General features: G+C 36.1%; 4 protein-coding genes across 4 annotated transcripts; 2 read left to right on the top strand and 2 right to left on the bottom strand.

The window, feature by feature from the left end:
• Window positions 1-13,242: 13,242 nt before the first annotated feature.
• Window positions 13,243-20,494, top strand: LOC136821698 (neurexin-3-like). The gene is made up of 7 exons (XM_067077906.1): window positions 13,243-13,884; window positions 14,439-14,680; window positions 15,398-15,598; window positions 16,659-16,764; window positions 17,869-18,028; window positions 18,409-18,532; window positions 19,018-20,494. Exons 1-7 carry the CDS (start codon window positions 13,331-13,333, stop codon window positions 19,434-19,436), a joined length of 1,806 nt encoding a protein of 601 aa, XP_066934007.1. The 5' UTR covers window positions 13,243-13,330; the 3' UTR covers window positions 19,437-20,494.
• A 1,189-nt stretch (window positions 20,495-21,683) lies between these two features.
• LOC136821681 (protein APCDD1-like) lies at window positions 21,684-52,053 on the bottom strand. The gene is made up of 5 exons (XM_067077893.1): window positions 51,936-52,053; window positions 26,628-26,797; window positions 24,168-24,291; window positions 23,359-23,544; window positions 21,684-22,952 (listed from the first exon to the last, which is right to left on the bottom strand). The coding sequence occupies exons 2-5, from the start codon at window positions 26,662-26,664 to the stop codon at window positions 21,764-21,766; spliced, it is 1,536 nt and encodes a 511-aa protein (XP_066933994.1). The 5' UTR covers window positions 26,665-26,797; window positions 51,936-52,053; the 3' UTR covers window positions 21,684-21,763.
• A 2,464-nt stretch (window positions 52,054-54,517) lies between these two features.
• LOC136821682 (protein AKTIP homolog) lies at window positions 54,518-70,825 on the bottom strand. Its single transcript, XM_067077894.1, has 9 exons — window positions 70,746-70,825; window positions 69,753-69,964; window positions 68,151-68,215; window positions 67,532-67,632; window positions 61,367-61,458; window positions 59,697-59,795; window positions 59,326-59,433; window positions 56,286-56,346; window positions 54,518-55,381 (listed from the first exon to the last, which is right to left on the bottom strand). The coding sequence occupies exons 1-9, from the start codon at window positions 70,794-70,796 to the stop codon at window positions 55,283-55,285; spliced, it is 888 nt and encodes a 295-aa protein (XP_066933995.1). The 5' UTR covers window positions 70,797-70,825; the 3' UTR covers window positions 54,518-55,282.
• On the top strand, window positions 62,269-65,716 carry LOC136821685 (M protein, serotype 6-like). Its single transcript, XM_067077896.1, has 3 exons — window positions 62,269-62,487; window positions 63,195-63,716; window positions 64,706-65,716. Exons 1-3 carry the CDS (start codon window positions 62,386-62,388, stop codon window positions 65,507-65,509), a joined length of 1,428 nt encoding a protein of 475 aa, XP_066933997.1. The 5' UTR covers window positions 62,269-62,385; the 3' UTR covers window positions 65,510-65,716.
• Window positions 70,826-71,763: the final 938 nt, after the last annotated feature.

Raw genomic sequence — 71,763 nt, 5'->3', positions numbered from 1 at the left:
AGTTTTTTCTGATTTTTTGCTCAAAGATGCGTATTAGCAATGCCCAAAACAATGGGCGAGTCCGACTTTTGAGAAAAAGTTTTTAATGACGGAAATCGCCGTTTTTGCAGATTTTTATTTGACTTTTTACTAATATTTCTTTGTTTTTCCACACAATAATGGCACCAATGCCCACCATCAATAAAACTGATTGATGACAAGCCGGAAATTAAAAAAAATCGCCGGAACAGCCGAGAATCGCCGGAAAAACGGTTTCTCTCGAATTCCTCGAGCTGTACTTTATATTTTTTCTATTTTTTCGACACTGATGCAAATTGGCAATACATAAAATGTGACAGAGCTCGATTTTCAATAAAATTTAATGCGTTATGCATTTTCGCTAAACGCTATATCTTCTGACTGAATGTTTTCATTTTTCTCCTTATTTCATTTTTCTCCTCTAACTTTCATCATCAGGTAGGTCCATTCAGCATCTAGCTTGTTTTCGTTGTAGGTTGTTTTGTGTGTTGTAGACGTTGTGAGAAGTCGTATCGAAACTGTTAAAGAAATTGTACAACATATTAAAAAGAGGTTTGTAACTTTTCCCATTCCTCTTCTCTTCTCTTCTCGAATGATATTAGGTGAACCACCTCTTGACCCTAACACAAAAAAGGGGGTTGGGTTTGATTTTACTAAGATAGAATAGACCTCGTATTCAAACAATTTCCATGGTGATCATATTCTTGAGACATTAAATGATTTTTTATGAAGAGAAAGTAGTTGTAATAGAATCCGCTGGGGATAAATCACCATGGCAATAATTTCAAAACGAGGCAAGTGATGTTCGTGACGTAATTTATGAAAAGGTCTATGACTTTTTAAAAGATCATCAAGACGTCGGTACATCAAGTTTGAAACCCCGCTCCTCCCAATGCAATGTTTCGTTCAGTTCTTTGGTAGCTGAACCGACTGGATGTAGAGACTCTGTTAAAAAAAAGAAGGACTGTCTTAAAAGTCATAGATTACTGGATAAAATGTGTACGTAAAATATCCACTTTATCTGTATAGTGTAAATATGCGTCAATATAATGAATTTTATAAGATTTGAAAATACATGGTTATGACGTTTGTTGTAAGGTCTCAAATAAACGTCCCCATCCGGTGAATGATTTTCAAATATTTTTCCGACTATCCCGCTCTTATACGGAACTCCCCCCCTCCCCGTTATTTTTATTTTTGAAAATATTTTCAGCTATCAAAAGCTAAATTCCTCTAAGTAGCTTGGATTTTGTATATGATTACCTTGTTTTGGGGTTGTTAGAGGTACAATTTTAGACCAGCCCCGGCAATAAGGGCCAGTTCGTTTATTGTATCTTGAAAAAGTTTCAGACTTACTTTTTATTCGGAACCCCCCCCATACTATTTGGGACCATAGTCCGTATAAAAACCCTGGTCTGGAAGCCTATTATTATAATTGTTTGTTAAGTTTCCCCTTTGTTAATAACGATTATAAAAATCGATTTGCTCAGTTTTTGATCACGTTACCAAATACTCCTCTTGGGATTGGTTCAAAAGTTAATCACATGATCAAAAAGTAAACAAAACAAACTAATTTGTCAACGCAAGTTCAAATAAGAAACAATAGAAAGAAACAAAAGGCTCCCAGACCGGGGTTTTTTATACGGACTATGTTGATTCCATTTAAAACGAAAAAAATTTTCATGACCCGGTTTTTAGGTTTTAGAGGTCATTCCCAGGGAGAGACTGGTTATCGCTCCTGATTGTGGATTAACATAACTTACGCATGACCTAATGATTCAAAAGCTCGCTAACATGAGAAAAGCTGTATAGAGATTGGCTTCTGAGCTATGATATTTCAAGGAGGTATGTCTTTATTGAATTATTATATTTTCGTGATGATTTCTGTATACATTGATTTGATTGATGATTTGAATAAAACACTTTTTCAGACATCTTTTGTCGATGTAAGCTCTTTTTGGTCAAAAATTGATTGAAAACAAGGAATTTCCCCACAATCTGCATAATTTATGCAGAATTATAGCACTTTTTTTAGCACAAAAACGCCCAAAACTTTGATCTAGAAAAGTTGAGACTTTGATATTTTGATTTTGAAGACCCCCAAAAAAATTTCAGGGCTTACAATTTTGCCTAAAAACGCAAAAAATCGCAAATTACGCAAAAACTGAGGGTTTTCAAGCTTGGTAACATTTAAATTCCAAATCAGCACCATCAAATTGACTAAAATCAATGGTCAAAGCTTGTTCACCGGCATTTTGAAAAAAAGTGAATCGTTTTAAGGGGGCTGGCCAAGGCCTACTTTTGTTATCGTGAAAATTTAAAAACGCAAAATTGAAAATGCGGTTTTTATTCGTTTATGATGCGGGCTATTGGAAACTGATGGAAAAGCAAAGTTGTTAGTTGTTCTATCTTTACGGTATTCTAGATTAATCAAAACTACGGCAGCCGAAAGGAATTATGCTCAAAGATTTTTCATTTGTCTAGGCTTTATAAGAAAGAGCTGAATACAGTTCAAAGATCTAGTTGCCATAAAAAACCATTGGAACCTCCAATTAGCGGACACCATCGAGGAATACCGTTAGTGTCCGCTATTTGGAGGTGTCCGCCTTTTAAAAATTTTCAATTCTGTGTTCTAATTATGATCAAGGTAGTATTAAGGGATTAAGTATTTAAGATTTTTGGTCCGAAGTGCTTTTAAAGAGACACTAGGACATGGCAGAACAAGAGAATAATTATTGAAATGCTACAATTTATAGGTCCTTGTAATTTATCTTTATGTAATTTAAGCAAATTCACCGACTGGATAAAGTGAGCGCTACAACAACTTCTAAGTGATATTTGTTCAATGAAACTTTGATGAATTTAAGAAATAAATAGTTTGGATGAATCAATCTTGTCTAATTTTTAAAGTCTGTGACCAATTTGACCTTCGATGTCCGCTGATTAGTCGATGTCCGCTAATTAGAGAGGAAAAAGTAGGGTTAGGGTCATTTCGTTCTAAAAGCTTTGTCCGCTAATTGAGCGTCCGCCTTTTGGAAACTTTTTTATGAGGATTCGACTCGGGAATGGCCAGGAAATTTAAAATCCGTTGTGCTCCTTATCTAGGTCTGCGATTCTTACCAGAGACACAAAAACGTTGTTTCAGTATTTCAAACGATGGATATTCTGGACCTTTCATGAACGTTGTTTTGACGTTATGTGATTGTCTGATAAAACAAATAAAATGTTGGGAAACAGGTAATAAAAATTCCCTTCAAAATAACATATTTTGCAACAAAAAAAAAAGGTTTGTTCGCAGTTTTCGGAAAATTTGTCAAAGTAACTTTAACACTATGTATCCCCACGTTCTGTAATAGGATTTAGATTTAAATTCGTACCTTGAAGGTGCTTTGTGTTAAACCGACATTTTGGAAATCTTTCCAGATAGATTCTAAAAACACAGTGAAAATAATTTTCCCTGGAATTTTCAGTTTCATGTAAGAAACATAATGTTTTTATTCATTGGTCTGTGTCTTAGGTAAGACGAAAATGAACCGACTGTATATATTCATGTTTTGTCCTTTATATTTAGGCATAGGCCACAGATCAGTTGACCTTTAGTTTCTACCTATGAACGGAGAACGCCTTACTGTTGCTTTTAAGTTTTAAGTAACCTGCTACTCTAGTCTCCTTGTTTCTTGATACAATTTTCATATAAATCAATCAACAAATTTCATAGTAGAACTGTATCAACTGTATATGGAGGAGTGAAAGAATCTGTCTAATCCATCTTAATTCGAGGTTTACAAACAGTTTTGATCTGTTTGATCTCTAACCAGCATGTAGCCAAGAATTCCAACACATACACGTTTTTTTATAAGAACAAACTATATAAGAACATAAAGCTTCGATGGCTAAAATCCTGAGAACAAGTTAAGAACATTTTAAGGCTTTGTCTACTCTAAAATATCCGATTTCTTAGAAAAATGAACAAAAATACTCACAAAATGGTGAAAATAAGAACATGTTAAGAACATTTTTAGGCTTAAAAGTCAAAAAAGTTAAGAACATCCAAAAGCTTTAAAAAAAAATTGGATGTTCTTTTAAAAAAACGTGAGTTTAAGACCTGTTTGAGCTATCGAGTTCCTCCTCCAGATCTTTGAGAGATGCTATTTGAAGATTTCCAAAGTTGATACTCTATTGGTCAATACCCTCAGCTGCGATCTTCTATTTCTTAATGATATCAGCCAATGAGATTAATTCTTTTTCCAAACTTCTCCAATCTGTTTAACATTTTTGTTGCATTTTTCGGCAAAAGTTTACAGAAGGCTCGGTATGGACTGCGAAGCTTTTCACTGTCATTGGTTGGGTCTTAAGCAGCTGGTACACAACGTTTTTCCGACGTTTATCTAACGTTCACAACGTCTATATAACGTTAGATGAACGTTGAAACAACGTTGTTTGTCAGCTGGGTAAGCTTTAGTAAATCTCATATTCTTAACAAAGGACCCCTGCTCCTTAAGTTTCTACTGTATCGAAAACAAATTCAAATGCTTACTTCATTTATAAGAACAAACTTTATAAGAACATCGTCTGAAAATTGAGTTATTACCCTAATGCATCACCATTGTTACTAAAGATTACTAAAGATACTCTGAGTCGACTCGGACAGCCAATTATCTTTTATCTTGGGAAAAAATAACCTCTTGTCATCACCTATACGGGGGTAATACCAAAGCATAGGTAGATAAAAAATTACTGTAAATTCTTATTGAAAAAACAAACAAAGTTGTTCTATTGGTGATATTACTTCCTAGTGCATTTTGAACTTCTTTTTCGGCATCAACTTAATCTGAGGGATTAAATCGATCCCCTATCAAGTTAAGCTTCACACTATGATTGCATGTTATTAAACATGTTACTCTGTAATGTATACTATTTATTATATTGTAATATACACTGTTTATTATATACACTATCAGTTTATAGATTGTTCGTCTTGCCATGAATGAGCTTGAAATAGTTTTTATTTATAAGAAGAGTGTTTATAATAAAAAGCTTACTTTGACTCTTGTTAGCTTCCCTGGTGGTAGCAAGGTGAACACAACTTTTAAGAAGCGATAGCCAAGTGGTCCAAGCATAGATTTATAAAGCCCGAAGAGCTAGATGTCGTGCTTTAAGCCATTGTAGGCAAAAAAGTGAATATCGGAAAAAATATTGTTGCTATTGTTTTCGAAAAACCGCAAAGCTTCTGATTGGTCAAGCGCTGAAATTCTATTGTAATGTCTCGTGACTTAGGTAAAATTTCCTACCTAACCACGGCACACTTTTCAGCAAAAGTACACCATCTAGCCCTTCAGCGTCTCAAACGAGGATATCGACGAAATTCCCGCTTCTTCCAATATTGCGTACAGTTCATCCATAGCCTAGTCGGCTTGCCGTGGACTCTGTCAAAACAATCAAAAAGTCTTTTTTTTTTTCTCAAAAAGTCCTAGATTGCATAAAATATCGACTCTACAAGTTGTTGGTAAAGAGCTGGTTTGATATGTAGTCTAGCTAGACACAGAAGTATCGCTTTGCATAAAGATAACTTTTGCAAGGTTCGCTAAAACTCGTGACTCGCCCACGTCAGTACGCATGGAAACGGGAAAGCGACGTCTGAGAAATTTATTTTTGTTAAAAGACTTTTTGGCATTTTTCTGCTAAATTAAGTCCATCTGCTTCTAATGCAGATTGACTCATCACACTGACTCGATCGCATTTACTCAATGAAGAATTTCGAAATAACGCCCCTGTATCGTATATAGCAACGATGGGAAAAAGTCGCTGGGAAAATCATCCAAAATATCGTCCCTTTAAAACTTATCTATCTTTATTTTATAAGAAAATACAAAACCAGGTCTACCATAGAACAGTTCGTACAAAAATGTTGCAAAAATGTGGTATACATTACACCTGCTGTGTTCTAATGAGTATTTTTATTTCCTTTCGTACCACTACCTCTATTCCATCGGCCAGCCTGTGTACTCTGTCAACCATTACCTAGCCTTGATTGTTTGTAAATTTAGGCACAGCAATACTGCGTTTTTATATCTATTGGCGGCAAGGTCTTTGATATTTTTGTGTAACAAAAAAATGCTAGATGGATAAAAATGGAAATAACTTCTCTTGATTTATGCAGGAAAAGAGATTTTTTTGTAAGATTTGATCAAATGCTATTGCATATTTTGAAGAATATTTTAGAATTCGAGGATTTTTTCCTCCTTTAAAATATCCATAATTTTTCTGGTCAATCCAAGTCAATGAAATTCGACCATATTTACTTCTCTCTGATTGGCTGATCCACATGTGGTGATTTAAACACCTATCTTTGTTTTTCCTTATTTCAAAATGTTCTTATAATCAACAACGACTTTGAACTATGAAATCATTGGATAAGAATTTCAATTCTCTAAATATAGGTTTATGCTTCTGCCATTATATTTCATGTGACTTTCAAAATGTTACTTAATGGTTTTGAAATTCCAAGAATGCTCATAATTGGGAATATTTGACGTATCCCAGAATTCCATTTTCAACCCACTTGCATTTTACGGTCAATGGTCAAAATGGTATATAATAATTTCATTATTATACTTTCAATACACCACAATGCGATCTCTCAGCAGGAGGTTAATTATGCAGACCAGATAAAGGTTATAAATGAAGAGAGAGCAAAAAGTATTTGAAACAGTTTCAAACAAGACAGTATTGACTAGGGACGGACTGTGTTTCTGTTGCTAGGCAAAGGACGGGCTGTGTTGCTAAGCAGAAGACCATAATAGTTTTAATGATCAATTAAACTTGAAGAAACAAAATTGCAGCCAAGATGACGTCACCAAGCTCAAATGTGGATGATTCTGATTTCCTATCAAGATACCCTTTAATCAACCATAAACGCAAATTCAAAGAGCAAATAAAGCTGAACATTCGAGACAAATTTTCAATCACAGAACGGGAAGGACATCGAGCAAAATGTGGTCAAAACACAACCGACTTCTTACGTGATAACAACAACAATCGAATCATCGCGCCAGAACGAAAATATAATGAAATACCGTCAAATATTTACGACCAACATAACAAAAACATGCCGTTGCTTGAACAACAAAGACGTCGCCTATCGGACGACGAATCAAATTCGGACAACGAAACTACTAATTCTCCTGATACCAAAAAATCTTTTGATTTGGAGGAAAGTGGACAGTTCCCTTCTTACACGGCGATGATCGCTCAAGCTGTACTCTCAACTCCACAGCATAAAATTACTTTGGGTGGAATTTACGATTTCATTGAAATCAATTATAAAGGACTAGAGAAACGCGTAAAAGGTTGGCGAAATTGTGTGCGACACAATCTCAGTTTAAACGAATGTTTTATTAAGTTAGGGCGTTCAGAAAATGGGCGGGGCAATGATTGGACAATACACCCGAACTATTTGAACAGTTTTATGAAAGGAGAATATCGTAAAAGACGCGCGTGTATGAAAAAGCGATTCGACTTTGTATGGCTGTCCAATATTACACAGACTTCTCCTCCTCATCATCAGTGCACGTGTAGTCCGTGCAATACTCGAACACCTTATCCAGTGCCAGCATTTCCGCATAGACATTCGCCACCTCACACAAGTAGTCGCGTTGATACGGAACTCGATTACGGTTCAGAAGTCTATCTTCGCACGAACAAAAGATCACATAGCACGGAATACAGACATCGTCCGTACAAACCACTCACTCCACCGTTCACACCTAAATTTTAGATACAAACAACACTACACGTTTATAAGAACATTCAAAATTTCTGAAACTTAACTTTTTCCGTTTTAAGCCTAAAAATGTTCTTAACTTGTTTTTAATATTTTAGCCATTGAAGCCTAAGGATCTTATACGATTTGTTCTTATAAAAATGTGTTATTTTTTGTAATTATTCAATTGTATATAATGTATTTAGTATATCGTAATTTAATTTATTCTACACAATAATATTATAAGATAAGGTCATACGTACTCAATTATAGTATCTTGGATAAAACTCCCTATTTCGATATTCAAAACTTTTTCTAAAACACGACATGTGATGACAAACTGGAAAAATTTTATCGCTTCCTATAATATAGAGTTGGAAGATAAGGCGTAACATTTAAAGCTTTTTATGAAATGTTAAGGTAGCATCTTGATAAAAGTCGCGATTTGAAATAACATCAAGACATGCACAGTGGGCCCAGATACCAGATGAAGAAAACGAAAACTAAAGTAAACAGTTTGGCTTTTAAAATCGAACCCTTACATTGCAGCGCGTTCTTGAGCAGTGCATTTTATCGATCCTTTCTGATCCTAACAGTGTAGTTTGATTTTACATTTTATTTTGCTGAAGCCATCTGAAAATGAACATGAGACGTCGACACGATGTGCAAAACAAATCAAAAATGCGAAATGGACGTGAGTCCTATTTACAGACTTGCAATTTAGCAAGACCTAGTCATTCAAGACCTTGTCACACCCCTACATGAGGGCGGACCATATAACTTCCTCCCCCGGGCCCAGACGCCAGAGAATTAAAACTAAAGTAACAATTTGGCTTTGATCAATGGTATCTTGCATAAGATGGTAGAGTTTCAAGTATTTATCTTGTTGAGCAAAAATCAGATTTTTTAAGAAAAATAAAAAAGCTGGAGTTTACTTTTATGAGTATACTTGAAACACCCTGTATATAGTTCGTTAACATGATTTGCATTGGAAATAGTAAAATTTTGTTATGTGAAATATCTTAGTAGGTCTGATAAAAGAGGTTTACAGAATAAAAAAATTCTATCACCAAATGACATGTTTTTATGTTATCGTTGAAAAATATTTTTCTTAAGAGTTGATTATATGCTACTATAGAGCTTTCTTCGTTAATTTAGTTCAAGCTAAAATGATTTGTTTATGGAATATTTTGATAATATATTGAAATTTATAATTATGGAAAATAATTCACCATGGGGTTGCTATGATGATAATTTTATGCATAAATGGCGGTTGCTTTTGAAATATTTTTGTCTATTATATACTTTATGGGGGTTGAAAAGTAAAGTCTTTCTATTTGAAAGTTAGCAGGGATTTTTGGGAAAGATTTTGATTGGCAGAAAATAGGTTACTCAGCTAAAAATTGTTTCGAATTAGATCATAATGATTGTAAAAATGTAAAGATTGATACTTTAAGATTTTGTTTCTCGGCCTTAATTTGGTAAGTAGGCGGCAAGTTGGTGATATGGTGGAAGTTTTCAAGAACCTCCACATTTATGACGAGTCTATACGATCAGAGAAATTTACTCCTCGAACACGACCACGACGGCAGCACGATTACGAGCTTCAAAGGAACTTTGCTAATGACGGTATGAGAGGCTACCAAAGTAACTCTCTTTTTTACAGAAGTGTGAAACCTTGGAATGATCTAGAAGAAGATATTGTTGAAGCACCATCCTTACAAGTCTTCAAAGAGCGTTTGATAAAAGAGTGGGAGAAAAAACTTTATAAAATGTAAAATCAAAAGTTCTGTTTCATAGAGGTCTATAGACCTGCGAAATATATTGCTATAAAATAAAAAATAAAAAATAAGTAAGTCTGCGACCGCAGTCGGAGGCTACCCGAAGGCTCCTCTTTCGATAGCTATCTTCCTGAAGGTAGGGGAGGACGCCACTCTTTCTCCCTGGATTGCTCCACTTACCCTTGATCCTTCTCTTAGTTGCTGAGCATCAAGCAGAGAGGCATCAAGTACCATTTTGGGAATCTTTGGTATGACCCGGCTGGGGGTTGAACCCACAACCTTTCACACCGTTGCCGGATGCTCTACCACTGCACTACGGTCGCTAATTTAAATCTATCATATAAGATGGCTTGCCGATAAATGAGACCCACAAGTGCCCCCAAATCACGCCAAATATTTTGCTTGAAAAGTGTCAATATTGCATATATAATTTTTTCCCGCTCAAAGAAATTCTTGAAAAAAAAATGTGGATTTGTGTGCTAAAAGTTTTTCATTTTGAGTTGATTTTGTTTTGAGAGTTTGTTGTTGCTTGGTAAATTGTTTTCTCGCTACGCAAGTTTCTGCGTAGCTAGCCGGGGTATCTATAAGGCTGGAATACCGGATTCTTCCAGTCGTTTATACAAACTAAATCCCGTATTATTATTAGTATTAGTATTATTAGTATTACACGCATTATAAACGACTCCAGTCTACGAAAAGGGCCAAAATTCGCGAAAATCGCGAAAGTTTCTGCTCGCGAAAGTTTGTACGTCTAAAATAAGCCTAAAGGACTAGAAGCGAATCTTCAACCTTTCTCAGACAAGAAAAGGTGAAGCATACACGCTGTATTTTTGACAACAGATTGAATTTAGCGGTTTCTTTGTTTTTGAGTGGTATATTTTTTGGAATCTAGCGGAAAATTTTACTTTCAATCCGGAATTTGTATAAAAGCAAAACGTGCCGCTCAAAGGCGTGCAACAGGATTAGCGGCTTCAAATTCTACCTAGGAGATTTGCTTCCAGCCCTCCGGTTTATACTTTATTGGATACTACCAAGAACCCTTCAGGTTGTGCCATATTCACCTATCACCCTAGTCTGTCAAGTCAACTAGTCTGTTAATTAATCATGTCAGAGGGCGGGAATATAAAGGCGGTGGGCGTTTGCTAGAATAGGAGCTGCGTAGGAGAACGAGAAAAAGTTGGTGAGAGGCTGTTGATTACACGCTTTTTTTTATAAGAATGGTGTAGATCCATTTCATCATAGATATTCTTAACTTTTTTGGGAAAATCATTCTAAAATATTCTTACAACATTCTTAGGTTAGGATCCTAATTCATACTAGATTTAACATTTAGTACGTACGTCTCAAGCATAAAATGGCACTTTTGTGAAAGGAGTGCGCCATACTTGGGGATAATTGATCATTTATAATTGAAAATGCTCTTAAAATGGCATTTTAAGCTTTAGTAGCAAAGTTCCATGATGGTGATATTCTTAGCATATTCTTAGTTTTTTGGCCATTTTCATCATGGACATTCTTATAAAGTGTATTCTTATTAAAAAAAGCGTATAACAGGGCTTTCAGCCCTTGCTGCCAACAAAATTTAATCCTACGCATACCTAACTTCTACGCCCATTTTTCCCGCGTGATACCGTTCCAGCCCGCCAGTCTACTATCACCCGCCCTACACACATCCCTGAAATTTTGTTATGATGAAACATATCGGGGAGGGATATTCTGGCAGCCTAGTCTCCAAACCAGGCTTTTTCTCTCTCTATCTAACTCTATAAATTTTAATTAGGATTTTCTATATTACGACGATTAAAGTTATTTGTTTATTGAAATTGATTTCGATATATTCTTTTTCATTTTGATGAAAGAAAATGAAATGAGATGAGTAATGAATTGACTGATTTGATATTTGTGTGAGTTTCATGAGATCCGGTGATCCAAAAGCCAAAATTTAAACCTGAGGCGGGAATTTCGTGAATAGACCTTATCGGAGTTTTTGACACATATTCACGCCATGGTTCCGTTAGTGAGCGAAAACCTACGAAGCTTTCGCTTTTTTTGAAGTAAAAAACAACGACATTTTAATTATTTGTGGCTGAAAAACTAGGACAGATCATGAAATTCGCCACATCGATCCCTTTAGAGCAGACGATGATGTGTGCTGAATGGATGATCTGTTATGAGAATACAGTCCTCGTGTAATCCAGATTTTTATAAGGTTACTGAGCCGTTAAGACGCAAAGAACAAAATTTTAAAAAACCCATCCTTAATTTACCGGCTGATATCACGAAAAATGACGTCATTGCTCAACATTCTGGTTAACTCATTTGCAAGAACATGTTAGAGAAGAAAGGAATCGGAATGTTGAAGAAAATTGAAGAAAAGTTAATCATGTTTCGCCAGCGTGAAACCGAAAGTATATTTCACCGAAAAAAATTTTGTTGATTAAAAACCATTTGTCATCTTTCCGTGTATGACATTATTCGAACGTTCCCGAGATGTGTTCGATATGGTGTTTATAGCCTTTCGAACGTCGTTTCAACGTCTTTTATACATCTTCCATTGTATCATTTATGCTTTTACTATATCTTTCGTACGTCCTTTGTAGAACATTCTGAAAACGTTTAGAAAATCCCTACTGCGACTTTAATTAACCAACTATTCTTTCCAACACAAAACAAGAGGAAAAATATTTCTATCAGAATTCATCTGATTTTTCAAAGAAAATGAAAAATAATGTAATCATATAAGTCAATTATCCTATACAAAAGGTACGAAAGAAAATCAACAATTTTAGGTAAAAAAGGGGTAGGATTTTAAGCTAAGGGATATAAAGACTATATAAAGAAAACTCTATCAATCAGAGGATTGAATTTTGATGTTTTTAGGGGCGAGCATAAAAAAGGGGTTAGTCTTTTCACAGTAAAAACATATACATCATAAAAAGTAAGCAAAAAATTTATAATTATTTTCTTCATTCATTTTTAGGGAGTAGAAAAGTAAAAATTCGATTTTTCTATCAGAGTGGAACATTTTCGATTATTTTATTTCTAGATCTAGGGAAACTTTGAAGGCCTAAAATACAGTTTGTCCCAAAAAAGGGGACAAATTTTTATATAAAGTAAAGTCCTCATAATCTATGCCAAATTTTATGACTCAAAAACCTTTAAATCATTTTGGGAAAATAGTGAGTATTGTAATCTTATTTCAATTATTCTAACCCTAGTTTAGAAATTGAGTTTTGAGGATTTTACTTTATATAAAAATGTGTCCGATTTTTTCCTAGACACACTGTAAGTGGAAAAGTTAATGCTTGAGTTCTTTTGAAGAATTTCTAGGCTTATTATTTCGACAACAGGATAGCATTTTTTGATTTACGTCCAAACGCTTGATCTGCGCGCCCAGCGGTTTGCGTGAATGCGTGAATGCGTAAATGGGCTTTTCACTTCGTGAATGCGTGAAAATTAAAAAAATGCGCGAATTCACGTAGAATTTTAAGACTTTGCGTGAACAGAAATTGCGAAAAAAATGCGTGAATTTGGAAAATAACTTGTGTGATTTTGTGACTTAAAGGTTGGGGAAGGGCGGGCTCATCTATTTGTCCTATTCGCGTTGTCTCTACGTTGAAAGAACGCAGTGTTCCATACCTGTTTATGACTGACTTTTTTATTTATTTCATTTTTAGCATTCATACTTTAGATTTTCATTTGGTGACGATCGATTGAAGCCTAATCAAATTTATTCCATCGTGGAAATTAACTTTCGACTGCTCCAGCAATGAATTTTAACAGAATGCCAAGATGTCTACTGTTACTCAAACTGTTTTTCATTGGTTCGATCCAAGCCTCTTCCATACTTTCAGCCAATGAGATCAATATTTATAACGGTGATGATTATACGTCACATTCTTTTGTGGAGTACCCACAATGGGTTGATCCGACTATCAAAGACAATACCGAAGCTCTCAAAGTGGGTACATTAGAATTCAAATTCAAAACCAATTCAAGGAGTTGTATTTTATTGTTCGCGAATGATGGAATCACTTCGAATGGCGAAACTGAGAGAAATCAGCTTCAATTGAGTTTAGTCCAAGCGGGCGGACTAAAGGCGGAATTCAATATGGGTCACATGGATGAGAAAAGTAGTAAAGAGGTTACCATAGGCAACCGTTGGAATGATATGGAATGGCACCATGTGATAGTGACACGAAATTATCGGCAGGTCACGGTTTCTATAGATGGCGAGGAAGGTGTGATGGTGTCTTTTGGAGATGAAGATCATTTGAAATTGACAGCTCATGTCCGAATTGGTGGATTCGAAACTTCCAGTGGGTAAGTGTTCTGATGTTCTGTGTTCTGATACACGTTTTTTATAAGAACAAACTATATAAGAACATACAGTTTTAAAGACCAAAGCATTAAGACTTAACGGTCTCCAAAACACCCAATTTTTAAGGAGAATGGACAAAAATACTCACACAGTGAAAATAAGAACATGTTAAGAACATTTTTAGGCTTATAATTCAAAAAGTTAAAAACATCCGAAGGTTTAACAAAAATTGGATGCTCTTATAAAAAACGTGTATCGAAAGGCTATATGCTGACTAAGCAGAATCAATAATAGAGTTTCTCAAAAGCTTTACACGTGCTCTTCTTTTACAAACTAGATACCGTTGAAAAGATAATTCAGAGTACTATAATTTTCGAGAAAACTTGAAGAAAGAAAATAAAGATGTAAAATGAGGAGGAAGAAAAGAAAACTTTTCTCTTGTAAGAAGTAGGTCGCTCAATTCGAAAAAGTGAAAAATGTTCTACGTTTTTTTCCTCGAAAACATCGCAAAGCTCAATAAAAATGTTTCTTTTAATGTTTCTTTCCATTCCTTCAGTTTCAGTGGCTGCATCAAAGACGTCAAATATGGTTCCGGAAGTGGAACCAAAGTTCAATACCCAAGAAACACAAAGGGTAAAGTCCGGGAAGGTTGTTTTACGGAATGTCCTAGAAACATCCGGAACAAGTGTAAAAATGGTGGAAAATGTCTGCGGTATTTTGATCCTGATGACGAGTGCAAGAATTGTCAATGTGATTGTTCGTTGACTGGATTTTCTGGGGAAACGTGCTCTGTTGAAGGTAAGGCAGGATTCTTTGTGATCATGTGGAAACCACTCTCAAGGGAATTAGTCGATGATATGCACTATTGCAATGTCTTCTATGGACCCAATAGCTGATTGGTTGTAAGTGACGTATTGACTAATTTTACGTCACTTACAACCAATCAGCTGTTAGGTTCGTGATATAAAGTCTGAAGACATTGTAATGGTACATATTACCATTAATATGAATTACATTGAGATGGTTTTTACGCGAAGGATGATTTCTAATGATTCTTTATAGGAACGTTTCAATGAGATCAATATCGTACGGCTTATATTTCTGTCCCCCCTCACTGTCAGCTAGAGTACGCCCAAGTGCCCCCCCCCCCGGAGAGGTCAAATCAGACCTCCACAGCCCTCCGGATACCTCTGGGAACTCTCTGCCTTGCTCTTGCAAGAATTTAATTCAACATCAAAACTTAAAACTTCCACTGAAAGTCTTGATTGCTGATAGTATTAGAAGTTTAAGCAAGCTGGCTGTGATCAAAGACATTTGATTAACATTTACGAGATATATTGGCTAGTGTGGTTGTGTCTTATTTGCCCTTGTAGTTGTAAGGGCGTTTTGCAGGTCCTTCTCGGGCTCCGAATTTTTTCATATAGAACCTGAATCAAAAGGTTTGAGCGATCCGAAGTGATCTACATACAAGTGTCCCTAGCTTGTAGAGCTCTAGAACTTCATTTTCATTCTTAGATCCGATTGGCTATTTGCAAGACAAACAATACATTACAACAATTACTGAGTCATTACGTTCATCACGTGTCAATCACGTGCAGTTTCGGTTCCGTACAAACCAACCGTCCGGTTTGATTTTATATCACGGAAAAAGTTCGGAATATTTGTTGATTGAACTTGTGGATGGGAATATTGAATTGGAAATGTTTCTTGAAACTGGTAAGTTTGATATTCAATCTGAAGACGGTCAACGCTTCTTCGTGTTTGTAGAGCAGATTTATGTCGTGCTTTGGCTGAAAAGTGCGGAGGTTAGGTAGGAAATCCTACCTAGGTCACGTGACATTATAATAGAATGTCAGCGCTTGACAATCAAAAGCTTTGCGGGTTTTAGAAAACATAAGCAGCAATATTTTTTTACGATATTCACTTTTTTTGCTTGAAAGACCTTAAAACACGATATCTAGCCCTTCGTGCTTTATAAATTTATGGTTCGTAGAAACCTTCGAACAAAGAATACGATTTGATTTGCTTGACGACTGACTTCTCATTACAGAAGATGCCTGGTTCTGTTTTGAGCGGTCTAAGAGTCGTCTCGTTAGAACAGTCTCACGCTGTAGTTTATACTGCCTGCCAGCTTGCGAGACACTGTTTTGTGAGACAGTTTTTCGGATCAAATATTTAAAAATCCGGCGTGAACCACTAGGGAACAAAACCAGCGTGCTCTCCCCTCATCCATGGTGTAATGTGGAATCGATACCTAGCACAGTCACCGATAGGCTTCTTGAGTTTCTGTCTACCCAATTCTCCTCTCATGGCATGGATTGACCCGGGCGAAGGTACACTCACTGCCAAACTGGCAAGCGAATCACAGCACCGCGAGTAGGAATTGAACCCCAACCTCCTTCACGACAGTCAAGATTGATAGCACTACACTACTGCGCTTCAATACGATTTAGGAGCTTACAAACGACAAAAGGGCTCTGTCTGGATTAGACGATGTTCAATGATCGTCTGTTACAGTGATAGTAAAGGTGGGAAAATATGGCGGTATGGCGTTATGGCGGTAACGGAAAAAATATGCGGGAGAGTTTCGAAGACTCGCAAACTCTACCGGTTGTTAACTCATTTCGGTAAAAATGCCCGTTTGCGAATTTTATTCGGCTTCGGGCTTTTTTCTTAGATAATGATATGTCTTAGACTATAGCATAGTCTATGTCTGGATAAGCTCTGTCATAAACTGGATACTGAGTCCCAAATTTCACCACATCTTCTATTTCAGACAAAATTTCATTACGACTGGGTAGTGGTCAATTTCACAATGGGGAATGGCACTCAGTGTTGGTCAAACGACAAGGAGATAAAGTTATGTTAAAAGTCGATGAGAGGTAAAAGGGTTTCACGTGGCTTTCCATAGTTTCTTGTGTCTGATGGAGAAAATTATTTGGATTACAGTCTTTGGTCTGGGAATACATTGTCTCTTGACTAAACAACAATTTTGTCACAGCCTGGCTGAACGGGAAAATTATATTGACGGGTCACAATGTACACAGTGATCTTTCATTGGAACTTTTGTAAAATCGGGATTATTTTGGTTAATATCCCTTGTATCTCCTTAAGTGGTGCTCATAAGGAGATGAAATTTGGTATATAAAGTCTCCTTATAGCAATGTAAAAGTAGGAAGAAAAGTTTTTTGATACATCAAACTGTTCACCAGTTATAGGGCACTTTCGTTTTCGAGAGATCCCTCTATCCCGTCCTCATCCCGGATGAGATCCCTCTAAATCGGAATCAAGATAATTCCAGATAGGAAAGTGCTAGAGACTTGAAATTTTCACAGAATGTACTTATATTTGTACTCTAATGGATACAAGAAAAAGAAAGCATTTCGTCTCAGTTAATTTCTTAAAATTTGGCTAAAACAAGGAAATTTGAATCCGATTAATCCAATCAAAGATCGCCGTGGTAGATACTGTATAAGACCTTGATGTGTCCTGAATTGTCCGTAGCATGAAGGTAGAGCGTCTAGCTACGGTGCACAGGGTCCTAGGTTCAATCCCCAGGTTGGTCAAACCAAAGACTTCCCAGCCGGCACACAACGTCAAAACAACGTCCATTTGACATTCATAACGTCCAAATAACGTTATTTGAACGTTAAAACAACGTTATGTGCCAGCTGGGTTTGTACTTAAATGTTACTTGAAGCCTCTCTGCTTGGATCAAGACCTTTTGACTAAAACCTTTCTCGAAGCAAGAAAAAATGGAACCTTAAGATTTGCACTGCATTTGAAAAATCACGGATCGAATTTAGACTTTTCTTTGCTTTTACTTGGCTTTTTTTCGAAATCTGGTTTTACTTTCAATCTGGCGTTTGTGTGGAAACGACATGCGTCACTTGTTTTGGATGGAAATAAGTGGCTCCATTTCCCATCCTAGATATTCAAATCTAGACTCTTCGGGACTTTTGATTCGATGTTTTTTTCCTTTACAGAACCATAGAGAAAGTGTTCAAATACACACCTCAATTAACATGTGAAGGACAACACAGCAAGTTCTTATTCATCGGTGGACATCAGAATCCTAACTCACTTCCAAAACGTTTGAATGGACGAAAGAATTTCAATGGATGTTTGCAACAAGTTTTTTTTAAGGTAGGAGAAAAGTCCAAATGTTTCTTTTTGATCATATTTGAATGTAATTGGGTTATTGCGAAGCCGGCATTATTTATTTAAATCGCATACTAACAATGAAGCAAAAATAGTTGATGAAGTTTCTACCCTCAAAGATCATTTTTCCAAATTTTATTTCAAATCCTTTTCACTACTCTTGACCCTTTATCTTACTTATGACCAGGGACCCTTAACTTTCGTAAGCATATGATGATGAGTGTATTACAATAGAATTCCCTCGAGGAATTCCTAAGAGATTTATATTGTAATACACTGGAAACAATCCCACAATATGCATCGCTTTTCTAGAAAAATCAAAAACTCCGATAAGGTATATTAACTTTATTCCCTTGGTTTTTCAGGTTGACGGTCGTTACCAAAACGAAGAGCGCGACATCTTACAGCGATCAAGTTACAGCAACCGGTTTCGTGTGGAAGGTGGAGCCATTAACACAAACTCTTGTCCAGTCTTTGAACAATATATTCGTAAGTCTGAGTGGAATTCATGAAGATTTTCATAAATTACGCCACGAACATCACTTGCCTCGTAATCAGGTGATTATGTCCCTTGAGACATAATTTTTTTTTCATGAAAAGAAAGTAGTTGTAATAAAATCCGCTGGGAATTAATTACCATGGCAATAATTTCAAAACGAGGCAAGTGATGTTCGTAATTTATGAAAAGGTCTATCCATAAAGATTTTCTTATCAAGTTGAATTTCGGTTTCTATGTTGCATCCAAGTCTTAGAAATATCATGGAGGCTAGCATGGTTTCCAAAAGTTAACCTTTGGCTTGATTTTCCAGAAAGTTCTCACAAGCTAAAGTGCGAGTCTTATCCCGGGTACTTTTTTATCTATCTTATTGCCATCATCGAAGGATTCAATGTCTTACTATTGTAGTTACCTTGCTACTGTTAGGATGTCATATGGAATCGCTTTACTCTTTTACTATTTATAATTCTATTTTTAGGTCCTGTTGAACCAACAACGACAGTCACTACTACACAAAAGACAGACCCGGCCGTACACACTGACGCCAAAAGGCCGACATTCTCCAAAAATGTCGACCCTCACGTTGAAGATGGTAAAATGAAGACCATCCCGGTCGAATCCCATAGCATGGGACCCAAAAACCGACTCAGCCAAAGCACAGTAGCCTGGATCACTGGTGGAATTTGCGTTGGTTCAATCGCCCTTATTTTAACACTAGCCTGTGGTTTTTACTTTCTGAGAAAAAGGTACAGCGGTCAGTTTTCCGCTCAGTACAAAGCTGCCGCGGCCGCGCGTGGAATCTATCAAGATATGGTTCCGGTCGACTACCATGCTACATATCAAGGACAACAGCCTAATGGACATCCAAAACGACCAAAGGCTAGTGTTATCCTGTAATACCTTTAGACTGGAAGCGTTAAGAATGAAACCAAGCACTGTCATTTCACCTACAGGATTTTTGGTAAGGACTGGTGTTAGATAAAGAGCTCAAATTATTTTTGATGCGGGATGAACCGATTTCCGTATGAAGAAGAACTAAAGAAAACAAGAAGGAGAAGTTCTATCAAGCATTTTGTTTAAGATATCTGTGAAAAGGACGGAATAATCAGGAAAGGCGCGGAATGTGAATGGGGTTGTAGTGGATGAATTCGCCAGAGGAAATGTGATATTTCACTAGGGTGAAATTCAAAAAATCTAGATGTTATAAATAAATTGATAAGGACATGTATGCGTTAAGACAACCCTGTGTCACAGACCCGGTAGGAAACCTCACCCGATGGAAAATGTGGCAAATGTTTTGTCCCCGGTGGGGAAACTACAGAAAATTATGGAAAAAAAGGAACAATAAAATTTCTATCCCCATCGGGATTTCGATAACTGTTTTTCATCCTCACTGTGGAGAGAAGTTCCACGGGGCTGTGAAACAGGGGTGTATAGCACAGATCTGTAAAGCCCGAAAGGCTAGATAGATTTCTCCAGCAAAAGGAAGTGAAGCAAAAATTTGATTTTTTAAATTTTGTGCCGATGGATAGGATGTAGCATTTTAATTGTTTTCAGGGCGCGAGATAAAAAAAGTAGGCGGGAAACGCTATTTCGCATCTCTCAAACCAGTGAAATTGCTTGTTGTCACGTGATTTCTTTGGTAGGAAAGCCTACCAAAACTTGCTTCACTTTTCGATAAAGGCCGCGGATCTAGACCTTCGGACTTTACAGATTTGTGGTGTATAGTAATAACCTTAGTAATAACTACTAATAATGGAGAATTTTGTAATTTGGAACAGGTTTTAACGTAAGAATCTTGCAATAAGTTTTTTTCTTTTGGCATAAATTTGCCATTATTTTTCATTTTTTTAGAATGTCAAAACTCTGTATAGAAAACTATATAACAAGAATATTAACGTAAAAGTTTTAAAAACATTAAGATTTAATGAGATTTCTAAAAAGATAAACTTGGAAGTCCAACGTTAGATAGAAATCTCAAAATATTTAGATTTATTTAAACCCGAAAATTCATCGTTGGTAAGTTTTGATAAGGGAAGTTTCGGACGTTTGCACTAGTTTCAGTGTTTTATAGCTCAAGACGAGAATCAGTCAAAGCCGGGAAAATTCCCAAAGTTGAATTTCGTAGGTTTGTTAAAGGATTAGTTTAAAATTCTATACAAAAAGATATAATGGAATTATCATTTCTTTACAAAAAACATAGTATTTACAGTTTAGGTTTTTCTTCAAAAATAATGCACAGAAATACGAACCTACGTTTTCAGATATAATACCAAAATCATTGAGATGTCAAAATCATAGATTTATAAAGCCCGAAGGGCTAGATGTCGGGCTTTAAGCCATCGCAGGTAAGAAAAGTGAATATCGCAAAAAAAATATTGTTGCCATTGTTTTCGAAAACCTGCGAAACTTCTGATTGGTCAATCGAAAATTCTAATGAAATTCTATTGTAATGTCACGTGACTTAGGTAGGATTACCTACCTAACCACGGCACACTTTTCAGCAAAAGCTTTACATCTAGCCCTTCAGGCTTTGTAAATCTATGGTCAAAATCCTCACAATTTCAACCCAGCTTGCACCGAACATCGTGATAACGTTCATCTAACGTTAAAACAACGTTTGATGTAGTCTAGTTAACTAAACCCGTAATCACAAGGCTAAGTGAGACACACGGCTTAAGCAATATAGCGTTTTCGGCGCTTTAAAACTTTTGAGTTTGCCTTGGAATACTGTTATTCAGCCACAACTTACCATCAGATTTATCCTAGTGACTGAATCAAACTAGCTTAGATTTCTAGGCTACATTGTATGCAAGTCAATTTCTTACAGGTACATTCAGTTTTTTCAACTATGGTAAATCTCATTTTATCTATTCTCCAATAACTAAACCATTTTAAACATTTAAAAGTCTTGTTGGAAAATTTATTTGTCCTCCATGAAATGAATATAATTTCCTCAAGAAGAGCAATTTATCTCCATCTGAAGCATGCCTCTGTGAAAATCAGCAGCTCCGGGGCCAAGGTCTGTCTTTTGCATTCTCCGCTTACAATTATATAAACCCATCAATGGATAACTGCTGCTATTGATATTTTATCATAACATAAGAATTGATATAACCACAGTTCAATTCGGCAGTGTTGAGCTTTAACTCTTTGTCTTTCACAACCTCCACATTCAATTACAGATTCATTAATGTTTTCGTAAAACTATCCTTGATATTGAATCATAAAATCAGAAATGATAGAACCACCGATAAAAGTACAGTCAACAGAGAACATCGACAAACCTTACTAGATGAATGAGGTCCTTTGCCTTGCTCTTTATAATTCTTCAAAATCTTATCTATCTGATCATCGACAGCAACTTTGTTTGGGTTCGGTACTGTAGAAATTTCAATCTCATTAGTCTCTGGTTGTGGTGTAGTTTTCCTTGGTGTAAAACCTTTCGTTACAGAGTCACATGGTACACATTTACTGCTAAATGCAATCCCTCGAATGTAGTTTTCTATGTATAGTTCACGTTGCTCTCCGTAAGCGTTCGCGCGTACTAACACCGGATTCTCGATAGGAAGTCGCTGACTGAATAAATCTTCACAACCTCCAGAGCTGGTCAAATCTTGCTCCTCATCCAACTTCCACGCACTCCCGCACTGTTTTGAACCACGTAAGAAAATCAACATACGTTTACTATACGGCGTCAATTGCATAGACTTCAAAATCAAACGTAAACCTATAAGACCTTTCACGTTATCAGCTACGTTGAAAGACGTATACGTTCCACCGACGCGATACGTAAGACTTTTACGTTTACAGTCTCCGTCATCGAATAACGTATTCGCGTAACTAAACGTACCATCTTTCTTGAACTCGTAAAAGACCGTAGCGTATCGATCTTCATCTATCGCTGTACATTTATCGGATACCCATTGTCCGGTAAAACCATCTTGGGAAGTCGGTGCCGGCAAAATAGGGATTTGGTCTGCATTTTCAGCTAATGCACAGATCTTACAATCTGGTCGATCAACACGTGCAAGGCCGTATTGGAAATGTTTGAGCTCATACTGATGCATGTTGGGAGTTTTGAATGGTGGGATATCACCGAAATACAATGTCGTGAATTTACTTCGTGTTTTATCTCGCACCATGCGTGTTTTGGAGTAAGACATTGGATGAAGACCTAAGAAGAAACGACAATGCTTCTTTCTTAATACGTAATTGTCCAACGGTATGTCTTTCCCGATTAATTTCTTTAAGTCGATTTTCTTGTCACTCGATTCCATGCTGGAGTAATTGGGTAACGCTGAAGGACATTTCGCCATGATGAATGTGAAAAAATTCTCAATAGTGGTCTGTTCACCAGCATTGAATCGAATGTTGGTAAATTTGAAATCACTAGGATTTGAGACGACAAATCTGCAGAAAAAAGAAAGTTAAAATTGAGAATCTTGATTAGATAAATGTGCTCGATATTTTACAGGACATGAAGAAGAAGTGGGGGTTAGATCCTGGAACTCCTGGTTGAAGGCGCGACGCCGCGACGCCTTAGACTAATGGGTCATCGGACCTTAAATTGTATGATTATTAGCACCATTACAACGGCCGAATCTTTTCCATAGGAATTCTGGCTAGGCAATATTTGGCCTAATGAAGTCATACTGACCTTTTCGGTCGACAGGGAGGCGCCGGTACCGAAAAGGTACCAAGGTACATACTGACGTCATACTGACGGTGCCGTTGGGGCTCGAAAAGTGGATGTTGTCTTATTTTTGTCCCTGTTGAAAAGTTAGACTTTCGATTAAAAGAAAATAAACAAACTTACCTCGAAGAAGAGTTACGCTGGTGTATAACATAACGACCGTCAAATTTGACCGTAAAAGACGGTTTAGTACACCAACTGTCTGAATAGTGGTAGATATTGGCGGATAATTGACCACCATCGAACTCGAATCGTCGATACAAGTATTTGATTTTGGAAACTGTTTTTCCCCCTCTTGTAAGTTCACACCTGGAGTAAAAAACATTAAAATTAATAATTCAGGATATAGAACTGTATCTCATAGATGAATGTAATCCTTAACGCACAGAGCCCTATAGATGTACTTATATCTAGATATAAGAAACTTCTCCATTCGAGGCGTTTGGCCTAGCAAGCATATTCATTCAACAGCATCGAATTAACTACTTAAGGTAGGAGTGTTTTCCTTCTGTTAAAACGACCTCGTTGTTAATCAAAAGTCTCAGAATTTTATAAATTACCCGACCTTTATATATCCCTGGACCAAGCTATATCCGCCATCTTTGATCGGAATTTTTTGGAATTGGTACCCGAGAAGAGGCAATTGCAATGTTAAAAATTAACGTCTAACGGCGCTACATCATCAAAAGTATTCGAGGACAAGTAGATCTAGCGCTCTCGATGTATTTTCACCGCTATTGAGTAGTGCCGCCATTAGGGTACCATTAAAAAAAAAAACTCCGATCAAAGATTTTTGGCTGGCCGAGATTAAGTAACTTGGTCTAGGGATATATAAAGGTCAGTGGAATGATCGGATTAGTAGTAAAGCGTCAAGACCACTATCGATTCTGATCTCAACGGCGGTGCAAAAAAAACAACAACACTAATCTTACCTGCTGGAGACCCATGTCCCTCTTGGTTCATCGGACGCGATGAAAGCTTGCGTTTCATGGTGGTGATAGATGTCTTTGGCGTAATTGATGCATTTCTCATTCGAAGCATCTACACCGAAGAAACCTGAAAATGAAGACGAAAATCATTTTCATTAAACTCGTTGTATTAAAACCAGAATTTGTTCTGAGAAAAATTTGCTATAAATCAAATATAAGAACATCAGGCTTCGAGGTCAATGATTATTTTGAAACATTCACCAGATATTTTAAGACTTTGTGTTCCGGTGGAATTTTCCCAAAGTGGGATAAAATTTTCTATCGAAATCCCAATTATTTTAAAACATTCGACAAACATTTTAAGGCATTTTGTGGGCTTTGAAATATGCCATTTCTATGAAAAAATCATTTTTTGGGAACCTAAAGCTCAAGTCTCAAGGTATTATGGTTAGCTTAAGGTATTTCTTTAGAGACACCCCCGTCTTACAGTCCCAGTGGAATTCTTCCCAAAGTGGGGATAAAAATGTCTATGGAAATCCCAATGGAACATCATTGCATCAAATTCGTGTATTAAAATAGATCTTATTGATCGGAGTTTTTTATTTTTCTAAAATTGTGGGACTGTTTTGGGAGTATTACAATAGAATTCCCTCAAGGAATTCCTAAGAGATTTCTATTGTAATACACTCGAAACGACCCCACAATGCATTGCTTTTTTAGAAAAATAAAAACCCCCGATAAGATCTAATCTCTAGATGTGACATGGATCAGCCTGAAAGTAAATATATTATTTTGCATCGAGACGTTTAAGTAGTTCAAAAGGTTAAACTCTCTAATTGTGTCACGGTGTATATTTTAGCTTTGTTTTTATTTGTATCCTTGTCATCGTTAGCTTGTGTAAACTTGTCATTACGTCATCAAAATATCATAATCAAAATATCTTATTTCTTTATACACCTTTTCAACCATAGCCGCCAATTGCCGCGCGGGCAATGTTTTGTCCACTTATCGCACTTAAACCGTCCCAGTCCTTTTTTCGCACCTATAGACAAAAGAAAAATGTGTCAGAAAAGGATTGGATCGAGTTTAGGGGGATAATTAATTAATTAAGCGGCACGCGCTTGACCACGCGACGAAAAGGCGAAAAATTCCTGAATTTGAAAATAATATGTTTCAATTATCTATTTAATAATTTATGATTTTATTTTTTAACTTGAAAAAAACTGGATATCTGTGCTCGGGGTCATCACTGTTTGCAGCCTGAGACTTAGTAGATCAGTTAGGGGATCGGGGAAAAAAGTGGAACATTTTGAGAACATTTTGGAATTTCAATCCCATTCAGGGTCACTTTTTTCAATAATTTTGCCAAAATTTTCAAAAAAACGAGTCCCACCTAGGGTCCATTTTTCGAACCTCAGTGGTACACTCCCGTTGGTTGCCAAGGTTAGTACGTAAAACTTTAACCATAGGGCTTCTTTCCTAACAGCTTGTTTTTTGTCCTATGCATTTTAAAGTATTTTTATTGCGATATTTTTGCTTCGTGATCTTTGTAAAACTTCTTAGCGAGCCTATGCTAAAATTAACATGTTTTCGAGTGTTGACTATATGTTTGTTTCGTTCCGGAATGATTTCCCTTTAAAAATATTGATTTCCTGAATTCATATCTTGTTGAAATCAATACATATTGCATTACTGTAAGTCATTATTACGAATACATTAGCAGTTAATTTCTTTAGGCTCGGTACTCGGTTCCCAGCTGACACACAACATTGTTTCAACGTTCATCTAACGTTCACAACGTCCATTTAACGTTAGATGAACGTTGAAACAACGTTGAGTGCCAGCTGGGTTAGCAACTCCAAACTTAAAACGGTTATATTTCAAGAAAATCTTCATTTAAAAAAAGATTATGACCCCTTCTCACAGACCCACTAGGAACCCTTCCCATTGGAAAATCAGGTGAAAATATCATCCCGAGTGGAAAATTATACTCTGATTTCTGTACCCGCTGAAAATAACCAGATATGCAAATCCTCAAATAGGATTATTGTGGGCGCCGTACCCGTAAGAAATTCGCGATGGATGGAATGCAAGTTTATCGATGATGGTACATACAGTAAAAAATTCGCAAATTCGAAATTCTATTATTCGAATCTTTGAATCTCAGTCCCCCCAAGGGTAAACGGTCATAAGATACCTTCTATTATTCGTATCTCTCTGTTATTCGAATAAATTATATTCTCTTTTCGAGTTCGAATTAGCGAGAGTCAAAACTGTATACTGTATAATGTATAAAAATATTAGTGCCTATTTATGTTTCATTGCAATTTTATTTAGTATTTTCAACACTTGCTCTCCTTGAGGTCAGATCTCTGATCTTCACCATATATATCAGACTTATTATATTAGCTCTCGATTTGAAGGCTTAAGAAAATCATTACATATCTTTACATAGTGACTTACCTAAAACAATCAATGACAAACACAGCAATGGTACCATCTTGATAAAAAAATATTTCCCGGTTGTCGTTAACGACAGATTCCAAATATATTCACTGAATAAATTGCTTCTCCAAAAGATTCAATGAAATCACATCAAGCCACAAGTTGTTTCAATCGTGTAAATTTTGATGCTAAAAAAATCAAATCATTTAAGTTTAAAATACGTACACTTAATTTAAGTAAATTTGTTCAAATTTTAGGCGATAGATTAAAAACATCGACACAGAGAGAGAAAATTTGATATTTTTCCAATATTGGTATCTAAATTCGTTAATATTGACTTAAGAATTTCGATAAAACAAACTTCATAACTTAAAGTATCTTATAGCATAGGTTAAAATGATCCCCTAATCAAAGATAGGTATGTCAGAGTTGTGACAGGATTAAACTCTCCCATTTTTCTACCAATGTTGTTAATTTTTTAGCCAAAATTTTAATTCAAAGCCTTAAACTTGGTCCTGAAAATATTTAAAATTTTCCGTCTCAAAACATATGTCAACTGAAACAACACAAAAATTAACATTCTGAAAATGTATGCATATATAATAATTTTATTTGACAAATATATACCACTGACAAAAAAGACTAAAAGAGTCACAAAAGTTTAAAAAGATTGAGAGTGTTATACCACGCCGGTTTCTACAAAATTTAAATTGTAAAGTCCTTATAGAATTATTGAAATTATTTCAGAAATTTAACCCCTTCTCGTGTTGCAGAAAGTTTACTTATGAGTGAATCAACTCTCCTAATTAAATTAAATCCTTAATTCGTATATAGTCAAACGCACTGGGATCAACTTCAGTAACTTCAAATTATTCAAAAAGGCCCGATTGTAGCAAAAAAAACTAACTTTAAAACTTATTATTGAAGTCACTTTTCCAGACTCTGGTCAGGAACAAGTGCCAACTCTGATCGTTTTTAAAGTCTCCAGACTGCCCCAAAGTTTTAGCCTCGTTTTGGCGAAAAACTCGTCCCCAGGCCCCAAAAATTAAAATTTTTGAAAAATGAAAAAGGGATCCCCAAATATTAACCCAAGGAACAAGTGTGCCAAATTTCAGCCAAATCCGACAATTATTGAAATCTCCAGGCTGCCCCAAAGTTTTGGGACAGACAGACACACAGACAGACAGACCGACATTGTCAGATTCTAGCTCAACTGAAGTTGAGAACTAAGTATAACACTAAAACAATTTTTGGCCCAGCGCTAGCGATAGGGCCTTTCATTTGCAACTTTCCGTCCTCTTCCTTCCGCTGTCTGTCCGTCCGTTTTGGTAGAAACGGCGCTTAAAACCAGTAACACACTTTTTAATTTTGCCGTCTGGAGAGGGAAAAGCTTGCTAAAGTCGGATACTGGCTATAAAAGATATATTTTCTGATTCCGCGCTCCTTCAAAACAATTTTCAAAACAAAAGAAGATGGCGGTCGAAGCGAGGAGGTTGATTCATACTTTCTTGAACATTTTCTTTGCTTTAGTGGTCAAGAGACTTTCAAACCAAAGAAATTTTGTAATGATTTTTCTTTATAAACCTTTTTCAATATTCTGTCATATCTTATAGTCTTTGCTCAAGTTTTAATAAAGTTTTATGAGTGAAAATTCTACCTAAAAATCACCTTCATTTTTTAGCTTCTTGTTTTCAAAAAGATTTTATTTTTAGGAAATAATGGCTTCCGATATAGAAATAAATAAACTGAAATGCAGCTGATGTGTAAAATTGAATAAGATTGGAACTTTTTTCTTGATGCGAAACAAGAAAACAGTCACTTCTGGATATGCTGCTGTTTTACCAACAAAACAACAGTCAGTGGTGGGACGTGTGCGTGGAGTGGTATGATTTTCAAACTCAACACATAATTATTACAAGTTAACTGATTCTGGAATTTGGTAATGGACACTAAAATGGAGCTCGTGTGTAAATTCGAACAAGATTTGAACTTTTTCCATGATGTTACGCGTGAAAATGGTTATTTCTGGTTCTGTCTCGTTTGACGATTGGTGGCTTGATTTTTCAAACTCGACACAGAATTATTTCAAGTAAGCTGATTATGGAATTAAGTTATTGGAGACTAAAATGCAGCTCAATGTGTAAATTTGAACAAGATTGGGACTTTTTTCATGATTCTACGTATATTAAATGAAATAGTCTTTTCAAAAATGGTCTCGACTGCGGTCGAGCAATGATGATGATGATGAAATAAAATGGCCATTTCTGTTCTGGATCTGTCGCATTAAACGATCGGTGGCTTGATTTTTCAAACTCGACTCACATAATTATTTATTGTTTAAAAAGTATAAACTGATTCTGGAATTTGTTAATGGACACGAAAATGCAGCTCATGGGTAAATTTGAACTATATTGAAACATTTTTCATGGTTGCAATGCATGAACAGTGAAAATGATCATTTCTGGATCTGTCACATTAAACTGTTAACTCACATTAACCACATGAATTTTATTGGCCTGGATATGCAGACTGTAAACTATTTCACTGTCTAGTTTTTTAAAGATTATTTTTCTGGTTTACAGTCTGGTCCAACTAACATGCCTGCATGGATATTTCTCCCTGCATATGTGAGTGCACCTAATTGGTTAAAAAGCGCCCACTCACTATATATTTGCGGGTATTTTTCTATGGGCGCGCATAATTTATGGAAATTTTCCATCTAGGACATTTTTATTCCAACCCCCTGCCGCTTATTAAGTTTTGAGATTTTTTCCAACCTCCCCCCCCCGCTTATTCCAAACCCCCCCCCCCCCCGCTATTAGGTACCCAAGAGTATTCAACCGTGAACCTGCGCCTGTAGACCCGGTTGGAATGGAGACCATTCAATAAAGTTTCAAGCGTCTAACTATTGAGAAGTACCGCGGTGACTTTGAAAATATTTTTCCTGTCTTTGATCAACATGGTCATACATTTGCTGTTTTGCACGCTCGTTTTCAACACGTTACTTTTCGCTGGGCCTTCACGCCCAACGGGCTTCTTGTTTAATCATTGTCTGCATCATGCATAGGTCAATAACTGGTTTGTATGTATATCTCTCTGTAATACCTTAGTGGGTAAATAACAAATGTTACTGTTAAGAACATAGATTAATAAGGTAAAAAAAGTGAATATCGGAAAAATTTTTGTTGCCATTGTTTTCGAAAACCCGCGAAGCTTCTGATTGTTCAAGCGCTGAAATTCTATTGTAATGTAATGTCACGTGACTTGATAAGAATCTTCTACCTAACCTTGGCACAATTTTCAGCCGAAGCACGACATCTAGCCCTTCGGGCTTTATAAATCTATGTTTAAGAAGCTTTAGTACGTTAAAACGAAAGAAAGTTACTGTTAAAGTTAATCAAGAAGTTGTGGAGTGCCCTTGACCGATACTTCCCGATAAGCTAATTATCCCCTTAAGATCTTTAAGTGTATTAACAAAATAAATGATTGATATTTCACTTCATATTTCAGACGGGATTATCTCCTTAAGATGGCGAAGTTGGTAAACACACTTAAGGGTGTCAAGAGTGCGATAATTATTTTATTATGACTAGATTATCTCTTTAAGTTAACAGTTGTCACAATTTTTTCAAGTGGGGAAAGAAAATTTTTCGAGTGGTCTATAATAATCATGAGATTTTCACAACTTGAGATTTTTTTGATACCCTCTTCATTTTTGATTTCCTCTGGTTTAAATGTCGAATGTTTTTATTCTGCGTGAGAGGTTAGTTGACCAAACAAAGTGAGTCAAAAAGTTAAAATTGAAAAATAATCTCCCCCCAAAAAAAACCATCAAGCTGTTGTAACTTTATCATTTAAGGTTTTGCTTTTGAATAAATCGTTTGCTTACTTCAATTTTAATTCACAAGCTTTTTCACATTGGATTGGACACGTACGTGGAGCAAGCTTGTTCAGAAATAGAAAAAGAAAAACATTTTTTGCTTATATCAGCATAATATAACAATAGGCATGAAAAATGGTGAAAATAGAAATCATTAACGGGCCAAAGAATAAAGTTTACTTATACAAAGTTTCCCCCACCCATAGCAGGTACAAGAATTGAGAAGAATGCTGAACACCCCTTCCATTTGAGATGAAGATGGTCTGTTTTCCGAAATACCGAAGAATTTTATCGTTGTTTCCGAAACCCAGTATAAAAATATTTCGTACTTTTGTTTACAAGAATGAAATCTCCTCGAACCTCGAACTCCACTTCTACTACCCCTTTCGTCGAACTAACCCTAACATTACACCCCCTTCTCGCAGACCCACTGGGACCCTTTCCCGCTAGAAAACCAGTCCAAAATATCGTCCCCGGTGGAAAATTATCCTAAAAATAATCAAATAAACCAATCCTAACTGCAAAAAAGTTATACTATTTTTACCATCCCCACTAAATTGTAAATTTTCTAGCTTGAAAAAAAAAGAATTGAAATCCCCAAGCCATAAAAAATATGAGAATATTAATCCCCGTCAAGTTTACAGCCGTTTTTTTTTATCTCCACTGGCTGAAAAAATCCTACCGGGTCTGTGAGAATGGGATGTAACATTACACGAGATTTCGACGTAAAAAAGATCTGTCACCAATATACCAAACCGGGCGAACACGCACCCTAAAACTAACCACCCAAACATTCCTACAAACTGTATCGAATTTCAAGGACCACTCATAAAACGATTTTAAAACCATTCCCGAAAGTGAATAATCTGAAATTAATCACCGTTACAATTTCTTAATACCATAAATCACACGCTGTGCCTCTCACTCTATCATCTCACCAATGTTTGCACTAATACCAACACAAAGCAAATGACTCTTATGAAATGCCAAACCAAACAAAACTGTTTCTTTAATACAATGTCCACAGCCACTTGAAGAGTGAATGGGTATAAAATACCATCAAAATTTGTAGTGGAGAGCCTTCATTATCCATATAAGGAAATGTGGTCAGTCTTATTCTCTCCGTCGTGGATGTTTTTGATATATACTTGCTGACATGTCTTGACACCTTTCAGATATCTTTCTCTCCAAATTACTCGCTTATTGTTTTTCTTTGTTCACACCTTGGATTGGGGTATCGCAAGAAATTTTATTGGAGCAATGAAGAAAATGGGCCCTCTTGGATATTGGATATTGGCTTTTAAGGGGATTTTGGCTAAACTGACTGGTTTTCAAACCATTTCAGATCGACTACTTTACGACGCCAAATTTTCCCTGGCTCGCTATACGATTAAGCAGGCTTTTACTGAAATCACTCTTTGAGTTGTTGGTGACCTGCATGTCCCAGGGAGGGGCAAAAATTTAAAGAAAATGTACCATAAATAAGGATCGATTTTTCACCGAATTTCACTCGAATTTGGCAATGTTTTAAAGATCCGATTTTAAAGGCCTGATCATTGAGGTCTTATATGCAGTCGTTCACCCTTCTCTGCATAGGTGTAGCATGAAGTGTTTTCTAGACGATGTTATCGTCCGTCAAGATTAGCGCGCGGGAAAACAAGGTGCGGGAGGTTAAAGCCGTTATGGCTGTAGAGGAAAAATGCCGCGGAAGTGATGAATTATAAGCCAACAGCTACCTACCTACCCAGCTACCAGCTACTCTCTTAGATGAAACTCGTTTTCTTGTCGAAAGACAGGGACCAGCTGGCACTGAACGTTATAACAACGTCTATCTGACGTCCTTAACGTTCATATAACGTTAGATGAACGTTAAAACAACGTTGTGTGCCAGGCAGTCAAGAACACCTTCAAATTAGCCTATCATAGGCTGATTAGCCTATCATAGGCTATTTAGACTATTTTATATAGGCTATTTAGCCGAAAATCGATAAAAACCTCGATTTCTGACGAAATATAAATAGTCGCGTCTATTTTTCACCATTACTTCATTGCCCAAAGCCAAAAGAATCTTTTTCACTTAAACTGATATGACATTCAATTTTGGAAACACGAAATATATAACTAAATCTATTTTATAGGCTAATTTCTTATAATGAAGTGCCGTGTGCAAAAATACATGTTTGTTTTTTCTTTTTTTTTTTTTAAAAAGCCCGATTTTCTTACCCTCGCATGCACAGTACCAAAAAGTGGAATATATCCTAAACCAAAATTGATCCAAAGTCAAAATTTGTCATGAGCATTTCTCTGACATTGAGAAACCATGTATTTCTTAGAGAAGACGCGACTATTTATATTTCGTCAGAAATCGAGGTTTTTATCGATTTTCGGCTAAATAGCCTATATAAAATAGTCTAAATAGCCTATGATAGGCTAATCAGCCTATGATAGGCTAATTTGAAGGTGTTCTTGACTGCCAGGGGGGATTATCAATGTGTGTTCTTCCTCAATGAAGATTCAAGTTCAATTCTCACACAAGTAGTAACTTACGTTAATACCACCCTCAAACTCGAAGTAGGTCCTTAACCTCTTTTTCCTGAATTGTTGACCCAAACAAATATTGAAGTTGGTCAGCAAAATAAACATTGTTTGGTCTGTAAAATAAACAAATCAACACTTTTTATGCAAATCTGTATCAACATGAAGTCAAGTACTTTGACGACAGAATTGAATGCTTCATAAGAAAAAACTCTTGAGAGGAATATTTCACCTTACAGGACCGCAATGCGGGGTTAGGACGGATAGGGTGGACATAGGTGAGGTGGACAAATTGAAGAAATACTTTTAGGATCGTCAAGTCAGTTAGATATAACCAGATGTGAGAGATCTCTTTTGAGCTCCTCCCCAGCACAATTTAGGCTTTACTACATTCATTTTAGGCAAACCATATCCCCTTGGCAAAGTGAAACTGTAAAACCACCCTCGATTGTGGGTCACTTTATTCTAGGTTCTCAATTTAACCAGATCACTAAACAAAAATATTTGAGAGTTCAAAGCCCTTTTCTGGCACCATATCATGACTAGTCTATCGGGATCTAAGTACTTTGTCTGAGAAAGGTTCCCAGACAAGAGAACGGGATTTCCACAATGAACAGGAGTGTTTGGTCTAGCGAAATTGTCTGAATGAAATGCAATAACATTCTTTGGCACCTTTTTGGCTGTTGCAAGTACTTTGTCTTCTTTCAAAATAAACAGGAGTTTAGTCAAGTAAAAAATGCCAATTAGGCATTCATGACATACTTCAAATTTCTGGAAAAACTTTGAACAATACGAAAGGGCCCCAGACAAGAAAATGAAATTTACACAATACACAAGAGCTCGGTCAAGCGAAATTGCTGACTGTCTCTGAATCAGCCCATAACAAAAGTTTGGTTGAGCAAAAAATGCCGAGTAGACAATCAATACATATTTCAAATTTCTGCAAAATTCTCAACAATACGAAAGGGCCTCAGACAAAAAATGAGATTTACACAATACACAAGAGCCTGGTCATGCAAAATTGCTGACTGTCACCGAATCAGCCCAAGACAAGAGTTTGGTTGAGCAAAAAATGCTGAGTAGACAATCAACGCATATTTTAAATTTCTGCAAAACTCTCAACAATACGACAACTACTTGAAAAAGTTGACAAGAAAACACTCGTGTTGGAAACGAAAATATTCTCTTCAACAACAGGAAACACTTGAAACACCACAAAAAATAAGTACCTTTTGTTTTGTATGATGTAAATGATTCGTTAAAAAACTTTACCTAAAATTTCAAGATTCCCTATAAATATTTACTGTTAGTGAGAGTCCCGTAGGAAAAAGGTGCTGATGTATGAGCGGGCTTTTAAGGGTTGATTTTCGACTTCCCACTTTTCTCTAAGCTGGTTACTAAAACAATAAAAAGTAAAAATCCGGGGGGGAGGGGGTGTTAGGTTTGCGAGATGACGAGTATGTCCGAGCCAAAGTTTGAAAATCGACTCTGAGAGAGACTGAATTTCGAAACTTTTGTCCATTTTTTGACGTTTTTGCCTACCTTACTTACAGAGCCAAAATTTTTAAATTTTAGTCAAAGTCCTTTGAGGGAGCTGATTTTTGATTTTTGGAATTAATTTTGGAACCCTTACAGAGACTCAATTGCTTATTAATAGTTTTTGTACCCCTTTGAGGGACTTTCGAGGGTGTGAAAAAGGCCATATGGCTCGCACATACCCGGCACCCATTTTGCCTAAGTACCTCCCCCCCCCCCGGGATTCACCATATATATTGACCGGGTCAAGATGACTCAAGAGTCACCTATTTGTCTCACTAAGGGCCACTTTTTATATGTATTGGCTCTGAGGTCTGGTTATGCCAGTCATCTTTCAAGGCTTTCCAGCTCTATATACTCCCATACCCAGGGAAGAATATTTGGAAAATAATGTGCGTAGTTATGCACCACCTATTAAGGGTACCTATTTGAATCTTCGAAGCCTTGCAGGGGCTGTCTATCGTTTGAGTATGCTTTGTCACATAACCGGCGGGTCCTCACCCCGCTTTGAAAATTTGGCCAACATTTCTTACTCGATAGGAAAAATACCCTACAATTTCAACCCACCCTACTGGAAAATTGACTTTGTTTTCATCCCCATTTAAAATTAAGTGGAAAACACTCCAAAACCTGGATTTTTCAACCTTGGAACAATAGAATTTCTATCCCTAATGGGATTTAGATATAAATTCTTATTAGAAGTCCCACCAGGGCTGTGAGACAAGGGTGTGCTTAATATGTTTAATATGAAATGAGTTTTCTTACTCATACTCACTGCATACCATCACAAAAACCATTGGCAGTAGATTAAAAAAAAATAGCCCAACACACAAGAACTAAATAAGTGTTTTTAAAATACATTCTACGTACAAAACTCTCGTAAGACATTTCATTACATGATAACGATCTGACTAAAGCAAACGTGTTTTCTTGTCTTCAACCACAGAAAAGACTGACAAATATGCGACAAAAAGAAAACGCGTCTGTTTCAGTATATTTGCGTCAACGGCTGAAAAAATACACGATAAGAAAAAGAGAATCTTTGGAGTAAAAGAAAAGATCCAGAGCTCCAGATCTCCCTGACCGGACATCAACGAGTTTATGCATCCAGGATAAATCGGGGAGACAGTATAAGGCAAAGTTGAAATGTCACCAAAATCGCCGTCCATTTTGCTCGGCGACGGTAAAAACACCAAAATACCGTCGTCTGTTTAGGTGAGCTGTACATCAACTACCGTCGTTTTTTAGTTTTTTAAGTTTCCCATTTGCGCACTAAGATTCTTTTGCCACTTTACTAGCGTAAAAAGACCAGGACTTCGGGAAGTTGAAAAAAAGAGCTTCGGAAAGTTAGGCAGTTTCGTGAGTAAATACAACATTTTCGGTACCTTTAGAAACAAACCCTTCCCAATCTGATGCCAGTTATCCCGGGAAAAGTAGCGGAAAGACTCCAAAAAAGTGACAATAATTTTAGTGCGAAGATGGAAAACTTATACAAAACGATGGTATCGACTTTTCTTTGCGTTGACTTCACTTACCGTCACCCTCGATATCCTTTGGTGCATAAACTTGCTATTGTTTACTAAAAAAGAACAACTTTAAACTTCCATTTCGGAAGTGTCCCCCCACCCTACCACCAAACTACTAGTGATAACCTCACATAAATGGAATGATTGTGATCTTAAGACATCTCTGAAATTCTTTACAATCAGACTCCTATAAGTATTCTCTTTCAAAAAAGATCTCGTGACCAACCCAAAAATAAGATTATCTCAAATCGGTGTGTGATTATCTCCAAACTCCAAACAAATGTTGGCAAAGATTGGTGCGTAGACACAATACAAAAAAGCAAAAAGTGATGCAATTTCAGGGAGAAAATCAGATAAATAAATACCTTGGAGATTTTTAAATACAGTGGGCTGGTAGAGATATTAAATCATAGAAAATCCTTCCAAGCACCTCCCCTTTAGATGATTCAAAGTAAACTCTGATTAAAAATCACATTAATTTTCATTACGTAATGTTTCAAATAGAATCAATAATTATGAAGATTAAAAATTCCCAACGTTCGAGGTGAAGAGAAAAGTCATCAGTCGCAAAATGACAAAGCAGTTAGTGCGGGATGTACGAGATTTCGATAATACGGAAATCGACCGTGTTTTCTCTGGAGTTTCGGTCATCTTAAAATAGTTACAGGATTTCGGAATCCTAAAACGGGAAAATTTCGCCAATGAGGGATCTTGAGAAAAATGGCTTAAAAGCAAAAGTAAAATCGGAATTGAAACTTTATTTTTATCCTGAATTTCAGAAATATTACGACAAAATTCTTCGAGATCTTGGAAATCAGAACGCTCGGAACCCATTGACTGTCAAGCGACTTAACTTAAACTTTAAACTTTAACTTTTAAGCTTTAAACTCAATACTCGAACCCCCTATCTAGTGTTTCAATGTGACAATCAATACTATAGTATGAGAAAAAATACTATACTTTTTAAATCTGTTCAAATACCAAATACCAACCCAAGGAAGATTCATTCACTAAATTCCAATGATTATAAAACTAAAAATTGAAAAACCTTACATCCTTAAAACATTGAAAGACGTGACGTCACCATGACACGCTACCATTATGCAGTGGATTCTTATTGGCTAAAAAGTGGAAATCTATCTCTTGTGTTCCATTAAATATGATGTCATCTATAGCACGTTTTTTATGGGAACAAAATATATAAGAATATAAAGCTTCGAAACAAAACAATCTAAGAACATTCTAAGAACATTGTAAGAACATTTTAAGGATTTACTGATTCTAAAATACAATGTAATTTTTAGGAAATTAGATCAAAATACTCATAAAATGCTGAAATAAGAACACTTTAAGAACATTAACCTTAAATGTTAAGAACACCCGAAGAATAAAAAACATTTTGATATTTTGAACACGAACTTGAATCTTTGTGAGTAATCCAACTCGGCTTTCGAGATCCTTAGCTGGGGAATTTCAGAGCAGATCTTTGATTAAATGGATAAACTTGTTTGCTATCAGAAATCAATAATCATTAATTGGGGCCCTAATTATCAAGGCTGTTTCTTACAACGAGCAATACACGTAACATACGTTTTTTATAAGAACAAACTATGAGACCTGTAGGCTTCGATGGTCAAAATAATAAGAACAAGTTAAGAACATTTTAAGGCTTTGAGGACTCTAAAACACCACACAGTTTCATAGAAAAATGGACAAAAATACTCTCAAAATGGTGAAAATAAGAACATGTTAAAGAATATTTTTTGGCTTAAAACTCAATAAGTTAAGAACATCCTAAGATTTTGTTAAGATCATTTTTAGGCTCAAGACTCAAAACACTCAAAAGAATTAAGAACATTCTAAGACTACTTGTTCTTATTAAAAAAACTTGTAAGAGAATATAACGAACATCGTCTTTAGCACTTCATAACTCTTGTAATGGAGAAAGTGTTTCTCACTTAACCTCCATCATCAAATCAAATGGTCATCATACTAAAACAATTTCAAGAGCTTTCTTGTCATCTAAAGCTATTCACTCTTAAAGAGTCTAAAAATAAGTTTCTCCTTTCTTAAAATGTTCGTGTGCGTGTGTCACCGATTTTCTCGACTTGTATCAAATTCTAAAACAGTGCTTTAATTTGGGAATTGAGCACATATTAATGTTTTCCACGGAAACACCCCGGTTTTTGCCAATTAAATGCCAACAGACTTAAAATAAAATTTCTTGCTAGAGCCGTTTATAATAATCCATGTAATCCAAATTCCTGGAGGGAGGCTAAGCCCATAGATTTATAAAGCCCGAAGAGCTAGATGTCGTGCTTTAAACTCTTCCAAGCAAAAAGAGTGAATATCGCAAAAAATATAGCTGCTATTGTTTTCGAAAACCCACGAAGCTTCTTATTGGTCAAGCGCTGAAATTCCATCATGATGTCACGTGTAGGATTTCTTACCTAGCCTCGGCTAACTTTTCAGCCGAAGCACTCTATCTAGCCCTTCGGGCTTTATAAATGTATGGCTAAGCGCTCCCGGTTGCTACGGCACTGCTGGCGAATAAAATAATATTGAATTGTAATCACAGCTTCCATCTTCTTCGTACAGTGAAATACTTATCAAACTAAACAACGGTGCGTAAGCAAGCAAGGTACTAAAAGTAGAAATTGCCAAGTTCTTGCCAACAGACTCCACTAAACACCAACAAACTTACATTTTACACACATAAAAATAAATGAAAAAGATTTTTTTTTAACGACAATTGACATGTTTATTATCTCATCATTACATCTACTCATCTTATACAAATTATTTTCTCCATATCGTTAACTGATCTACACCATTATTCTCATTCACAGCATTCTCAGAGATCGTTATCGCGGCTACTAAACGTCAAGATTTCTTTAAAAAGCCTTACTGATCTTTCAATCTTACGCTCAAAATCTCGAACTTCTCTTGTATTCTATACATAATATCAGTCCTAGACTATGCTATAGTCTAAGACGAATCACTATCTAAGAAAAAAGCCCAAAGCCGAAGAAAATTCGCAAACGGGTTTTTTTTTGCTGAAAAGAGTTTACAATCGGTAGAGTTGCCAGTCTTCGCAACTCTCCCGCCGATTTTTTTTCGTATACCGCCATAACGCCACACCACCATTTTTCCCGCCTTTACTATCACTGTAACGGACGATAACATCGTCTAAATCTGTCCTTGAAGCGTCTTTTGAAGATCAAAACCTGATACACGTTTGTTATAAGAACCAACTATATAAGAACATAAGGCTTCGATTGCCAACATTTTAAGAACAAGTAAAAACATTTTAAGGCTCTACGAACTCTAAAACAACCAATTTAGAGAAAATGGGCAAAAATACACAAAAAATGGTGAAAATAAGAACATTTTAAGAACATTTTAGGCTTAAAAATCCAAAAGTTGAGAAAATTCAAAGGATTTAAAAATTCTGTATGTTCTTATAAAAAATGATACTTGACATACTATACCGTGAGGCATAATTTCTTTCAAATCTTATCAAAAGCTGAATATAAATGTACGAAGAAACAAAGAAATCCAAGAGTAGCAAAAAAGTCTAATCAGATCTAAAATAGAAAATCAGAATAACCGAAAAAGTCATTTTATTAAGCCCTACAACTGTTTCGCCGCTCAAACACCGTAACTCTTCAAAAGTGAAAACCTCAATGCAGCTCTTGAAAGGCTAGACCCAAAACTCCTGGATGGGAAATGCGAAACCACTTATTAACTACAATATCCAAAACACTTGACCCGCCCTGTTTTTCACACAAACGCCAGATTGAAGTAAAACAGTATCGGTAGATTTAGAAAAATATGCCGCTTAAAGACAAAGAAAAAGCTAGATTCAATCCGTTATTCTAAATGCGGCACAAAGCTTAAAGCTTCACTTTTTCTTGCTTGAAAAAGGTTAAAGATTCCTCTCTAGTCCCGACGGGGCTTTAAACTCAAATGACCCTGAACACTCCAAACCACGTCTCCGTACAAAAGAAAGCCAAATGAATAACACCACTGAAAATGCTCGGTAAAAATTCCCACATCGAGTTACACATTCACCAAGATTAACTGAATCATTAACAATAATAGTAAGTCATTATTAGCTGAGACAAGAGGCGAGTAATCATAACTTGATGCTTAAGTACTAATTAACAAAGGTATGCCTCTTTTTTTCTTATTACTGATTGGTTAAAGGTAGTGTTTTGTGGTTTTGTAGCTCATTAAGCAGATGGTGTACATAATTAACAATTTTCTATTGTTATAATTGAGGCGTGAGCTTTCCCGATGATTCTTAGTGAAAAAGTCTCTGCGGAAAAACCAGTCTCGTTCCCAGAGCCACACTTACGCCATTTTTGATTTTACTGATGTTACTGATGAACTACAACTTTTCGCGAACGCTGTCAGAATCATAAAAACGCGAGCTAAGGGAATAGGTTCAAGTTTGTGAAAAAACGGGTTTCTTGGTGCATGAGCAAAAAGGATAGTCTAAATCGTAGATATAAAATATCGATAAAAGATGCAGAAAGAATATTTTAAGGAGCACGAATCTGATAGTAAATGCTAACAGCCTACAAAAAGAAGTGCTTCGCCTGCGTACTTAGGATGCGCGCATGCATGAAATAGAATAATGTATAAAAACACACTAGTGGTGGGGCGTTGGAAACATAAGTGCACATGTCTAAAACTAGAGCAGATAAAAGCAAACATCGATCAATTTTGATATTATGTAGATTGATCAAGGCCGATAGAGACGTTTTCAAATACAGCGTTTATTAGTTTATACACCTTAGAATTGACAGTTTTTGGCTAAAAAGAGAAACGCTTCGCTCGCGTAATTTTTACATAAACATCCCTCAATTTCAATGGTTGAAGACACCAAATCCATCAAATCCGGGCTCAAATTGAAAAAGTGGAAATTTGATAAAACAGAAGGAAAATCATAAATATATTATTGAAGCTCGTAGAAATTCACACTGTATAAACTAAAATTTCAAATTTTTTTTCTTTCTTCCAACAGACCAAGATTGTCACACTCATATTGCAGTCATGTTGGTTTTTCGTTTTATGCTGAGCTTTATTACCAATCAGCGATTAAATAGATGTGTTAAATCAATAAAAAAACACTTAAGAATGACCTTAAGATCCTAACGTCATTTCAACGTCTTTATAACATCCATGAACTAAATGTTTTTTAAAGGCACAATTTTGCCTTTTATGTTTACTTATAAGGAATAGGGCCAGCACTTTTATTTAATTCTCGAAATATCTTTCCAACCATTATGGTACCTGATAGTACACTGTTGAACTAATATCGTAAAAGTGGATTTCTGGATATTTTAATTATGTAATTTTGTTGTTTTATGATTTAGAGAAAACGGAAAACACTCTCTAATTTGCTTATAAGAAACAATTTCTTAGACATAAATTTAGCCATGGTAGACTTTTTTGTAACATTTTTCTTCACCCACGACAGAAATTTGAAAATGACAATACAAAAAATGTGAGATGCTGACAGTTGTGTTTTTCTCATAGCCTACTTATGATAAAGATTAGAAACTCTAAGCTTAATAGACATGTCAACTTGTCACACACGAGATGAAAATGTCTTAAATACACCAATTTTATATCTTTATTTTTTAATAAAACCCTTCAATATTTTAATATTGAGACCTCCCTTTTTATGATGTAATACAATGACTAAGTTACCCTTATTCTCCTAGACTTCTTCTGAAAACACCCCTGTATCGCATGCCTTGTCCGGGGCAGTTGCCCGGGATACTATTTTCAACTTAGCGCGTGTCAATGAATAAATATTTTGTACCCACGCATGAAAAAGTGGAGAAAAATTGATTGATAATTCACCCAGCTGGCACACAACGTTGTACCAACGTCCATCTAACGTTCACAACGTCTATATATATAACGTTAGACGAACGTCTATATAACGTTAGACGAACGCTGAGACAACGTTGTGTGCCAGCTGGGCAGTTTTCGAAGTACACATCGATAATTCAGGGAAAATAAATTGATCTTACGCGCCTAATAAGAGAGATCTTGACTCATCATCATGAACCTGAAACTAGTTAGCTTCTGTGTAAATTTGAAATTCAGTGCTAAACGTCATTATCTAAGCCAGTAGCGTAACCAAGAGGGGCGCAAAATTTGTGTAGGAGAGCAGATTTTTATGACAATGTAATTATTTATTCACGGTATTAAAAGATAACTATAATGACATAAAAATCTGCTCTCCTACACAAATTTTGCGCCCCTCTTGGCTACGCTACTGTAAGCCGATTAATTTTGATGCACCTTTTTCGAAAATATTTCTACCAGTCTAAGGTACGCGAAGAAAACTAATTGCTTTCATTTTCAGCCACGCGTTAACGAGTAAAATTAATTACAACCTAATTATAGCCAAAAATATGGTACGCGTTAAGTTACAGGAAGCGCTAAATTAGAAAAATTACGGTAAATTCGAATTTAATAGGCCTTTTCATAAATTATTTCAAGTGCAACGACTGCCTCGTTTTGAAACCATCAATAATCAAGCAATATTTTCGAAACGAAGTAAGCGTTGCTTGTGACCTAATTTCATGAACGGGTCTAGACCAAGCATATTTCGGGTTCTTTGAATTGTTTTTCAAAACTTTTCCTAAAAGAATCTCAAAATAAAATAAACTTGGCAGACCCTTACCCCTCTTTTTTCATCTTTCTTGCTTGCTACAAACATTTTTACTTGCAAAGCATACAAAAATCCAAAAACTGGCTTGGAGACGCTCAGATCGAGAGATTGACAAGGCTAAAAAACGCTTGAAGGATGCTTATAGCCTTGGCAAAATGTTAAGAGAGTTCTGAAAATCTGTAAAATTACAGTCAAAAACAGGCAAAATCGGAAAATGTAAGCTAATGTAATACTTAGTATTTGCTTGAATTTTTGTCATACACGTTTTTTTATAAGAACATTCGGATGTTCTTAGCGTTTTGAGATTTAAGCCTAAAAATGTTCTTAGCATTTTCACCATTTTGTTGGTACTTTTATCCATTTTCCTAAGAAATCGGGTGTTTTGGAGTCCCCAAAGCCATTAAATGTTCTTAACTTGTTCTTAACATTTTGGCCATCGAAGCCTTATGTTCTTATATAGTTTGTTCTTATAAAAACGTGTATCCGAGCCTAGATATGCTTATAAAAAAACAGATATTTAGAAGGATTGTACATATTGACTGAATAGTCATTTAATTAAACATTTATTAAATTGTCATGGCATGATGATAGGTATCAATCACTATTTGACCATCTTTCAAAATAATTGGCTGAATTTCTGTCACGAATTATTGCTTTCAAAAGGCATTCACTTTAGTGGGTGGAGCGTTGATAAGGGCGTGACTTTGATCACGTGATTGAGTTGGTTAAACAGCTCTAAAATGTTAAAATGCATCGCGGTAAACCCAGAGGGTCGGCTAATTCTTAGCTGAACGCACACAATCAACTCTCTCTAACTCGAACCTCTATAATTCGAATCTTTTTCTGTAATTCGAACCAAAACATTGATCCCTTAAGCTTGAGAATAGTATAAAACACTTTCTGTAATTCGAAGATAAGAAGTTGTCCCTTGAAGATCGAAATAGAGAGAGGTAACGCATTTTGAGCATTCCTGTAAATTGAAAAGAAAATAACATGTGCCAGGTGCACGAATCGACGAATCCTATGAAATAGGCCTTCAATATTTGTCCCATCATACTATAAATACTTTTCAAAATCCTAGAACGGAGCATAAAGGCTTGGGGACACGAGATGTTGTTTTCACGTTGGTACAATGCAACATGCTCCATCCCATCAACCTGAAACGCTTTCTCGTGTCTCCACCCCATTTTTCTTTCTATTAATAAAAGTGAAATCTCACTTTTGGCCCTGGGACAAAATCAGCGTGTCTTTTGGGTATTTCCCTCACTTTTCGCTCCATGAAACAAAAAAAGAAACCATGGGACGCGCACTTTTTCCTTGTGTTGGTGGGATAGAGCATGTTGCATTGCACCAACGCGAAAAAAACTTCTCGTGTCCCAAAGCCTTAACTATACTATGTGTTAGATAGACAGTAAAATTGGTGCTTTTTATAACACCATTAATATTAGTTTTAATGTTTAATGTAAGAATGTAACTATGTGTTTTCCTACCCCTTAGTTTATCCGTTAATTCTAGTCGTTTAGCATGAGACGGACAAAAAATCTTACATTAGCGTTCGTGTCATAAATATGAAGGGCGTAAGTCTGAGAAAATATGTTTCCTTCTTTATGTCTTGTCACACGTTTATTTTATAAGAATTAATAATATAAGAACATAAGGCTACAATGGCTGAATTTAATAAGAACATGTTTGGAACATTGTTAGCCCATTGCTAGGCTAAACAGACTCTAAAACTGCACCCAACCTCTTTATGCAATCGCATAAAAATAAGAACATTTTGAGAACATTTTAAGAGCATTTTTAAAACTGAAAAAGTTAACACATCAGAAGACTTCAACTTTTTTGATCTTTCTTATAAAAAGTAAAAGCGAATACTTCTTCTTGTGGCTATCATTTCAAATGATTAAAATGTTACGATAAGTAGCCACTTATATATGTTAAATCATGGGACACGAGAGACTGTTAAGCCCTCCCCTTATGCCACACTATCTCGCGTGATTTAACGCCCTCGCAAGGTTCTTGAAATATCTCGGCTATCTCAAGACAATTCAAATATTTTGACACGTTTTAAGGGTTTTGTTATGTTTGAACTCAGAATGTTCAATTTCCAAACTTATATCCAAAAGCTTATCTTGGGGAACCTTCCCGGAGGAGGGACTTAGGCAAATGGAGGGTACGGATATGTGCCACCCTTAGAGATGCCTTTTTTGACATTCAATGTCCCTCTAAGGGTTGTAAAAATCAATTTTCAGTCCCTCTCCGAGGATTACAAAAAAATCAGAAACTTCGATATTTATCCCTGAAATTCTGAGGATTAAAGGTAAGGTTCCAAAAATTCACAAAACTGAAAAGGCAACCCTCGTCATTTCGCTAACCTTTGTCAATGTGGCTTTGGGATTTTTTCTTAGATAGTGATTCGTCTTAGACTATAACATAGTCTAGGTTAAAAGATGAGGAAGAGGTTATTGAGTACGGGTACATGTTTAGATATCGTTTGATACGTGCAGGTTTCTCAATGGTAGCCTTATTTGGGGCTTACTTGCTCCATTATTAATGGCTAAGTTTATCATACAGGCACAAATTTTACAAAATTTAAGACTTTTGGAAGTTTTTAAATATCATTCTTTAAGTCACTAGTTTCAAAGATATTTGAACATCAAGTGGCAAAAGTTTAACGCTAAGGGCGTGTTTCATCTTGGAATCGACTAAACATTTCCAATCTTGTACCCATAGCCACAATTCTTTATTTAACTGATGGACGTGGTATATAGCACTATCCAACCTCGTCCCTGTGTTTCCCAGGCTTTATTTACGTTACGTTACGTTAAGGCCGGCCTCCACTTGCGCGCGCTGCGATCGCACTTTTTCGAGCGTGCGCTACATTTTTATGATGTAATCTTTTTTCCAAGCAAAAAGAATTGAAGCCAAAAAAAATGCGATCGCAGCGCGCGCAACTTTGGCTTCAATCATTTTTGCTTGGAGAAAAGGTTACGTCATAAAAACGCAGCGCGCGCTTGGAAAAAAAGTTGAATGTATTTCAACTTTTTTTTCAAGCGTGCGATCGTTACGTCATATCACACCAATGGAGTTGCTTCATTTTTCTTTGACCAGTAGCGTGGAAGCTTTGCTCGAAGAAGAGCGATCGCAGCGCGCACAAGTGGAGACCGGCCTTTACTTACACGTTCGAAAAACAAACAATGCGCTAGCGCTATCAGTAAGCATCAAAAAAGCTGATAATACGTAGGGAACATAGATTTTTAAAGCCCGAAGGGCTAGATGTCGGGCTTTAAGCCATCACAGGCAAAAAAAAGTGAATATCGGAAAAAATATTGTTGCTATTGTTTTCGAAAACCTGCAAAGTTTCTGATTGGTCAAGCGCTGAAATTATATTGTAATGTCACGTGACTTAGGTAGGATTTCCTACCTAGACACGGCACACTTTTCAGCAAAAGCTTTACATCTAGCACTTCCGGCTTTATAAATCTATGGTAGGGAACGAGGTTGAGCGCTATCAATATCATTAAAAAGCAATCTTGGGGGCTGGATATGAGTTTGTAAACATGATTATTAAAATAAAGAATTTCAACCCAGGATAAAATCCTCACATAGCAAATAAAACAACCAATAACCCTTCACAGGGACAAGCAATAACACTTCAACAGGCGTCAGTTCAGACAACGTCGTTTCGACGTTCATCTAATGTTCACAACGTCCATATAACGTTAAATGAACATTGTAACAACGTTGTGTGCCAGCTGGGAAAAAAATCAACCCCAGACAAGATGAAAAATACCTTTTGAGAGAAAAAAACCCAACATTTTTGTAAGGTGAGTATGATGTTAGTGATCTGTCACCGAAAGAGGAGGGCCTGATAAACCATCGAGAATAAAATGTCATTTTTTCTCCTCCTTGACACATTGACAAACCAAAGTCACCCGATGATAGCTTTGATTACATTATATTAAAAGTGGTCTATTTACTAAGAAACTGCTCCAATTAGGCCTTTTCATAAATTATTTTGAGTGCAACGACTGCCTCGTTTTGAAACCGTTACCAAGGTGATTATATCCCTTGAGACTTCAAGTATTACTTTTATCAATAGAGTCGACTTCTTATGAACTCCTGTGGGAATCAATTACCATAGCAATATTTTGAAAACGAGGTAAGTGTTGTTCGTGACGTAATTTATGAAAAGGTCTATTTCTAAACTTTCCGTCTAACGGAACAAAATATAATCTACAGTGTGTCCAAAAAAAGCGAAATCAATAAATACATTCACCTTACTAAGTTTAAGAAATTGTGGAGATATCCAAGGAAAAGAGTAGCCACGCTCTCCCCTAATTTCAGGTAGACAGTTATAGAAGATGGAGCCTCTGAGTGACCCTCGACTTCCGGTCACACACTTACTCACTTACTTGAAATAAGCATAACATGTTGCCTAATCAAAAATTAAAAACCAAAATTTATACGGTTGAGTCTCCATAACTCGAACACGCGCGGGGAGCACAAATTTGTTCGATTTAAGGAAATTTCGGGTTATGGAGTATGTGCTGGAAGCAGTTTTTAAGATTTTTAAGAGTTTTAACTTAACTGAGACTTAAAACAAGAAATCAGGAATTTCAAAAGAATTTTCGGTGGTGGAATTTTTGTGCTTGTTCAGACGGTTTGACGGAATTTAAGGAAAGAATTGTCGGTTTGGCGGAATTGAGTACGCCCTGGAACCCCCTTAAAAGACCTAGGAGCTTAGGATCCAAAGACTTCTGAATGGTCCGACTAGGCTGAGAATATCCTGGAAGTAATTATACATCTTCCAAATCGAAATATCCGATTAGATAAAATAGAAAGCCTGGAAAATTTCAATCTCACTAAAACTTTAAAATCAGCAAAACGCTAAAATACCCAGAAATGCCTAGAAACTCGGAACGCAGCATTTACACTATCAAGCCAAACACGGTGACTCAAGTTCGTTTGTCAGGCCTTCTGAACCCTATTTCAGGCCTTAGAGCACCGCTTAATAGCTGGACCATGATTGTAGAGAACTTGTTCGAGTTAAGGAGACATTCGAGTTATAGTGGTTCGAATTATGGAACTCCACTGTACTTCGAAAATGAAAACTTTGTTTCGAACACACTATATTCTTTATTTATCATCCCAGAATATTCCATTTTCACGTTGAAAATTATGAACAAGTTCTACAATTTTTTGAACCAACCAAAGTTTCTTAGCAAAATATAAATCTGAAAAGTCTTCTCTTAGTTCATTCAGGAATTTTTAATCGCATTTCAAAGGGTTTAGAAAGGATTAAAGCAGGATTAGGGATGGGAAAATTTATAGCCTTCCCTAAATTTTAATCTCCTGGCTCTGGTTGTTGATTTTGAGATAAAGAGTTTTGCGAGAGAATAATTCTTGCGAGAGTCCAAAGCTCCAAAGCAAACTCTTGAAGTATCAAACGATGAAAATTTATAGTGCCCTTAGCGGGAAAAATCTTATGAATGGCGTATGGGGTAGACTAGCAAACTAGTCTGTAAATTAATCATGTCAGAGGGCGGGAACATAAAGGCGGCGGGCGTTTGCTAGAATAGGAGCTGCGTAAGAGAGCGAGCAAAAGTTGGTGAGAGGCTGCTGATTAACTAGCTTTCAGCCCTCGCCGCCGACAAAATTTCTTCCTACGCTTACCTAACTCCTACGCTCACTTTTCCCGCGTGATACCGTTCCAGCCCGACTGGCGTGCCAGTCTACGTATGGGGCTGCTCCGGGTCGCCCATTTTTCCAGGCTCTGAAAATGTATGTACCAAAGTTTCATATAATACAGAGCTTCGCTACATTTGACTTTTTCAAGGTACATTAAAAAAAATCATATTTTGGGTCAGGGTCCAAATTTTGTCTGTCATGGCCTATTTTTGCAACCCCTCACCGGCACATTTCAGTTGGTCGTCAAAGTCCAGTAAATTCCACACCTTGTACCGAATGACATACCTTTTATATATCTAGAAACAGTGACGTAGCCACCGAGGGGTCTCTCCCAAAGTTTTTGCAGATTATTGTGCTGCAAAACCAGAAAAATACACTCCTAACTGTAGAATGTTTTGCTAGTACTATTGAGTTCAAAAAGTTCTTTATTGAAAATACACCTAATATTTCACATCATTTCAGATTTCCTATTGTTAGAATTGACGTTTAGACAATCTAGGGAGGTACCCCTAAAACCAATTTTGTGACTACGGCACTGAGAAATTATTTTAGTTCGAAAGATTCGGAGACTTTCCTCATATTTCTTTTGGAAAAATCTATAAGTCACGACATCACAAACCGTCTTACCCCCTTTTGGAGCCTTCAAATGGTTACATCATGTCTAAATTTAAAGATGGCGGAAGAAAGACAACGGAAAGGCGGGCAAAGGCGGAGTTAAAGAGCTAAAACCTTTAAAACCGGCGACCTTATTAACATTGCTTGGAAAAAAATAGGGCCAACCTTAAAGCCTTAATCATGATTTTTATAACTGATATTCAACAATTTTTCAATCCAAAGGCCATTCACTTTAAGTATAACCTGAGGCTTTGATTGCCATAACAAAACACTAAAAACAAGTTATAAGGCTTCGCGGGCTCGAAGGAATACACCCAATTTCTTAGAAAAATGGATAAAAATATTCACGACGTGTTGAAAATAAGAACATTGTTGAAAACATTTTTAAGGCTTAAAACTCAAACAGTTAAGAACATCTGAAGGCTTCAAAAATTTTGTATGTTCTTATAAAAAAACGTGTAGCTTTGTTTTGCTTGCCATTCTTCAGTCTATGCTTCAAATCTAATAAATTATATACTGTTGAAAAGATTATTCAGAATACTAAAATCTCCAATAAGAAAAATGATCGAAAAGTTTTTTAAAATGAAATGAAAAATGAAGACGAAAGACAAGAACTTTTTATCATTTGTTCTGTGACTTCATTTTAGTACCCTGTAGTTGGTGGGTCGACTAAAATTCGGACAAACTGGGGAGGCAATTTTAGAAAATTTTGATTTTGGCCTCCCTATACAAAGTAAATATCTTTTTAAAAATTACGCAGGCGAAGCTCTTTTTGGCTAAAAACTCCATGTCTAAGGTGTAAAAGAGCAAAGGGGCGCCGTATTGTATTTCGCCCCTCCCCACCCCAAAAAGAAATTGGCCCTACCACCACGCTACTGATACACACGTACCTTAAAGACTTTAAAATTAAGGTAATTTGGGCTTTAAACCCAACTTTTACTACTTTAACCTTTAATTTCATTAACCCTTAATTTCATAAAGAATTAAGCAATTTCGGGCTCAGCATTGTCGTTTTTTCCTCGACGATTTTGAGCCTCGTTGTGAGACGTCTGATTCCACCAGTCCGTCAACTTTATATTTTCCTTAAATTCCGTCAGACCGTCTAAACTAGAACACAAATTCCGCCACACAAAAATTTTGTTATTACAAAATTTCGTCATAAAATCCGGAAGTTTTGAATATTCTTTCCCGACTCATAAATTCAGACCACCATTTTGCTAAATTTCGTTTCTCCAGGCTTAAAGGGACCAATTTTCCAACCAAAGTGATGAACAAAGATAAGAAAAAGAAGTGCACTCTAATGGTGTAAATTTTGGAAAATCTAACAAGAAAATGCAGCGTCAATTTTTCGCTCAAATTTACTCAAAATTTGGCTAAATTTTCTCTGTACTGTAAAGGTCTGATTTCAAAGGTCCTTTTTATATCGAGTGCCCTCCCCCACGACATCATATATTTGGAAAATAATGTAGGGGCCCGTTGAGACCATTTTAAGTTCAAGGACTAAGACTATCAGACCTGTACCTCCGCACTGACCTACGGCCGACGGGCCCCTGTCAGATATGAATGTTTGGTAAATTAGGGACCCTGTCAGAAGAAAGAAATTTAAAAACTTTCTCATTTTCACCCTGGAAATTGTCCAAAATAACCAAAAGTCGACCCTATGTCAGATATCTTCAGGGACTAAAAAGGGATCCTGGCCAGCGGCATGCCCCCGTATCGTAAGTTGGTCTAATTCCGACACCCTTCTTTAAAGACAAGAAGAATAATATGAAATCTTGAATCACAGATTGAAAAAAGGATTATTCCACTCTGACCACTAAGCAAAGAAAAACAGTTTTAACCCTTCTATCAATTTCAGCTGATAAAAAGGGTGTCGGAATTAGCGGAGGGATGTCGACATTAGACCAAGTTACTGAAGTTACGGTACAGACTAGCCTGGATATCCAGGCTGTAAACTATTTCACAGTCTAGTTTTTGATATTTTATGTTCTGGTTTACAGCCTGGTCTCCCTAGAGCGATTTGCATTCTCTTTAAGAGAATGCAGTCCGCTTGCTTGCGCTCACTTCGCTAAAACCCTAAGGGCCAATCTACACGACGTTGAGCAATTCTAAAGCAAAAATAGGATAGTCCTCCAGTTGCTAGTGAAGATAGGGCTTTCTGTTACATGAAAACATGAAAAAGAAGAAAACAGAGGTAAGTTCATTTTCCAAGAAAACATGGTTGGTCATGATAATGCATGCAAACTTTTTTATGGACTTTGGTGTAATCTTTGGATGTTTCAAATAGTTTTAGATCTTGTAAGACTGCTTTTTATTAGTTTCTGTTTTGCCGGGGGGGGGGGTACTACCCTTGTCGACCGACGGGGGTGCTCCGCTGAGGTTCGAAAAATGGACCCTACGTGGGACTCGAAATTTGCGAAAAAAGTGACCCTGAATGGGACTGAAATTCCAAAATTTTCTACTTTTCCCCCAAATTTTCCAAAAATAGGCACCCTACGAGGGACTGATTTTTCTATTTTGGTGTTTTTGCGACCCTACCTGGGACTCGTGGAGGTTGAAAAAGATACCCTGACTAGCGGAGCATCCCCGTACCCCATTTTGCCCTAGTACCCCCCCGGGCTGTTTTGCTGCCCTGGGTTGGCTAGGAAACATGGGTTTGCACTTTCATTCTCTAGGGAGACCAAGCTCTATAATTTAAGAACTTTGTATGTTGAGGTAAATTTTTTTTTTGTTAAATTTTGAGCTTGGATATCCAGGCTAGGTACAGACCCAATTTTTTCTGTTAATTAAAGATTTCCAGACTTCGAGACTGTAACACAATTATCCGAAAGAAGACTGACACTTACCAATAATTTGTTGTTTACATCTTGTGAGGAATAAATCTTTGATCTTTGAATGTCAGGTTTTTTAACATAGATTCTTTTTCAAACTTTCAAACCAAAATATTCCATGCTCCTTGAAAATTGCAACCTTGAACAACAATTCAACAAAAAAAGATAGATATTCCTTTCAAATATTTCAAATAACAACCACAAAATTCGCTCTCATAGGATATATCTTTCTCACGAAAGAAAAGAAACAAATCAATATACATTTACACTTTTCGTTAAAAAGTCGCAAAAGATCAGACACGCCGCAATATAATAAAAATGAATGAAAATTTATAGGTCTATTATAATGTTTTGGCGTGTAAACTCATTACAAAAAAATCATGTTCGTTAGTTCTGTTATAAGAACTTATGAGATCTGAGGCCGAGTTTGTTCTTAAGTATTAGTCTCGTGTTCTGGTAAAATTGTTCTAGTAAATTCGAAACGTCTTCTCTAGAAATCATACAAAAAAAATCAAAAAATGAGACATAAAAAGACGCCATGTAAAAAAATCGCTAAATATATTTAATTAACAAATGGGCCAAATAATAAACACTTCATTTTTCAAAAAAGGGGAATTTTTTGAAAATAATCTGCTTTTTTTTGTTAACGAGATTTATGGAAACAGATGTGATTGATTGGTTTGTTGAGATTTACAACGATATTTCACCTCTACACTTCTTTCTATAAGAAGCAGTAACATATTGTTCTTATCCTGTTCTTATTTATTGGGTGTAATTGAGGTAAACCCAATTTTTACTACTTTGACCCCTAAATTGCTTGAAATTGAGTAATTTTAGGCTCAGCACTGTTCTTAAATTGTTCTTTTTTTGGTGATTCCGAGCCTCGTTGTTCTTATAAAATTGTTCTCATAAAATGAAAAGAGTGTATCTATAGGGTCAGTTTTTCTTCGAATTTTCAAGAATAAACAAATTTTGAGCGATTCTCAGAATTTCGAGGAATTTTATGAGGCCCCCCCCCCCAAGCGGACCCTCAATTCACGCAATTATTTTTCGAAATTCACGCATTCACGCAAATTTTCCTCAAGTTTCACGCAATAACCCAATTTTTCAGAAAATCGGAAAATTTTCGGGAAAAATCGGGGAAACATTGGAAAATCGGGAACACTGCACACAATCAGTGGAAAAAGGGAAAATTCACGTATTCACACACAAAATAGCCCAGATTCACGCATTCACGCAGTCAAAAAGTGGATTTTCACGTTCACGCAAGTTTTTTCAATTCACGCATTCACGCAAACCGCTGGGGGGGGGGGCTTTTATAGTGAGTGAACAAAAACCGATTCTTAACTCTTTGGTGAAATGACGACGACCTCCATGCAGGAGCTTTTTAAGCAAAACTCATACACTTTTTTCTTTCACAAGAACAATTTTATAAGAACAACGAGGCTCAAAATCGCCAAAAAAAAGAATTTAAGAACAATGCTGACTCAAATTCAAGCAATTTAGGGGTCAAAGTAGTAAAAATTGGGTACCATGCCTAAAACACCTCAATGCTGTAACACCCTCTAAATAAGAATAGGATAAGAAACTGTAGAAAAAGTTGTCATAAAAATCAGAGTCTTCTTTAGAAGTTCAGTACTTCAGTATATTTCGTCATAAGAAGGTGTAAATGAATATTTAATTCCTATTTTTGTACAAAAAAATATAATTTCTAAAATTTTGTTTTAAATCATGGAGCTATTAATTTTTCTTATAGTTCCAATGATTAAATCAAGAGCTCTGTTCTATGGTCTTTTTTATTTACACTGAATAAATAGATCTACCGTGTGTCCGAAAAAAAGCGGGACTCTTCGAAATTTGTATGCATTTTTATGACCTAACCTCAATTACTTTTCACAAAAGCATTTCCATTAACTTGAGAATTGAGTAAATATTGAAAAAACAATTCCAGGACCCAGGCTAGTTTGCTAATCCAGGTGCAGTGCAACCATGGTTTGCCCCGATGGGAAAAATCTAGATGTTGACCCTCTAGTATGGCCTACTTTTAGACTGATTTTGCCTAGAAAAGCTATTAAGATTATGAATCGTGATATTTCAAAGAAAAACTTTTTATGTGAAGAAAGTGAGGGGTCATGGTCCACTGAATTTATCATTACACATTTTTTTTATAAGAGCATCCAAAATTTCTGAAGCCTTCGGATGTTCTTAACTTTTTCAGATTTAAGCCTAAAAATGTTCTAAACATGTTCTTATTTTTTCAATTCAATGGGTAATTTTGTGCGTTTTTCCAAGACATTTGGTGTTTGAGAGCCCCCAAAGCCTTAAAATGTTCTTAATTTGTTCTTAACATTTTGGCCATCGAAGCCTTATGTTTTGAAAATGAAAGCGAAAATGAAATTGAAAAAAATATATCTAAAATCATTGACTAATAACGATATTATACATATAATACAAAAATAATAACTATTTATAGTCAGTTATAGTACCTAAATTATTGATTGTACGAATCAAGACATGGGTAGTTATCATACCCAACGGATTGAAACCAGCATGCAGAGTATGGTAAGGCTACACTCGAGGAAAAATTCGTAAATTCCAAGTTCCGCACTGAAAGAGCGCACCTGATCAATTTTGATTAATTTTGGCGTCCAGACAAGGTGCACCTATACCTCGGAAATTGGCCCAAAAAAGGCAAAACATTGCTAAAGTTAGTTGCACTTGAGAAGAAAATAGTGGAACTCTGCACTTGGGGTTAAAAAACCATCTGCACTTGCACCTGGAAACTTCAAATTTTGCACCTGCACTCGACTTTTTCCGAGTTGTGTACTCGAGATCTCGTGCAAACGTGCCACACTCAGCAAACTAGGATTGAAGTAACACCATAAAATTCTCAATTACGTCTTTTCTGCTTTTCCGTGATTCGGATTATCAAAGCTCAAAGTATCATGTGAATGTTGTGTCGAATGGAGTAGATAATCTCCACCAAAATAATATGGAAATTCTCGAAGAAGAGTGAACCGTCGTGAAGCATCTTTGAAAATTTAACGAAATGATTTTACTCAGACCAAAAACATCAGCTCCTAGGACTTTGACGAATTAAGGCCATCTTTCAATTCTGTCTCAGTGACCCCGGTAAGAGTTTCTTTGCTGATTTTAATTGAGAGATTATTTCAGGAAAGTTTTTCAACAGGGATGACTTTAAAGATTGTTTTTACCGTGGGGGAGGGGGGAGTACCACAGGGTCTGTGAAAGATTATTGTTTTCATTGTTCTGATGATGGGTCAAGTCCCATTGCGAAGAAAGAATGATGGGCGAAGTGGCGAGGTCCCATAATGCATTTGTGATATGTTTCATCCATCTCATCAAGTTTCTTTGCTGAAGATCCAGGAAGTTCCAGGTTCAATATACGACAAACCAGACAGTTTCGGTTTTTCAAACGATCGTTTAACAACAGGCTCTTCCTGAAAAGTCAAAAATTTCATATCAACTTTCATTTTGAAAACTTACAGGGGGTGGATGAACATTTCCAAGGGGTAATCCGAGTAGAATTTCCAGGAGGTCTAAAGAAGTGTTTTTTCATTTTTCCAGAGGGTGAAAAGTTATTCTTGAATTTCCAGGGGGTGAACAACTGATTTTAGTTCGTCCAACCTCACTTTAAGACATGAAAAGAATTTTTTCCAAGGGTTCTTTTGCAAATTTTGCCATTTTCCAGGGGGTATCTACACTTTTCCAAGAATTTTTCTTTCACTTGAAAAGGTTCGCCCATCCCCCTGTATGAAAATTTAATGGAACAGCCCATAAGAGTGAGTCCAAAACATGGTTTCACGCTGAAAATCTCTTTAGCTTTGTAGCGGTAAAACAAGCTTGCATTACAAGGTTCAGACACGAGCCTGAGGTAAGCCTAAGGGACCACACAAATTACCAGACAGTTTCAGGGTTCTTCCAAAAAAAGTCAGAAAGTATCATATCAACTTAAAACCATTCCAATTAATGTAATTTGAACTTATTATCAAAATTTGGCGAAATTACATTATAGTTTGTCCAAAACTTGGTTCCGCGGTGAAAATCTCTTTAGCTTTATAGCGGAAAACCAGTTTTTTAGGGAGGAATCGATAATTGCTTTTTAATGACCTGAGGGAACCTAAGGGACCATAAAAGTTAGTCCGAAAGTGGGTTTGTTAAAAAGTTATCATGTAGATTCTATAGATGCAGTAAATAAAATTCCAAGAGTTTTCTTGAGTTATCGACAAATTAAAAAGATTTTCCTCGAGTGTTCAAAGTTTTTTCCGTTTACTTTTTAAGATAACCCTCGGTTTCAAGGGTTTGTCTGAATCTTGCTTTCGTAACAAACAACATTTTACTGACCTTTCCAGACATCATAGATTCTTTGATTGGTTGATGTAAATCATCGTTCCACTCACGAAATCTAAAAAAACAATGGAAATGTAAGTGAAATCAAGTAAAGATAAATTAGTAAGCAAATTTTATACTACCGCAAAACAATATTTAAGTAACTTGACAATTGAAATGGTAAGGCTTGCGGTTAATCAGACGCTATTGGAGCTTTAAATGAAAATTTCTATATTGTGATGAGAGTTGAATAAATTCTTAAAATAATAATCAGTAATTTTACCTTCTATTTTTATTTTTCTCTCCCAGCAGTGCTCCCTGCCTGAATACACCCCCTTCTCACAGACCCGTCAGGACTTTTTCAGTCAGTGGTGGTAAAATTAATGGACCAAAACTCAATGGGGATTGATATTCCCATGATTTTTATGGCTGGGGATTTGAATCCCATTGTTTTTGAGCCAGAAAATTAATTGGGGATGGAAAAATAGCACAATATTTTGCAATGAGGATTTGCTTATCTGATTATTTTCAGTGAGGACAAAAAATGGAGTATAACTTTCTACTGGGGACGATTTTTTAGCCAATTTTTGCAGTGGGAAGGGGTCCCAGTGGGTCTGTGAGAAGGGGTGTCTAAATTACGTAATTTTCTCATAAACATATTAGTGATCACGCAAATTTGTTCTCTGCGCAATTTTCATTGAAAAATACGCAAAAAAGATGCTTCCGATCATTCCAGATCACACAAATGGATGGACTTAACGTGGTATTGGTACTGACCTATATTAACCCTGGACTAAGCTATATCCGCCATCTTTGATCGAAGTTTTTTTTTGCGGCTACCGTAAAGAAACCATTGCAGTGTTAGAACTTTGCCTAACAACAAACGGCGCTTTAACACAAGTGTTCAAGAAAAAAGTTGATCTTGTAATTCGTAACACAGATATCTGTAAAGCGAAGGGCCAGATAGGCAACTTTAAGCTTTCTCCAGCAAAAAAAGTGAAGCAAAAATTTGACTTTTAAAATTTCGTGCCGATAGATAGGATCTAGCATTTTAATTGTTTTTGGAGCGCAAGATCAAAAGAGTAGGCGGCAAACGCTATTTCGCATCTCTCAAACCAGTGAAATTGCTTGTTGTCACGTGATTTCTTTGGTAGGAAATCCTACCAAGACTTGCATCACTTTTCGATAAAGGCTGCGGATCTAGCCCTTCGGGATTTACAGATCTGTGATTCGTAAGTAGATCACTTTGGATACATTTACACCAATATTGAGTTTTGCTACCATTAGGGTACCACTATGGGTTGAACTCCGGTCAAAAGATTCTGCTTAGTTGCTATTTATAAATCATACTTCATCGCAGAGGTTTCGGTACGGGAATTTTTTTATCAAACAGACAATGCGCACATAGTGTACGACGAAACGATAAACGTGATATACACTCTGGGACATTGTTAACCCGTTACTTTTTCGAAGCGGGCTACACGGCTTTTTGCGCAACGTGATTGGTTCTTTTCGCATGACGACGGGCCTACACTGCACAGAGTTGTCCGCTTTTCATAGATTTTAGTACTTAATTTGTTCACCGTATTTACCATTGCTTTTGTTTATGCTTTTGAGTTTGGCATGACCCGCTAGGTTGTGCTAGTTCGACAGTTTTCGATTCAGTTTTCAGTTTTGTTTGTGTCGTGATTTCAATTATTTTTTTATTTAACTTTGAATTTCCTAGCTCTACGTATTTTAAGCAATTTATATATTGTAACATTTTAATTTAATATTTAATTACTAATAACACAAGGTGAACGAGGTTTTGATACGAGGCCAAAAATGTAAAAAAAAAAACAGAGTTGTCCGTCGTGGAAAATTCATTGTGACATCACTTTTTTCAAAGGAAAATAAACACTGCTTTGACATCATTCGTCCTATTTTTCATTTCTGACGTCAGAAATTAAAACAATATTTGATTTCCTTTCGCTTGTTTTCTCGCTATTTTTCTGCGTTCCTTCTAGATTTTTGACAAAACTTATTTTATTTAACATGTCTAATATTTGGCGTGCCGGGACTGCCTCCGTGCGATTACAAAAAAATCAAGCCAAGTGCCAGTGCAAAAAAAAAAAAAAAAATTTCTGGATAAAGCGCGAAAAATCAATTGAAGCTTAACCCTTTAAGTGCCAATGTCGTATATATCAGACATGGGCTATGTAGGAGGGCGAAGCGCTCCTGTAAAGCCAAGTTTGAGTTAGAAATCATCATTTTTGGTCTAGCTCGTAGGAATTGGAATGGGCTACATGGTCAAGCAAAAAAAAAATCAAAAGTGAGTCTTTCCTGCGAGATTTTAAGCCAAAAAGTCAAAAAAATGCAAAAATTTGAAAAAAATCCACTTTTCTAAGGGGCGGCGCCAAAGGCGCCTGAAAGAAAGTGTTGATGGAGAAAACTGCTTCGTCGTAATGAACATTTAATTGCCCATGCTGTTTATGTTTTAACCCTTTAAGTGCCGATGTCGTATATATACGACATGGGCTATATAGGAGGGCGAAGCCCTCCTGTAATGCCCAGTTTGAGTTAGAAATCGTTATTTTTGGTCGAACTCGTAGGAATTAGATTGTCCTTTATGGTCAAGCAAAAAGAATTTCAAAAATGAGTCTTTCCAGCGAGATTTTAAGCAAAAAAGTCAAAAAAATGCAAAAAATTGACAAAAATTCACTTTTTTGAGATTCTGACCGTTTTTTGACTATTTTTGGTCAACGAGTGACCCAAGAACCTCCAAATTTGGCCCTGTTTTACTTTATTCTGTCTTCTAGTGAATTGATTTGAAGTTTTACCACTGGGCACCTTTCCATCAGTTCAGTCAGGTCCGCGCAGCTTCTTCTAGATCCGGAGATATAAGCCTTTAAAGTTTGAACTAGCGATTTTCTTTAAAAAAACTTAGAAAAAAATGACCGTGGCACTTAAAGGGTTAAGGAAAGGGCAAATAGTTCTCAGTACAGCCCTGGGGTCATTATTGTATTAGAATCAGTTAGAGTCAGTGAGTACTGGTCAATTATGAAAAGTTACTAACCTGAAAGCGTGTGGATCATCATTATCCAGGTCGTCAAATAAAGTGTTGTTTATTTCCGAGATAACTCCTTCGATCTTCTTCCTGTAGTTATCGGACCCTGTCAACAGCCTGTGAAAGAAAGTATTGTCTTATTGTTAAAGGTTTTGTTTTTAAATAAGAGTGATATCGTTTGCTTACTCATCAATTTCTATTTACAAGCTTTTTCACATTGAATTGACACGAATTTGGAGCAAGATTGGTCAGAAAGATAAAAGAAAAACATTTTTTTGCTTATATTAGCACAATATAACAATAGAGAGACACCGACCTGATATGAAACACGTGTCTGATATGAAACGGGAACAATGCAAAGAGGCCTGGAAATGACTTACAATTCAGCAGCTTGAGGGTTGGTGGCATCTTTCGAATCGAATTTATAAAAGATACGACGAACGTACAACAAAATCTGCCACAAATGGTTCACGTTTGGTCTGTCAAAGAAAAACGGAAGTGAAAGGAGGAAGGTGAAATACGGTGAGGGAACCTTGAGGGAACTTATTTTCGCAGGAACTACTTTTCGTGGGTACTAATTTTTGTGGGCACTTATTTTTGTATGAACTATTTTTTTCGGTACTAATTTTCGCGGGAACTAATTCTCGCATTTATGTTTTCCAAAAAAAGAACGCTTTCAATTTCGATGCAAAAGTGTAAAATCTTGCAAACACTATTTGTCATTATTTGTCATTATTTGTCTGATACCGATTTTTGGCAGCAATACTTCTTTTTTTAAATAAAAATAGTCAAACGTGCGCAACGCACTGGGATCAACTTCAGTAGTTTAAAATTATTTACAAACTAACTTTCAAACTCATTATTGAAGTCACAAAAGATATATCCCTTGATTAATACAGATCAGTCAATTTCAAAAAGGTTATATGAGGCGAGATCAATTTAATTTGTTGTTCTAGCTACGGGCCCGACCAACCCTATTTTTGCTAAAATCAAAAAATAATAATATCGAATTTCCACTACAATATATTTTACACACTAGTTATTTGTAAGAATTAAACTTGAATAAAGCTGAAAATTAATTCAAGAAATTGAAAAATCATAAAAAGCATTCCATACGCTAAAATTTTATTATGATCTTCATCGAAGATAAAAAAAGTGAATTTTTGATCCAGATACTTTTTGGAAAATTTTCTCGGTACCTTACCAACCCTGATAAATGAAAAATTTATTCTTATTTTGCCGACTGACCGACCCATATTTTTCTAACGATCTGTCCGTAGAACAACAAATTAAATTGGTCTCGCCTAATAGTAAACATTTCAATGCTAGCTTTAAGTGCATATAATCCGAGCTGAAAGAATATGAGATGAAAATGAATGGCAAATATACTTTCGGGAAATTTAAATGTAACTCCAACTTAAAAAAAAAATTTTACCTAGTACCTTAACCTTTCCAAGCCGCTAACTTTTTTGAAAAAGGCCAAAAAGTTTATTCTTCAAAAGGCCATTTCTTGACCAGGACAAATGATTCAGGTATCAACTTTGGTATCGTTGGAAAGCTCTTTGTCTCAGCTACAAAAATTCGCAGATTTTTTCTCTCTGAATCTCAAGTGGTCAGGAGTTATCACCAAAAGACTGTGTATCGGTAAAATGGCCTTTTCAAGACGTATATATATATATACGCCTTTCGACGTCTAAGGGTTAAGAACTTAACTTATTTTTGAATAGCTAAAATCCAAAATAAAATTTCTTTAATACTGTGAATTTAGTTTAAGCAATTTTGACGACTTTTGGATACACAGTTCAGTTGGCACAACCAGCAAAACCGCGAACATCTGAACCCGCGAAATACAATATTTTCCATTTTTATCAAAAAACCCCTAGGAAAATGAAAGAAATTTGTCCAAAAGGGCAAAACCACGAAAATTAAAACCCACGAAATGCAATTTTTCCGATTTTTTTTTCGACCGCGAATATTAGTTCCCGCGAAAATTAGTTCTAATAAGGTAGACTGAAAAATCGTCAAATTAATAATTTAAAAAAAGGCTTACTTCCATCCGTTGCCGAAGGCACGGGCGAGCGGTAATGCGCCGGTCGTTGGGTCGATGAATGGATGAAAAACAGGAGGAGTGAATACCAAGCTCTACGATGGAAAACAAAATATATGATAAAACACTCATCTCATTGTTTTCTAACCAGACAGTTTAGTTGGTCGATATCATGGATAGCCCAGAAGTTTAGGACTTTTAAGACAGTCTTTCGATTGTCCTTACAAGGTTCAACAACATGCCAGTTCGGTTATCTATAAATTGAAGGGGACATTGGAAGAAGCGGGGATTCGGGCCAGGAACCCCTGGTTTCAGGCTATTAAAACCTTGACCACTGGGCTATCGATCCAGATAGTCAGATGAGATGGAGTTTTGATAAGATAATAATTTTATAATAATTGGTCATTTGAAGTAATAAAAATGATACGTTCTTTAGAAAAAGTAACAAAATTGTTTTATTACTGGTTAACGACCAACCAAATCAAATAAGGTCTTGTAAAAACTCCATCTCGTGCCCAAATAGTTCAGTCAGTGGTCGATGAACTTGAAGAATGATTAGTTTGCATTGGGAAATTTGATTTCAAGCGGTAACTAACTAAAATCTGCTAAACTGTGACGTCACTCCATTCAGTTTCGAAGCATTCGACTTAACACATCTAGTAAGCAGTATTGTCGACCATAAAACTGGACACTTTCACGGGGAATCTGTAAGCAGGGTCAGTTAGCCTATCTAGTATGCAAAGAGATATTTCAGAGCTATCTCATGTAAGTCCCCCGTCACAATAAAAACTAAACCTAACGTCAAAACAATATTCAACAAAAATTGACGTCAAATATAAAAAAATTATAAAAATTTCATATAGTTTCGGAAATATTTTTTTTTAAAGCCGTGTGTGTAATAAAATGGTTATATTTTCACCTTTTGAGCTAATTTCTTTCAAAAATTAAAATTAAATTTTAGTGATTTCGAAACGATTTTTGAATTTTTCTATTAATACAATTCTCATTGAACTTTGTCAATCATGGATGGTCATTCATCTGCAACAGAGGACAACAGTTCATCCGTTGATAGTGGTATCCATAGTGTCCATAGTGTTCAGAGTAACCACGCAGCATCAACCCAGGTATGTGTACATAATTTTCAGAAAGGAGGCACCACTGACAGATCAGAATTAACCATAGAATTCATCTTTCTTGCTTGGGCACACGAGAAGTTTTTTTCGCGTTGGTGCAATGCAACATGCTCCATTCCATCAAACTGAAACGCTTTCTCGTGTCTCCACCCCATTTTTCTTTCTACCAATAAAAGTGAAATCTCACTTTTGTCCCTGGGACAATGGAGCAAAGTCGATTCGAATCAATTTTTCTCCATTGCCCCAGGGACAAAATCAGCGTGTCTTTTGGGTATTTTCCTCACTTTTTGTCCCATGAAACAAAAAAAGAAAGCATGGCATGAAATTTTCATAAATTCCTAACTTTCGTTTAGCTTCAAAAAAAAAAAATTTGATACCTTAAAATTTTCACACCTTGAGCATACTAACATTTCTTACAGTTGGGTGTCGCAAAAATTTACACATTTTTGCTCACTTTGCGCATGATAAGTGACGTCATCAAAAATATTTTTTGACAAAAGTTACCTTATGTGACAAGGATCATGTGTGCAAAATTTCATCTAAAAAGACCCACTAGATCAAAAGTTAAGCCCCCAGCTAGTTTTGAACCGCCCCTAAAAGCCTAGTATGAATAGGGTTAAGCTTATAAAAACCGTTTTATGTGGAGCGTCTAAACTAATCACTCATTCTTTAAATTTGAATTTTTTCTGGTGTTTCAGTCACCCCTTGCAACAAGAGTAGTGACAGCAGGACCATCAGAAACAGGATCTCAATCTTCAACCCAAAACAACAAGAAAGCAACTAATTCTCAACCTCAAGACGTTGGCAGCAATCAAGCAGATGAATCAATGTCTTCTAATGCATCACCTGGTGAAAATGGTGATGGAATGGATCATCAATTCTCTGACAGCGAAGATCTGACGATAAGGGGATCTTCTGAAAACTGTAATACCCAATCCTCTGGAGATGCAACGATAGAGGAATCCTGTGACAAAGAAGCTGGACAAGAATTGCCATCTTCTAACAATGGTAATATCCAAAACTCTGGAGATGCAAAGACCAGCGAATCCTCTGACAATGTGGTAAACCAATGCCAATTTTCTGCCAGCCAAGATGAAATAGTATCTGTATGTCTTCCAACGAGCGACAACGAAGATGTTCAGAAGATATTGAAAGATCTGTTTAAAGTAAACGAAGAACTCGTAAAGAAAAATAAAGTACACGTTAAGAGAGAAAAGGAGGTAATTTCTTTTAAAGACATTGTTTTTGATGCTGATATACAAAGCAGGATCAACAAAACATCTTCTCTTCAAAATTGGTGCTCGTGCGGTTCCATTCTTTCTGTTGTTGAAAAAACTGATCTGTGAGCAAATTGGGCTTTTCCAGAAATAGTCCGTGCCCCCCCCCCGTTGAGGATATCGGATATCCAGGGGGTTGACGATTTTTGCTCAAAAGTGGATATCCAGGGGGTTGAATATCTACAAGGGAGCGGGTATCCAGTGGGTAAAGTGTCTTTCCAAGTAAAGAATACGATATCCAGGGGGTTCTATACTTCGAAAAATCAATATCCTCAACAGTGGGGGTAAAATTCTCTTTTGGAGAAGCCCATTGTAGAAGATAACTTTATTCAAGACAGAGGGTAATATCATTGATTAAGTATTTTGGACTTCGTTTCCGTTATTTTGGTCTTCGTCTCACCTCTAAAGATCACGAGTGTGGTGTGCGCAGATCGGACAGAGTCACATTTGCTTTAAAGCAGAGCGTGGCATGCGCAGAATGGGTGATCTGTTGTGAAATTAATGTGATCTGGACCGTCAATTATAGGGAGCTTGCTAAGATGGTTTGTTTTTGGCTACGGCTAGGGAGTCAAACCATAGATATCTTATATAAAACACTAGATAGAGCTACTAAGTATTTCCCAAGCAACGACAGGTGAAGCAAAATAATGCGTCATTTTTGATGAAAGTAGGTCATAGTTGGGTACCGGCAATTTGTTCAACCAAACAAAAAAACCTGAATGGCGCAAAGCGACGAGGCGAAAAGAAGACTTGATCGATCATATTGCCGGCACTGAACTATGGTCTATCTATCAAAGATGGCGGATTATTTTGATTCAAATAGGGACGGAGTAGCTCTATATAAGTGTTTTATATAAAATATCAGACCGTCGACCATCGCTCCCATATACCCAAGGAGTGGAAGTTTAAATTTGTTAACTTTTATTTCATAGATGGAGATAAGAATTGAGGAGTTGGAAAAGGAAAATGAAGATCTCGATAAATTGAACCAAGCGCTATCCAGACATGGTTTAGAAGTCTGTGATGAAAAAGATGCAATATTAAGCGAGGTACGTTCTTTACGATATCAGTGTGAAATGAATGCACTAAAGTTGGAAGAGAGTGAAAAAGAAAGAAAGGACCTGAAAGAATGTTTAGGACAACGCACAGCAGAATCAGTTCAACTGAATTCGAACTTGAACGCAACAATGCTGAAACTGGAAGAGGCGGTCGACCTCGCCGAACAGTTCCGAACGTCCGCACAAAGGAATGAGGAAGATTTACGTAAGCATTTTCGTTCGCGAGAACTGGAGATGACTAATGATTTCTATAACCAACGGATGGAAATCGAACGAGAGTCAAGAGCTACACGTATCGGGCTCAGAGTCGAGGTAGAAGCAGCTAAACGTGAGAAAAATGAAATCGAAAACAAAATGGAGATCCTCCGTTCAAAAGTCATCGAATGCGGTTGCGAGCTCAAAAAATCTAACATCGAATGTTTCAACAAGGCAAAGGAAATAGAATATCTTAAAAAAGACTTTACAAAGAGGCTTGAAAACCAAGCACAAGAACATGAAAAAGCGCTTCATGATCAAGCGCGGGAAAAGGAGTTCCAATCACAGGTCAATTTACGAGAAGAATTAAGAAAACGTAGGCTCAAGACACGTTTAAGACGTTTCTTCTTGCGTAGAGATAATGACGAGCTGGACAATAATGGTAGCCTAACGTTCCCTATGTTTTCGCCACTCTCATCTTAGTTTTTAGTATTCATGATATGCACCCTTGGAGAGTCTTCCGAGAACTTTTAAAATTTCCCACCCAATACGCCACTTAAACAATAGAAAAAGTGACGTATTGGGTGAAAAAAACCAAGGCATTGCAGTGGTGCATATAATGAATACTATAAATGTTTTATCAATATAAATTTTAGGAAATTGTAAATTGTAGTGCAACATAACTTAGTTAATAAAATTTATTATACCTTATCCGGAATTATGTTTTTTACATTGTCTGAGAGCGAGCTCTAATCAAGAAAAGGTTTCAGTCAAATAAGGCGTAGGTAAAATTATTCCCATTCTAATTGTTCAAAATTTAAGTCAGGATTAAGTTTGACATTGTGACGATGATTTAATAACATTGTTGCCTTCAATTCAATCGGGATGTTTATGTGAAGATAGTAAGATAGTCAACTTGAAACAATCGGCCAGCAAAGGTTAGTTTGTAACATGCAAGATAAACCAATAAAAAATATACTCCTAGAGGAAAGCCCCGAGGAAACCTCGCTTCCCTTTGATGTAAATAAATTGTACACAAGCCTCTGATATAAATAGAGGAAATAAAAGTTTCTCAATTTCAAATAAAAATGGAAATTCGAGCAAAGGAAAGTTTGTACGGATTTCAAAATTTCTCAATTCGAATATAGAGTGCCAGCCAAACGGTCAAGGGTGTCACCGCCACGAACCAGGTGTTCCGAGTTTAGTCCCCAGCTTCTTCCAATGTTACATTTAGTTCATAGAGCCGGCTGACCGTGGACCCCGTGAAAACAAACGAAATAATGTCTAAAAGTCCTAGATTACTGGGCTATCTATGTAAAATATCAACTCTAGACGTTATTAATAGAAAGTTAAAGGAATGATCAGATGGTTCGAGATTACTTCAATGGTTCTGAGCAAAACCTCCAAGTCTGTTCTCGTCTAACTCTTTTTCCAAGGTCGAGATATTAAAGTTACAAGTTTTGATTTCTGGTAAGAAAACAATAGAATTTTGGCGTAAGACCCACAGTGTAAGAAACCATTTTCAAACCGTTATATCTCGATAAGGACTATGGGACAGGTGAAAGATCTCAAATCATCTGATTATCTCTTTAGATATTATACTGGTATAATCATGACTACGAATGACAAATCGCTGCCATCAAAGTTGAAGGTCCAATCTCAAGAAGTGTCTCAAAAACTAAGACCTTTAATCTTATGGTCGATTGACATCTGATCGAAGTTTTTGCTTACAGTACGTTGATTCTGGTTGATTTGAAATTTCCCGTGAACTTGTAATTTCAATCCTAGATTTTTAAATTTCCTCGTGCTTGAATTCGAACGTTTGAATTTCGAACGTTTCAAAAAGAATTCGAATGTTTTGTTGTGTTGTTGACAGCAGAAAAAAACCTTTCAGAAAAAAATCTGAAGCATGTACTTCTTCTTCAAGATAGGTTCATAATTTAGTTAATTTCAATCTTAACCAGGAATCACTTGTTTATTTTCGTGAAATTCTGGATAATATCTATCAAAACTATGAGATTAATAGTAGAAATACTTTGCTGACTTAAAAATTTGAGATCTACAAGTGAAAAGGGGAAATCTCAAAATTTTTAAATTAGGAAAGTAAAAAGTCTTAGTCTTCATAGTCACACTTTCGAGATTGGACCTTTTGTCTGGATGGCAGCGAAATATACCTAACAGGCTAGTGCGTTTCAGCCAATCGCGTAGTGATGTATAGTATTTTTGTTTGTCTACGCGATACTTAAAGGTTTTGTTTTCTAATAAGAGTGATATCTTTTGCTTACTCGTCAATGTTCATTTAGAAGCTTTTTCACATTGTATTGATACGGATGTGGAGCAAGATTGGTCAGAAAGAGGAAAAGAAAAGCATTTTTTTGTTTGTATCAGCACAATATAACAATTGGCAGACACTGTCTTGATATATGAAATATGTGTCAAATATGAAACGGGAAAAGTTATTCAAAAAGAAAACTTTTAATCTCATTACTAATCGTAAATTGTTACCGGGCAATCACCATCGGGATACGTGGGCGGAATAGTCATTGTAAACCGGAACACACCATTTTGATACACACCTTGACGAATGAAAACAACCCCAAACCAAACTTTAAGAAAATAAAAAAACGTTAAAAAAGTATTCCCATAAAATCAATTAGAATAATAGACCTTTTCATAAATTACGTCACGAACATCACCCGCCTCGTTTTGAAATTATTGCCATGGTGATTAATTCCAAGCGGATTTTATTAAAACTACTTTCTATTCATAAAATAATCATTTAATGTCTCAAGGGATATGTTCACTATGGAAATTGTTTGAATACGAGGCAAGTGATGTTCGTGACGTAATTTATGAAAAAAGTCTATTTAATGACACCTTTTTGACTACTCTAACAATTCGAATAGTCAGGGCGGACAACCACCTAAATTAGATCTTAATCACTGCTGATGAAAACAACACACTTTCTTAAATTCAAGTTGTTTGATTCAGGTTTGTACTTTATAGATTTGAAACAAAAGAAAAGAGAAAAACAAAGGCAAGGCAGAAATTGAAATTGCTAAATGTGTATAGGCCTTAAATTTAAAAACAAAGGCTGAATCAAGTCTATTTAAAAGCTTCTTACTTAAAGGGTCATGGTATGATGGTATACAATAAACACCTGGAATCTTTGTCTTTTTCAAATGGTTACTAAAATGAAGAAAAGAAGAAAAATGTTAGGATGAAAAGAAAAATTTGATGACCAACCCCTGTGAAGTGTTGGATTTTCTACCCACTAATGGGCTATTCCAGAAATAGTCTGTACCCCCTATGTCGAGGAGATGTGACGTCCAAGTTGGTCTGGTTTTTTAGATGAAAAACTCCAGGATGGTCAGTAAAAATCGTGTTAAAAACCCACCGGTCCAGGGTGGTCCAAATAATAGGAGAAAAAAATCCAGGGGAGTCACCTTTTTAAAAAAACACCTCCTCAACATAGGGGGCAAAATAATTTTCTGGAATATTAATACAGTGGAATCTCAATAACTCGAACACGGTCGGGGGACAAAACAAAAATTTCGAGTTATTGAGTAAGATTTAAATCTGGAGAATTGTTAACTGAAGGGACCATAAAACTTGTTCGAGTTAAAGTAGACAGGAGACCCGTCGTGTGTTTTTTTATAATTTGATGTACACAAGACGGGTTCGAGCTGTGAGTCCAATATTGGACTCACATTTTTTACAGTGGGAAATTCGAATTTAGCGCTGTCCTCACTTACTAAAATAAAAACCAAATTTCGAAAGTTGCGCTTTCTCTAAAAAAGTGTGACCAGTAAAAGAATAACAAAATTTGATTGGCTATGTTTTCAACCGTTATTAGGATCTGAGAAATTCAAACTCTCAGCCCTAACCATGCTATACATTTCGCCATCAGTCTATCAAAGAAGAAATCATAACATGGATTCCCAGGCTAGAGTTAAGGAAGTTCGAGTTAAAAGAGACTATACACTATAGGAAAGAAATTCAAAAAAGATGTGTTTTTAAAATGCTACAAACTCTGCCTTCATTCCTGTCCCAAGAGACAGAAAATAGCTCTAGATCATTGGAGTTCTCATATATTAAGCAGTTATTGGACAAAGTCGAATCCAATATGCAAAAATATTGGATGAGACTGCGTCCAAATAAATGGTTTATTATCTGTTCATCGCTAAAATATTTCTCGCTTTGAAACATGATTCCAATTTATAAGCCCGTGAATCTGGCTTCTTGGTAGTTTTTTATTCAAAAGCCTTATCTTTTTTTGTGACGTAGCGTCAAAAAGAAGATGCTCAATTGTCATTGAACTCGTTGTGTGATGTCAATTTTTGAAATATGTAGCCTCCATGGAAGCTATATATTTGAAAACATTGGACAGTAAAGAAGCCAATCAAATGTCGTTATTTACTCGCGTCGGATAATATTCAATGCAAGTCAAGACCCTAGGGCAATGGTTTAGTAGTACACCAGGTGACCCACAAAAAATAATAAAGGGTATCATGTACGGTAAAAGAAAAAAAGCTATACTGTATGAAATGGGGTTATTTTGATATCCCTTTTTAATATTGGTGTTTTTCAAAAGTGAATTTTTACTTCGAAATCCTACAACTTTTGAACTATTAAACTAAATTTAAAAAGTTTTCCTTTCCTCTTCCACAGCTGACCGTGAAACCCCTGGGCTTTTTTTGTGGGTCAACGGGAGTTAAAGTCTTACTACTCAGCTGCTATTGAATACTCCAAAAACAATGGTCCATAACTACTGATATATTCATTATTATTGGGTGTCATCTTATCTTTCAAAGACTGGTGCATCATTGTTTCCTCTTCAGGGCTTGGAATTTGCGGCATCCGCTTATCACCGGAAACACCTGTTGTCCGCTTGTTGAGATTGCGGTTGGCATCTCGTTGAGGTGATGAGAATGAGAACTAAAAAATTTAATTCAATGAACGTACAAGTTTTTTTTATAAGAACAAACTATATAAGAACATTTAGGCTTTCATGGCCAAAATCTAAAGAACAAGTTAAAAACATTTAAAGGCTTTGTGGACTCTAAAACACCGAATTTCTTAAGAAAATGGACCAAAATATTCACAAAATGGTGAAATTAAGAACATGTTTAGAACATTTTTAGGCTTGAATACTAAAAAATGTTTTTTAAGAACATCAAAAGGGTTCAAAAATGTTGGATAATCTTATATAAAAACGTGTACCGCTTAATCACCTCTGTTCTGAAAAAGTTTACCAAAATGAAATTGCATAGTTAATTATATGGCTGATGTTATCACATATAGCAAAACATTAAAGGTTTTATTTTTACATAAGTGTTCCCGTTTCATATCAGAACCAGTGTCTCGCAGGCCAAATTCTAGAAAGGCTGGGTAGCGTCTGTTATGACCAAAATAGGGCACTTTCTCTGCTGATTTTTCATAAAATTAAAAAGGGCTATTTTTACTATTATTTTTCTTAATTCTTGAAGGGAAGTGTCCGATATCCAGACGCTAAAAAGGTATGAAAAATGGTCTGGCTGCCTATTGTTATGCTATGCTGATATAACTATAAGAGAAAAATATTTCTCTTTTCCTCTTTCTGACCAAGCTTGCTCCACATCCGTGTCAATCCAATATGAAAAAGCTTGTAAATTGAAATTGCAGACGATATCACTCTTATTTAAAAACAAAACCTTTAATGTGAGTAATAGATACCAACCTTATTTTTGAGTTGCTGTGCAAATGAGCTTCTATTTTGTGACTTAAACATTTTAATTTTTGCCTCTTACTTTTCTAAAAGAAAATACATAATGGCCTTTAAATAAATAGCTATATCATAGAGCAAACCCTCCTATCAGAAATCAACCCCTATTTTTGATAATCTAATTTTCTATAATCTAATCTCCCAGCCCCTATTAATTTTGCCTTAGCGAAAGTATTACAATCAGCATTCTGTGATTGCAGCAGTGAGGAAAAAAATTAGAAAACGAAAGTACTCAATACGGTGGACAAACTCACTAAATTTAATTTACAAAAAATTACACGCTCGTATAACCACGGACGATTTTCGCGGGTTTTCTTTAATCAAATCAATAACTCTTGATAGACGGTGATATAACTTTTGGGAATTAGTTCGTACAAAGTAAACAAGGGATGACGCGCAATATGAGCATATTAATTTTCTTTATAAGCATATACTTTATAAGAATCAAATCAAAAACTCTTGATAGACAGTGATATACCTTTTGGGAATTAGTTCGCACAAAGTAAACAAGGAATAACGCGCAATATAACATATTCATTTTTCTTATAAGCATATACTTTATAAGAATCAAATCAAAAACTTTTGATAGACAGTAATATACCTTTTGGGAATTAGTTCGTACAAAGTAAACAAGGGATGATGCGCAATATAACATATCTATTTTTCTTATTATAAGTGAACATAAAAAACAAAGTTGTGTATGCGACGTTTCGACGGTTGTCTTTATCATTATAAATGAACTTGATAAAGACAACCGTCGAAACGTCGCATACACAACTGTGTTTTTTATGTTCACCTATAATTTTTGACACAAATATACATTGACTTTTACGTTCACTTTCTTATTATAAGTATATACTTTATAAGAATTAAATTAATAACTCTTTATAGACGGTTATCAGAGGAATGTAAAGATATGGAAAAACAGCTTTTCTGATTACTCAAAGTTCAACAATCACTTCTATTGAAAATT

The sequence above is a fragment of the Clytia hemisphaerica genome, unplaced genomic scaffold (genome assembly GCF_902728285.1).
Source record: "Clytia hemisphaerica strain Z4C2 unplaced genomic scaffold, Clytia hemisphaerica genome assembly, whole genome shotgun sequence".
NCBI classification, from domain to species: domain Eukaryota; kingdom Metazoa; phylum Cnidaria; class Hydrozoa; order Leptothecata; family Clytiidae; genus Clytia; species Clytia hemisphaerica.
The sequence above is the reverse complement of the archived record's forward strand: the minus strand, read 5'-3'. Positions and strand labels throughout refer to the sequence as shown.

Excerpts from the sequence above, each read along its gene's own strand:
- LOC136821698 (XM_067077906.1), top strand. The coding sequence starts at position 13,331 with ATGAATTTTAACAGAATGCCAAGATGTCTACTGTTACTCAAACTGTTT. Across the intron at positions 13,885-14,438 it reads GGATTCGAAACTTCCAGTGG|TTTCAGTGGCTGCATCAAAG; the intron begins GTAAGTGTTCTG and ends CCATTCCTTCAG. Across the intron at positions 15,599-16,658 it reads GGAAATGTTTCTTGAAACTG|ACAAAATTTCATTACGACTG; the intron begins GTAAGTTTGATA and ends CTTCTATTTCAG.
- LOC136821681 (XM_067077893.1), bottom strand. The coding sequence starts at position 26,664 with ATGGTACCATTGCTGTGTTTGTCATTGATTGTTTTAG. Across the intron at positions 24,292-26,627 it reads TTTGTCATTGATTGTTTTAG|GTTTCTTCGGTGTAGATGCT; the intron begins GTAAGTCACTAT and ends CTTCATTTTCAG. Across the intron at positions 23,545-24,167 it reads GGGACATGGGTCTCCAGCAG|GTGTGAACTTACAAGAGGGG; the intron begins GTAAGATTAGTG and ends TTTTTACTCCAG.
- LOC136821685 (XM_067077896.1), top strand. The coding sequence starts at position 62,386 with ATGGATGGTCATTCATCTGCAACAGAGGACAACAGTTCATCCGTTGAT. Across the intron at positions 62,488-63,194 it reads ACCACGCAGCATCAACCCAG|TCACCCCTTGCAACAAGAGT; the intron begins GTATGTGTACAT and ends CTGGTGTTTCAG. Across the intron at positions 63,717-64,705 it reads ACGTTAAGAGAGAAAAGGAG|ATGGAGATAAGAATTGAGGA; the intron begins GTAATTTCTTTT and ends TTTATTTCATAG.
- LOC136821682 (XM_067077894.1), bottom strand. The coding sequence starts at position 70,796 with ATGTTTAAGTCACAAAATAGAAGCTCATTTGCACAGCAACTCAAAAAT. Across the intron at positions 69,965-70,745 it reads CACAGCAACTCAAAAATAAG|TTCTCATTCTCATCACCTCA; the intron begins GTTGGTATCTAT and ends TAAATTTTTTAG. Across the intron at positions 59,434-59,696 it reads AACCCTCAAGCTGCTGAATT|GCTGTTGACAGGGTCCGATA; the intron begins GTAAGTCATTTC and ends TTTCTTTCACAG.